Source organism: Pagrus major, chromosome 5 (genome assembly GCF_040436345.1).
Source record: "Pagrus major chromosome 5, Pma_NU_1.0".
Classification (NCBI taxonomy): domain Eukaryota; kingdom Metazoa; phylum Chordata; class Actinopteri; order Spariformes; family Sparidae; genus Pagrus; species Pagrus major.
In genome coordinates this window covers 7,272,554-7,344,642 of record NC_133219.1, presented here as the reverse complement: position 1 = coordinate 7,344,642, position 72,089 = coordinate 7,272,554, and the positions used below count along the sequence as shown (strand labels likewise).

The window sequence follows — 72,089 nt, the reverse complement described above, 5'->3', positions numbered from 1 at the left end:
AAATTCTAAGTGCTATATCATGTATGATATAGCACTTAGTATTACCACGACCTGGATGACTGAGAACCTTCATCAACATTTTTTCAGAAAGTGCACCTCTTGCATTGCAACCGCTAACACAAAAGAAATAGAATCCCACATGTTGTAGAATACAGTACACCTGTAGTCTGTGCCAGTACTGTTTTCATGAAAGTGATTTGATTTCACCAAATGTAAGTGCATTTATTTGCATTGAAAATGTTTTGATATGTTTAAAGAGAAAAAGAACATTTGTGAAACTCATTTCTTTTGGCTGCGTCCATTTTTTTTCTCTATAAAAAATAGTATAGGCAGCAGTAGAGTGGATCTTTTTAGTAGTAGAGGGTAAGAGGTAGAAATAGTATCAGTGTTAGCTACACTCAGACAACAAGTGTAATCCAAAAGTATTCAGATGTTACATTATTTTTAATGCAGTGGATTACTAATTACACAATTGCCATGTAATATATATTCAGTAAGAGACCACATTTCACAGTAATCTGACTCTGCACTGACTCTCCTGGTTGATGTAAGAAATGCGCTGAGGAATGTTTATCAGTGTCCATCAGTCAGCTACCATAGTAAGGGCCTGGGGCTCCCCGGGGGTCTGTGTTGATCACTTGCTCTGTGTGTCACCAACAGATGGCGCATCTCACGACCTGTATTGACTGAAAATCAAAAGTAACACCATGTGTCAGCGTCCTGAGAGCCGATCATCCACTGCTGCTTCACTGACCGCAGCAGGAAGCAGTATCACATCAACACCCGTGTGCACCCCGTGGAGTCAACAGCAGGCTCATGTCTGACAGTGAGCGACGCCCCTGTGTCACCCTGTCCTCATCAGCACCACCATCATATCCCAACACAGAGCTGCGTCAAGTCACACACAGGCAGACTGAACGACACAGGAAGTGTTATAATATTCCCTTTAATACAACTCAAAAGACAGAAATACATTACCCTGTTCGGAACTACAGTGTGTTACAATTAACCACATGCTGAAATCCAATTAGACTGTCAAGACTCACCTTAGAAATAAAATACAAAAACATCTTCAGCCAATCAACATGTCTTATTTTGAAAGCAACACCCGGAAGTGCCGCACCTCACCCCGCCTAGCTCTACTGTGGTCCAGCCTCTCAGGCTCCCTTCCCTCCGGATGACTGGGAGTGACGCAGGGCAGGCAGACGGAAAAAACTGGGGCTTGAGTGGAAGGACAGGGAGAACGGCGGTGATGCAGGAAGGACTGTAGCTTCCATCTCACAGGTTCAAGCCCGATGCTCGGCCTGCCCGCCCGTACACAGGACATGAGAGACACGCATACGCTGGCTTTCCTGTGAGAGATAATAATAAGGCATCATCACCTCATCCTTTGGGGCGGATCAGCGCTAGATACACTCCCAGGTAGGCTTGTTATCATGACACTTGCTCCTGATCAGAGGTCGCTTTGATTTGCTTGTTTGTGAAGAAAATTGGCTATAAATCAGATTTAATGGTGAAAGTAATTGATTTCATTTGAGTCAGTCGTGTGCACCCTAATTTTTCCATCTTAAACCAAGAGGTTGTGTGATGGTTTGCTAATTCCTTAAGCGACTCAGTCACGATTCCTCAGCAGGATCCTGTAATCAGATATCAGAATTCTGCTCCTAATCGATAACACAAGGCTCGTTTCTCTTTAGGCAACATTGATGCCACATCTGCACATGGGAAAGTAGCCTAGTCATTCCGTTTTCTCCCAGAACTTGTAAGTATAAGCATCCACTTTGAGGATATCTGGACACCCCTGTCCGTCATTTTATTAAGTCTCCATCATGAACTACCTGCGTCGACGACTCTCGGACAGCAATTTCATGTCCAACCTGCCCAATGGCTACATGACCGATCTCCAACGCCCCGAGCCGCCGCAGCAAAGCCCCGCAGTGTCGCCAGGGCCGTCGGAGAGGCGCCAGTCCACCAGCCAGCCGCAGCCTGCAGCAGGTGGAGGCTCCGGCTTCTTCTCATCCATATCCCATGCTGTCAAACAGACCACAGCTGCTGCGGCTGCGACCTTATCCGAGGCGGCGGACCGGGCAGGAGTCTCCAGCAGTGCCAAGATCCTCTTGGTTATCGACGACCAGCAGACCGACTGGTAAGAGCAGTGCGCATCGCCAGCGCGGTGCCTCGTCTAGACAGAAATGTGTGCCAGACCGTGGGTTGCAGTGGCCTTAACATCTAGAAGGTCATATGATTCATCCAGTGCTGGGAGATATATCACGTGTAACAGCCCGTTAGGCTCACAACAGAAACACCTTGCAGGTTTGTGCGCTGGTGGTGCCCTGGCAAAGAGCGCAACAGACTGAAGGCAGAGAAGCCATTTTCATTAGACGATCAGCTGTTGCTTGTGTCGAAGTAATGTTGGATTCTGCCAATAAAATGATGAAAACGATGCCAATACCTAGGCTGGTGCCATGATGATGCAGGTTTTTTTTGTTCAAATCGAGGTGATGTAAGGACAAATTCTGCACAAGAAAAATGCATGCACCAGGGAAACCAAGCCTCTACACCAGTGTGCATAATGCATTATTATTAGAGCTTTGCGCACAGGTCTCAGGCGATGAAACACCGCACTCCTGTCTCTGAATGACACCGTAGATGACAATACACCAGGCAGATGTGTGCACCATCACACCACAGAGAGTATGTCCTTTTCTTGCTCTGTCAGAACTGCCAGGAGATGTGGATATTTATGTTTCATAGGATGGATGTAAAATGCAAGGATCAGTATGTCCTCCTTATGTCCAGTTCATGTTAGATAGTCTTCCTAATTTAGCTTGACCGTTTTGTTTATGTTGCAAGGTGTATCTAAAAAGGCTGAAACAGCCTAATCCTGATGCACTGCCAGCAGGGAGAGTAATTATGCAGCATACTGCCTCTAATAGATTACTGTGTCTGTGAAAAATAGCATTTTCTTCCATTGTTGTCAGCTTATTTGAGGAGGAGTATTCTCAGAGTTTTGAAAATGTTTCGCAAATGCTGGAGAGAATGTCAGCTGTCAATTACAGGAGCACATTTGCAAAATGAAATTCATGTTTTGTGTCTTCATGTGAACAACAACTGGATTCAAATCCTCATCTCACATGCAGGGTAAAGGTCTTCAGAGGAAGGAAGGTCCACGGAGAATATGACATCAAGGTAGAACAGGTAGGCTTCACATCTCTTCATAACTCTTTGCTGGATTCTGTCCAACTGTGCAACTTTACATCCCTCCAGAAGGACAGGCAACTGAAATACAGACCGCAGAGGCTGGACTTGTTGAAAGAAATGACCCAAGCTTTACTTAGACTCATGACCAGACATTGAACTTCAAATGGAGGGATGTTACATCATTCTTTCATCAGAATATTTTGTGTTGTGCGGTGCCTCACTGCCTGTGATCTATTTATATAAGATCTGGTGACTGAACAGTTTAGCTTCCACCTCTTTAGATGACAACATTATTGTAGGATGAGTTGATTGTATTTATTTCTGGTCATTATTCTCTCTAAAAGCAAAAGCAGCTATAAATTGTCAATGGAAAATGTGCCCCTAGAAATATTATGCATCATTTCTCATCACTTTTTTGGTTTCAAACCTTTATTTTCTGAGGGAGTTTCATGTGTCTTGTTGGGTCATTTTGTTGAGTAACCCTTACTAATTTCTCCACTTGCATTTGAGCTACACTGGTCAACAACAGGCTCGATAATAACATGAAATAATTCATGGTTTTTAAATAAATTATCCAACACAATGGAAGCCATTACCGCGTTCATAGAGTCCTTAGAATGATAAATGTCACTCCAGGTCCAGGTCACTAATGAGTATTGGTAGAAGAGGGGGACTGCTGCATTCATTCATTGATTTATTCTCCTGACACTGGATTAAGAAAATTATATTTTGTTTGACAGATGCCTCCACAAAACCATTCTGAATGCATTTTATTGCAATCTCTTCTAAAGATAAATCAGCTGTCTGTGTAACGTAACAGCTGACCAATACTCAGTTGTGTGTGACTTGTAAAGTGAAGCCTCATAAGAATATTTATTAATACAAGTGCCACTGGCTATTTATGCTGTAATCCACCTAACAGCACTTTGAAGAGACTCTCAAAGTTTAAAATCTTATTCTTTGCCTGAGGCACTTTCCACTCTTCCTATTTTTGTCCCTCTACTTCATGTTGCGCTTGCGTTTCCATTATTTCCCCTGTGGCCCCTTAGCAGGAAGAACACACTTCAGATAAAGTCTGCTGTCTTATAATTATACCATGTTCAACTTGGCTCATGTGGAGTAGGGAGTCATCATCTGTTCTCCTGCTCTGATCGAAGTGTTCATTGGGGATTAACCATGCTGTTGTCCTTTTAGGCAGAGTTCTCTGAAATCAACCTGGTGGCCAATTCCATAGGCTCCTACAACGTGAACATTGATGCGATCAGGGGCGGCCATAAGGTTACCAAGTAAGTACTCTGCAAAATATTTCTAGTAAAGGGAACAGTTCACCCAAAGATGAAAATTTGGTCAGTATCTACTCACCTTCATGATGATGGAAAGTTGGGTGAAGTTCTGTAGTCCACAAAACATTTCTGGAGCTGCACAGTTTTGCTTCATTCTCCTAAACAACTAATGTAGCTGGGGACTTGTTTTAATCCTAAAAAACAACAACCAAAAAACATGAAATGGCTCCATACTGCTCATCCTGCATGATCGTAATCTCTGGAAGCCCCCACATCCCAAATTAATGTGAAGCAACTTTATTTACACCCTTTTAAGGCCAAAAACTTTATTATACCTGCCAAGCTAAAAGCGTTAGCATGCACCGCATCTGAAGTGGGTGCACAAGCTTGACCTGCATCAAGGGTGTAAATAACATCTTTTCAAATCAATTTGGGATCTCGGGACTTCCTGAGACTTAAATTACATTGGAAGAGCTGTATGTAATGACTGAATTTTGGGTGAACTGTCCCTTTAAGAACACAGTCCACAGTGCTGCTGCGAGTTTGAGGTTATGTTGAAGTCTACCCTGAATGAAAGTACCTCATAACTGCTCAGTTTGTCTTGAAACACAGTTTAATATTTTGCTAATGTCCTCTGTCTTAGATCCATTAAGCCAGACTTTGTGCTGATCAGACAGCATGCCTTCAGCATGGACAAGAACGGAGACCACCGGAACATGGTGATTGGACTGCAGTACGCTGGACTGCCAAGTGTGAACTCTTTGCACTCTGTTTACAACTTCTGTGACAAACCATGGGTGGTAAGTAAAGAGTAAAAGTAAAAGTAAAGGTGCAGTAAGCGATTCTGGAAGAAGGTGTTTGTGCTTTGGGTTGGGGTGCCATAATTTGCCTTTTAAAAGTCCTTGAATTCTATCATTTCAAAAGACCTGAATATCTTTGGTTTGTGGGCAAAACAAGATATTTAAGACGTCATCTTGGGTTGTTGGAAAGACCTTTAAAGACAACTAATTGATTAATGAAGAAAAGAATCAACAGATTAAAAGTCAATGAAAATAAACACTAGCTGCAGCCTTAGAGTCTACAGTATAGTCTACATTGTATTTTAGTATTAGTAGTAAGTATTGTAAAACCATATTGCACATTTAATTCAGCTACATAAACATATTAAACTTTGTTTTGGATTACAAATCCCCCGTATTTGTGTTTATTTCAGTTTGCTCAGATGTCTAGACTCCACAAGCAACTGGGCCCAGAGGAGTTCCCACTGATTGAACAGGTTTACTATCCAAACCACAAGGAAATGGTGAGTTCTTTGCCATCTGCTCTCCTCCTCTTTCTCCTCCCCCCTTTCCGCTTGTGCTGATGGGTATGTATTGATGCTAAGCAACCCTTAAAGAGACAAATACACGGACAGGTCTGAAAGGGTCACGTTTTAGGAGCTAATTCACTTCCGTGTCAATATTCAGTCTCATGTGGCAGCTGAGACCAATCTAATTTTCTAGGGAGTGTCTTGTTTTTTTGTGTTCCAGGCAGAGACAGTTTTTTTTTTGATGATTTGTGTGCCAAGTCAGAGTCATTACATTATACCATGTCTGTTGGTGCAGAGCAGTCATCCCCACCCCTGCAGTCACAGGCTGACAGTACTCGGCTGGCTTTCAAGCCATCAATATGAATCAGAATTCCCTGCAAAAATAGAATTAGAATAGAATAGAATTAGGTGCAATTTGTCATTCCTGTTTGATTTAAATTGATTAATTTATCAGTGCTTTTAATCACTAGAGTACTCCAATGAAGTTCATTTATGTGATAAATGAGTATGTGATAATGCTGTTGTTACAGATTACCTCCCCCCGCTTCCCTGTAGTGGTAAAGATGGGTCATGCTCACTCAGGAATGGGAAAGGTAGTATTGGAATGTTTACACTGTTCGATGTAAACACAATATTTCTGGGACCTATATACTGTATATGCCGGTATATTTATATTTTGATTGCTACCCCAGGTAAAAGTGGACAATCAATACGATTTTCAAGATATTGCCAGTGTTGTGGCACTGACCAAGACTTACGCCACATCTGAGCCCTTCATTGATGCAAAGTATGATGTCCGCATCCAGAAGATTGGCGACAACTACAAAGCTTACATGTGAGTGAAATTAGGATTCTACTCTCTTCCGTTTCAACCAACACACTATTACTTTATTAAATTAAGGTTGTTTAACATGAAAATTATGTTTTAATTTTAATTAACAGGAGAACATCAATTTCTGGCAACTGGAAAACCAACACGGGCTCATCTATGCTTGAGCAGGTGGCCATGTCAGACAAGTAAGAGCTCTTAAATGCAGATGAGTTGAGAAACAGTAAATCCTGTAATGTCACCCTGCACTATTATAGATCTGTTTAACATGTTCTTGCAGGTACAGAATGTGGGTGGACTCTTGTGCTGACATCTTTGGAGGGTTGGATATCTGTGCTGTGGAGGCTCTACATGGTAAAGATGGCAAGGACTACATCATAGAGGTACGAGCAGGCAGTATAATGATATTAAGGGAATGTTTGTCTGTAAACAGAAAAAGAATCCATAAAGGCCATCATCTTGTTGATTTTTAGGTTGATGACTGTTCGATGCCACTAATTGGGGACCAACAGGATGAAGATCGCGTTCAGATTGCAGAGCTGGTGATTTCTAAGATGAACCAGTCTGTACCACACAGCTCTTCCACAGTCCGTGCTGCAGCAGGACAGCCGACACAGGTGCTCAAACCACAGATAGTCAATACTTAATACAGTAAACTCTTAATTTGCATTATTTAACACTTTTTATTAGTTAGAACAGCGAACATTAGTATTCAACAACTTCCTTGATGACATTATCTAGTGATAGTGTTACTATCACTAGATAATCTATGCCTGGATGTTAATATGATTAAATTATTGATTCAAATGATACAAACAGGTCCAACACCAATATTTGTATAAGTCTGATTCTGTGATATTGAAGCCATCAAACTTTACAGTAATGTCTGAAAATGCATTTCTATATCGGACTGGACCAATACTCAACATCTCAGTCTTACAGTATTTTGCATTCAGGTGCATTGAACAAGCTGACATATACTTATGAGTTATCAGACAAGCACTTTCAAGGATAGATGCCATGCTTAATGGGTACATATAATTAAGTGTCATCAGTATAGAAGTGGAGATTTATGTCACATTTATGGATCATATGATTAAAAGACAACATAAAATTGAATAGTAATGGGCTAAGCACTGATCCCTGGGGGACTATAGACTTGATAAAGAGATCTGAGGCGGTCTTATTGTACTCACATATCACCTATGAGACAATGGACGAGAAAGGCAGAGGGAGTAAAACATCCCGCACTGGCATCATTTCGCATTCCTGCAATGGAGGATGTCTTACATGTTGTGGCAGAACGTCTTTACATAGCAATTATTCGGAATATTATTTCCTATCATTTTCTACTTTCTCCTTCGATAAATATTTATTCTCTGCCCTTTAAACCCCTGTGTGTTTCATAGAAAGCAGTGTCTCCTCAGCCTGTCTCACAGCCCAGAGTACCACAGGCTCAACAGCGCCCCTCACCTCAGGGTAAGAAACGTTTTACAGTCACAAAAATTATTTTCTTTATCCCCAAGGGTATTAGGAAAGTGAGTGTGATGGCTTATTTCATTTTTCTCTTGTAGGTGGTCAAAGTCCCCCATCTCAGCAGCGCCCACAACCTCAAGGCCAACCTCCCGCACAGTCCCAGCAATCTGTCAGCCCTGTTCCCGCTGAGCCCATTGCCCAGACTAAGGCTAGCCAAGGACCTGCAGCTCAGCCACGGCCACCAGGTCAGGGAGCTACTCAAGGCCAGAGACCTCCCTCTGGCCAGGGCTCTCCTCAGAGAAGCCAGGGAGGTTCACCTCAAACTCAGAGGCAACAGTCTGTCACCCAGCAGCAGAAACCGTCTGCAGGCCAGAAACCTCCAGCAGGCCAGCAGCAGAGGCCTGCCCAGCCCCCTAGGCAGCAGTCACAGGGAGGGCCACAGAGGGCTGGTCAGCAAGGTCGTCCTGGAGCACCCACCACCCAGCAGCCTCGACCTGCTGCTCAAGGCCAAGGGGGCCCGGGTGGACGCCCCCCACTGCAGCAAAAGCCTCAGCCCCCTCAGAAGCCCAGTCAGGACAACCCGACTGTGGGCGGCTCCCCACAACTAAAGTAAGTAACAATATATGATAAATGACGTGGGATCAGTTTCCTCTCATTTTTCATGAAATGAACTTTGCACTTGACCTAAACAGAAGATTCTTTCTTACTTTTTGCCTGCATTAAGATTGGCATGCCACATCGGAAAAATCTCTTCCGTGATCTGCCTGAATGTGCATGATTTATCGATCCTTATGTATTTAAGTCCTCCAACAGCCGTTTCACAAAACATAACATTTTCAGATCACCTGGAGAGAATGTGATACGTTAAAACAACAACAAGCGGAAGCTGGCTTGCAGTTGTTCAAAACCATAATGAATCTATCACATCTGTCACAAAATGTTTCAGGATGCAGGAGACCAAATTCTCTAAATCCAACTTTTTAATATTTTTTCCTCTTTGTAGCAAGGATATGCAGAAAAATAACAATTGATATAGTTAATTACTCTGCAGTTTTTCAACTTTAAGAAACCTTTAGACATTTCGTTTTTAATAATTTGTCATATCAGTAAGGGATAAGAACCAGAACTGTCACAACTGTCCAATACCATGGTCAGTTACCAAAGTTGTTGAGGGGTTGACTAATTGCTGGAACAATTTATAACATCCCATAAGGTTCATATGCAATGACAACATTGTTCTCTAGTAAACAGTAAACAGGACTAAATTTAGATATTACTTGACAACCGCAGATAAAGTGGTCTGCTCAGCTCATTGAACCCTTCGGCTCAGCTTTTAGCCAGAAAGCTAATGTTATGCTTGCAAGATTCAAAGTCAATAACATTGTGTATGGTTGACAAATAGTAAATATCATTGTTTAACAACAGGACTAGCTAGCTAGCCAGCAATGTCACTGTCACTGTACGAACAAATGATCGGCATTGTGAATTGTTTCTGCAGCCAGAAGTAGTAGTTCCTTCTGTGTTTGTTTATCAAGAGTTAATTGACACCCTGTGATATAGAGTAATTTTAATTATCCTCTTCTATCTACCAATAGTGGGATTTTCCACTATCAAATATGCTGTCAAATGAAAAATAGACAATATTTAATTTTATTGTGGCATATAATCAAAATACTTACCTAATGTATACTGCAGGGTGAATTATATTTAAAAGAAAAAAAAAGACAAAGCTACATTGAAAAAACTGCTTTTATTTCTACCAACAACTTATAGAACTCATTTTGAGTTAAGCTATCAAATATTTACAAAGCTGTACAAGTACACTTACATTTCTTCTGTATTTGTGAATGCTTTAGAACATTTTCTGTTGGCTTTTGATCCAAAAAGAATCTGTGTGACTGCTTCTACCTTAGTGCTCGATACATTGTGATGGTTTTCATGGACAAATGACTCACATAATCCAGATTTTGGATTTTATGAATTATATTGCATTATACTCTCTTGAAATAGAGTCATAAAGTACTTGTCATCAGTCCCTGACACAACATGCATTACTTTGCATCCAGACAAGTCATTCACTATTCATATCATATCAAAGCTACCTTGAAATGATAAGGTAATACTGAATGACTGTAGGGAAGGAATGCGCTTTTATCATCTTTTACAGAGCCTTTCCTCTCCAGTCTCTCTCTCTCTTTGTCTTGCCGTACTCCAGTCTTTCCATTCCATGGGTTTGCTGCATGACTTTAATAGCCTCTTCCTCTCCTCTATTGCCATTTTCCTCTCTTTATAGCAAGTCCCAGTCTCTTACCAATACCTTCAACATTCCAGAAACCCCAGCGCCACGAGCCAGCCTTAGCCAGGATGAGGTGAAGGCTGAAACCATACGCAATCTACGCAAATCTTTTGCCAGTCTCTTCTCAGACTGAGACGGCATAAGCCCCCCTCTCCCCTCCTCCTACTGACAGAAAGATGGACAGGCAAACTGAAGGGCATATTCCCCCCAATGATCAAGGACCAACAGGATGCCGTCTCCAATTCATGTGCATTGACCCTGAGATGAAAATGTACACACTTGACACCCACTGCCTAAAAAGTTAAAATATTTTAAATGAACAAAAAGTAGAACACAGAGTAAATTCAGGCACTGACGTCTGAAACATTCCTTGCCTCGCCTCAAGTTTAAGTCATTGTGTCACACAAAACAACACCTTACAGAAGCCTGTTTATGCATGAACACATACACAAAAATAAGGAACAAAATACTGCTGCCACTTGTTTGTTGGTGCTGTAAAGTCATTGTGATCTTTATGTTTGATTTTTGGTTGGTTTGCTGACCAACCAATTAAGGGACTGTATGAAAATGATAGGGCTGGGGAGGTGTGCTGAATATACAAAACAGTGAAAATACAACAACTCACTGTTGCTTACATTGTGACGTAGCTGGATTTGTGAGATCATGTGATCTTGTGAATCCATTATCCCACAGTGGTTCAAACCAGAAAGTCGATCCATCAGTGTCCTAAAGACTATTAACAGCAGGCAGCAATGTGTGAACACCAGTGAGAGAAGCGTCTGTTTGTTTAAAAAGAGGTTATGGTAGATGCTATAGCATCAGTTATATTAGAACTGGAGAGTATATTTAATCGAAAGAAGAGCAAAGAACAATGTTTTGCTCTTCTTCCGACCGGCTTCGGCAAGAGTTTGATTTATCAACAGCTTCAACTGGTCGTAATGATCCCCTATTGTTGATCTGAATGGTTGAACTTTGTTCAATCACCTGCCAAGTATCTTTTTAAAAGTGCCTGACCTTTTTCCAAACAGTTTCCAAGGATGACTACCCAGATGGTTCTGCGTAACAAACCATCTGGAGCACAAGGTTACATATCCTCTGCAAAGGGGAAAATGCACCTCCGTGGCCCACATTAAAGTCATCTTTTCAATTTAACTATTTGATCTCTTTTTATCTAATATTGTCACAAACATAAAATATGAAACAGAATAGAAATATAGGCTAAGAAAAAATACCTTCCCCTGCTCTCCCAAAAAAGTTAGACTACCTGACTTCTGACCCCCTCTGCCCCTAATACTTTTTGTACAGTCCCTAACTCAGCACAGCCGCGCACATAGGATGTCCAGTGTTTAGCTAATGCTAGATCTCTTGACTGCTCATGGTGATGTCTTAGCTGCATGTCAACAGGAGGCAATGGTTGCATTTTCCAACCCCTGACATTGGCGCTTGTAACTGTGTTGTCACATGTAGTTGAATTAGCTAGCTAGCAGAGTAACCTAGTAGGTGTTGTGAGTATGTTGTTGCTGCCAATTTTTTCTTCCAGTTTCTTTTCGTCGCACAAGAATAAAAAGCCTGAAAGCTCTCCACCTTGAACGCATGCCTTACACAGACAAGACCGTCAGATCAAATGGAGTTGTCTCAGGGATGTCCAATTGATTGTGACACTTGTATGTTGGTGAGGGTCTTCCATTACGGTTTTATTGTGGTCGTTTACCAATAATGAAGGGAAAGCATGCATTTTAATGAGGTAGAATGTTTTTTTTATTATCATGAATCATTCAAATGCTTTTGCACACAGAGTATACTGCAAAATTATACTTGAATACAGTGACACTGACTGAGGTATGGGGTCAATATTTTCAGGTTTATTCACCTGCCACTTGACAAAGCAGCAATTCAGTGGGCCCACCCTGGGGTGCTGCTGGGTCTGTTGTGGGTGCAGCACAGTAGAATACAGCATAAGCAGGGTTGACAACTGTTCGTGGAAAATGACAGTTTCATTTCATATTCCCTTGATTTCAAAGCTATGTAATGTATACACTTCTGACTGTAAACCAGCTATGAATTTAATGGATGTACAGTAAGATAGTGAATTATATCAGGGTTTAGCAGTAGGTCAGTGCATTGTCATTTTGCACTCAAGTCGGCCTTCAGTTTGCATCATTTGGTGCAGCAGAGTTTCTGCTTCCATATATGCCTCCTGGGCTCACACTTTGAAGAGGCTATACAATAAAGAAACTAAATAATGTAAAAGTATAGGAATGTCAACTGTGGGATGCACCTCTGCAGTAGGTTTTAGCACTCCCTGCCACCCCTCCTTTGCACTGACAACCCTTTCTTTGATCACAACTCTAAAAAATTCGAAACTGTTACTGAAAACGACTCTGTTTCCAGGCACTTAAAAAAAATGTCTTCCAGAAGGAGTGCTTTCCATTCAATGTTGATGTAGTATGGCAATATCATGCTTTTTAGAGAAGACCCATGAGCCAAAAAAAGTATAAAGGAGCCCTGGTTCCCCTGCAGATTCTCCATGCTGCCTGTGTTTATCAGTCTATTTGTGTAGCCACAGTGACCCCTTGTGCTCAATGGTGCATAAATGTGTGAATGTTGTTCTGTAACTGGTCAAACCAAATAGATGTGAGTGATGCAGATTGTCACCTTTATCCCCTGCTGCTATTTGTGCTTGTTGATATTATGTGTGTCTCTAAACTCTTTAAGCTTTATTTTTGAAACTTTGGCATTTCTGTTTAAATTATTTTGTAAATGCTTTATTTTTTCTATGAGGCAGGACTTTCTGGGGCTTGTCAGTTTATGCATTAGTGATTCAGGGCTTCATTTTTAAACTTTACAGTGACTCAGTGTCAGTGCATGACTGTCAGATTTATCGTGGTACAGCCTACAGCCAAGAGAATCATTAAGAGCAGCTTTGTGTAATTGTTACACTGAGTGTGTAATTTATGAAAATGAGCCATCACAATTAGCATGGATGGTTAACTTTGAAAAATGTCATCTTGTCACTCAGAGGCTTCGTCGCCATATTAAGACATACCATTTGGCACCTCTTGAGCCTGACAGGATGAGCTGTGACAGCAATGCAAAGAAGTAGTTTTATGCATTTATGTTTTTGATATTCACAGATTCTTTCTTACATTATTTATGGTGGATATATTTGACTGTGAATGTACATTATTTTCTTTGTTACAGTTAAGTTTTATTGTTTTCTAAATGCATTGTATAATCATTGTGAAAAGATTTAAGTCCTTACAAATTTGAGTGGAACTGATTGTCAGTCGATGCCTGCCAGATTTAAAAACGTACATCATAAATGTAAGTGCAAGAATCAAAAAGCTGAGATTTTTGTTGATCATAAAATAAATCATGGTGGATTATTGAATTAGATGTATAAAAAAAGAAGAATATTTGATGTTATATGCAATGTAGCTATATTATGTGATAATGAGTATGTTATTAAAACATGCACATGTCGAATAAAGTCTATGACCAACGAAGACTTGTTTTTTATTTGTTATTGTTGACTTAATATGAAACAGTAACAATGTTGCTTTCAGGTTCAAGTTATATTTCATCATATCTGTCCAACCTGGACAACACATCCTCACACCTAAACGACGAGTAGGTGGATTGCCAGCTAAAACATGACCTTTGTAGTGTACCATTGACAGGCATACTGGACCGTATCGTATGCACGTAGTCTGGTTAGGTTTAGGAAACATCGTAGTTTGGATGTACCTGACGTCATTTTACTTTGTTAGTAATTTAAAATAGCTCACTGTTGACCTTTGATTGCACAATGGACATGACCAGCGGTGCCATAAGTCAAAGTCTATGCTTGTTTAACCTGACAATCCATCCCCAACCTCCTCCTTAAGCAGACTTTCTTGTGCTTTAGACAACTTGCCTGACTTCCTCCTTTGCTGCCATAATAATTACTACAGCCACTAGAGGTCCCTGCCAAACAAGAAACGTAAATATGGTAGACCATATTTGTATTATATACCATTTCATATGTAAAAAACTGCTTTCACAGTTGACTTTTTCTGATGAGGACGGGCTGTCCTGGAAGAGGACACTATCCGGTATAGATAAGATTATCATCATTATCATATCATCCAAGTGAAATGTTTCAATATTAGGAAAATCCTCATAGCTGACTGGTGTTTATTCATTCACGTTTATAAAAATGAGCAGTTTTGAGGCTATTCTGTAAAAAGTTTCCCCATGAATAATAAATATATCAACTTCTGATCAACCAGTATCAATTTAATGCTTAACATCTTCCGGTTTTAAGACAAGTCATTCCTAATATGGCTACAGATACAGCTATTTTAGTTTGCTGAAAAGACACGGATACAGATACAGATAATGGTGAACTCGCTCATACCTACTTAAAATGTAATTTTTGTTGAATGTTTCCTTTTGCAAGTTGAAGGTCTAAAGATAGTGTGTTGTATGTTGTACATTTGAAGCCCCAAATCAAAAAGATTTCATAAAAATAAACTGTCTTGATCTGACATGACTTACAGACATACAGATTAAGGTTGAAAGTATGAATTTGGCCTTAAAATGTCCATATTAAACATGTAGGAGTTGTGCCTGTAGTGCTAATGAGCTAGCAAAATGACCAAAACACCCAAAATATGAGGTCAGGAAGGATCTGAAAAATTCTTACAGTGTTTTGCAGAGAAGTTGCAATAGCAGACTTACTAATGTGGCCACAAGGTGGTGCGGGCCTTCAGTCTGACTACCGTAGCTTCAATACTGCATGAGATTAATCAGGTTATATAATTCATTTTACACTGGTGTAATGAGCACAGCCTTTTATGTCCCTGTCTGTTTGATCAGAACTATTCATTACCTAACATTACATTCATTTGGTAAATGCTTTAGCCCGCAGCAATTTACAGTATGTGTATTCAAATTTGATGTTAATGTGAGTGAGGCATCAGCAAAAAATGGAAATACAGTCAAAACATGTTCAGTGCTACAGTCCAACTACTTTGGATTTGAGGTTTTTGTTATGTGGATGTTGGCGAGTCACTGACTACTGAACCATTATTATATCAGTGATGCTGCAGAGAGTTTTATTGCAGTTTGGTCCTCTATTATGTTAAAAACTCCAATGAGGTCTCTCATTCATTGTCTCCCGAGAAATTCATTTTAATGACACAATTCTGAGTTGTGATCACACAAAATACACAAACACCAATGTGTGCATAATCCTATTAAACAAAACTAATCTGGCAGATATGAACAAATGGCTCCCTGAATGGCGCTCATCATAGTTTAGCCTTCGTCCTTTCTTCGTATAATAATGGCCTAATTCATGGTGCTTGAGGAAAAACACATGTATTATGCTCCAATATCTTGTGGGCTTTCATTAGGGCTGCAAATCTGAATGGAGCAGCTGCAGCTGAGAGAGGCCGGTAGTATTATGCATCCCCAGTCAAAAGAAAGACTGCGTTTCATTGCCTTGTTTTGCACAAATCAATGACTGCTATCTACAGCTGAAACAAACACATTCAAACTGAGATGTTTGCTGTCTAGATATTTCAGCTGGTAGGTTTTATCCACTGAGAGAGAGAGCTCAGTTTTAATCACCAAATGGATCAATTTCTTTTTCCTGTTAAAGTTTTCATTGCAGACAAAAGTGTCTGCCGTGCAGAATCCAATTTGCAGGCAGGACGTTATAGAGCAGTGCACTCACGAAAGGTCAGTGTCGTTTTTATAGCTCTGTCTGCTGGCGTGACTTTCTTATCTGGCTGCCCAGCGGGCCATGGTGTCCTCTCCTAACAAATCCAGGTGTGGTTATCAGTGAAGATGCTCTTCTGATCAGTAAAGATGAGATTTTATATTGAAAGTGTTATGGAAGATAATTACATTGTTCTTATTTGGCATCTTAAATTTGTAAATCTTTCAGAGGTGACACTAACATTTTGAGCCTACATAAATAAAGGAATGACTTTAGTGTCTGTGGTCGGGCATTATCTGTTAACCTAAGCCATCCATTCACAAGAAAAACGCACAAATTGTGATTTTCTCCCACTAGCCACACACTTGAGGCGTTGTGTAATCATTCTCTTACAACTTCAATGACTTTGCACATCACAAGTAAAACATTCAAGGGTGTTCTCAGCAATAGTCTTGTTCTGTTGCGAGCAGAGAGAAGACAAAAGAGGAGGGGCCTCTCTGAGCCAGGATATTTCTAGAGCTGACCCATTTAAACAGCCTGGAGAAGCTGCGAGCACAGGTGCATCTGGAATGCGTAATTACATACATTAAGTGTCAAAACTGATTTGCTCATGCAATTTGATGGGTGGATGTGCAAACTAGGGAGAAATTCCAGGCGTGGGGTTGAATCCCATTTGTTTTATTCATTTCAAATACTTGAAAAAATACTTTTCACCAAGTGTTCTCGTCCAATAAAGAAGGAAAAGAAATGCTGTCAGTCCACTACTCAGTTCTTTCATTCAGCAATCACATGCTAGTCTCTGGATGGAAAACAGTGGCTGTTACAGCTATTATACATAGCCTGCAGCCTTGCACAATTAGTGCAAGTCAGTACTACTTTGCATTGTGCTGCTGTGGGATGGAGAGTGAGAGATATCCATATTTAGAAGGACCTCATTGATTCTTCCTAACCAGGGCACAAAAGATTTGTTGTCTGTCCAGTCTTGAATAAGCACGACCTTAATGACAGCGCTGCATTATAAAAACCTGCTGGGCTCAATCACTGTTTAAATGTGATGAAACTCGGAGCGAGAGGCAGTTTGCTCTAACCGTAATATAACTGCGTTCTGTTTCTCTGCTGTTACATAACAATATCACAGTGACAATGCACAACCACAAATAATTCACACCATCAGGAGCCCTTGCAAAGATACTGCACCCACCAACAGGCCCGTCTCTTCCTTCCAAATGTGTTTCCCCTTTAATAAACCTGCACACATGACTGAATGGTTCCTCAGCCAAAATGGCAGATGATGAAGGATGAGAGAGGAGTGTGTAGTAAAGATTTAATTAAGACTCACCATGGGATGTCTTACTGACTCCAGAGAGCAGGACAGAGGAGTTTGTGTTTGCACACTGCAGCTGTGAATAATATCTACACTATTCTTACTTTGACCTACATGTAGAATATGCCCACATGAGCGCAGGTCTTTGTTCCTGCTTTATTTTTTGCCATGAGGCTGCCAGGGAGAGCGGGTCTCCTTATGTTTAACCTTATGTTAACTTTTAAATTGTCAATCTATGCTGAACATAATCAGGGACATAAGAAGCAACCACTGAACACACAGCTGATTTAAAGACGCGCTGCTGAATCCCTCCTGCAGCGCATTCGCAGATTGAAGGTTTAAAGGCAATTTTCACCTCCATTCCTCTTTTCTTAGTGACGTAGATTTTTATGGTCTCAATGGAAGACTCCCATCAGCAATTTACCTCATTCCCTTTGAAATCAATTCAGTCTCTTTTGCTCCTACTCAGTGTGGGTTACCATGGATACTGCTCCCAAATGGTTCGGCTTGTACATGAATTTGTTTATGAGTGTTACTTGGAGTGGATTAGAATGTTCTTTTTTTTTGTGTGCAGCCAAAGTAAACATAATTTGCTAATTGAGTGTAGCGAAATTACACTCAAATTGTTGTTCTAGTCTTAGGTCTTAGCCCGAAGGAAGCGTCCCCCTTTGAAACATGCAGCATCAGCTACATGAGGACACCAGTAAGGGTTCCTCTAGTAACTCTAGTCCACTCAGGAAAAGCCTAGCAATCCGCTGAATATAATCTAGTCTGATCCACTGGGAATCGAAGCTACGCCAATGTTGCTTCTTCGGTTCCCCGATGAGCCAAAGAAGCATCCAAATACTTGACTTGGCTGCGTCCAAATCCCCGGTCTGAGTGGTGTGCGCCCTATATGGAACACCACAACTGTAAATTATGTCGGGGGAAGGAAAGTTGGAGGGAGAGGATTGGGTGGTTTAATTTGTTGAGGACTTAGTTGGAGTTCATTTGGATTTAAGGGAAGACTGGGTGTATCTCCCACTGAGTCTTCAGATTCACCACTTCTGCTGCTGCACTTCATCCTTCTCTGCGTCCACTGAACTGGAGTTGTACATATTTCATACAGGGCATGAAAGGGTCCTTTAAGATCTCAAGGAACCACCCACATTCAAACATATGTCTATCTAAGAGGTCTTATTCTGGTTGTGTGAAATATTCACCACTGCAGGGACCGTGGAGAACATCCCCGGGGGTTTCTTGTGAAAGCTGAAATGTGTTTGCCTTATCTCTGTCTAATGTGTTTTCCTTGTTTCCTCTGACATATCATTACAGTCCAAAATAAGTGAAGCTGAGAGTTGCTTTGTATTAGCCTGCCATGCTGGCTATTTTGGGCTGGACTTTGTAAGCAGTGGGGCCTGGCTGTGAGTGCATCCCCGCAATCTCTTATGTAATTCCCTCCAATAGGAACACAGGAATCAGAGAGAAAGTTTGTAGAGAGTCGTTTACTCTTACATAGAGCTAATTGGAGACAGCGGGAGAACTGAAGGTTGTTTTCTCAGCCAGCATGAGCCGGGAACAGTGTAGGAACAAAGCAGAACGTCCAGATTCTTCCTTATGGCTCATTATGGTGGATATGTCAGAGCAGCATGAAAGCTTGTTTAAACATCGGAGGCAGTGTGAAGCAGTGTCTGCTTCACTGTTGTTACTTTGTGGTGGTATATGCCTGATTGATCCCTGTCAGAGGGGCCCTCTAATCAACAGAGAGCCATTGATTTCCTCTCCACAGAGCCTACGAGGTGCCTGAGACACCTGCTAGCAGCCAGCTGACAGACACTTATGCCTGCTAACCAACAGCTGACACAAACTGATGCCAATGCACTGTGCTGGAGAGGGTGAGTCACACATGCTCGGATGGATCCCACTCTCAGGGATGCTGGAAGCCGCACAATGTGAGATCCACTGTACTGTCATTCTGAATCATATCTCGTACACGTGGTATGTCACAGATGGAGTCTCGGTTAGCTGTGGCGTTTTGTAACCAGGATGCAGGCAGGAAAAGTGTAGATAATAGAAAAATCGACTGTGTGCGAGCAGTGCAAAGCTGTTATTCCTGTTATAAAATGAGCACTGTCAAAGCGAAGTATCATTGCTATCTTCAGCCTGATCAGCACAGTTTGTCTGTGGTGATTTCTATCTGCCGTGAGAGTGCTTCAGTAAGCAGTTTTGCAGTGGCAGTCACATGCTCCAGGCTGGGGCTCACAGCCAGCTGTCCCCACCATCAATTCAGACAATGCAGAAGGCTGTAGCGAGGTGAGACTTTGGGCCAGATGTGTGTGGCACAGGGCAGGCTAGGAAATGCATATTGTAACGGATTTTTTAATCAGGCAAGATTGGGAGAAAGAAAAGATGATGTGCAAGCAAGATCATGTTGTAACAAGGAAGACTTCTATCAGGAATAAGGACACCTTTTTTATAGGCTACAAGCTCTCAGATTCACAGATCATTATCAGCAAACCTGGTCACCAGAATAGATGTTGGGAATATATGTTCCTGCAAAAAATGGATATGTTAAAACTTTACATTTCTATATGTTCAATTTTGAATTTTATGTTGTGACAACGCTGTGCCTATGGTCTGGTAGGATAGACACAAAATCTCCTTGGTTCTGGTTAGGAAAAGATCATGTTATGGCTTACCTGGTTCTGTTGCTGCAAACACAGCTAGAAATTTTCCCAACATCTTGGGGGAAAAAAAAAACAGGTTTTCAGATGCATTTTGTCCCAAATTCTTTTCAAAAATATTTTGTTTTGTCTTGACAAAAACAGCTGGAAAATGTCCTGATGTCATGTTGAAAATATCTAGTGGTTTCATGCTTACAAAAAAAAATTACCCCAATATCATTTAATAATAATATTCTGAAGAATAGAAAGAGGTAAGGTTGGACAGAAACTAGTTGAAAGTTTCCTGGACATGTATTGAAGTAATTACCAGTTATTCATTAAATGCTAAATGGAAAAAAATAATAATATTGGGGTAATTTTCAATAGACATTGGGGTATTTATTGTGGTAATCTGTGGTATCGGTGGTAGTTTGTTTCTTGGTAATTACCACCTACTTACCATGACATTTGCAGACCTATAAAATGATGTGTTACCTCCATCACATTACAGCCTTAAAGGGGCACTATGTGGGTTTGGAGAAGAAATTCAAACTCAGAGATTTAATATTTACAATATTAATGAGGTAATAATACAAACTCAGAAATATTTAATTTTTCCATAACTGAATAAACACGCTGTTCTCAGAGGAAAAAATGGTCCGCAGAACACTGTTTGAAGCTAGAAAGGTGGCAGGGTCCGCCAAATGTAAACAAAGTAAAACAGTATGAAGTTGTGTTGTCCTTTAAGGTCAGTTTGTTTATTCAGTTTATTCTGTCATGAGAAATAAGACAGTTTGTTTATTTAGTTTGGTTAGGCATAAAAAACAGTCAATGTAGATCTTTCTCTTCTGATTAAAATATCATCCCCAAAACTACATAGTGCACCTTTAACAATAAGTTGATTCATTAATTAGCCACTCAACAAAAATGTAATCCTAATTGTTTTCATTAAGTCTTTTTCAAGCAAAATGCCAAATATATAGCGCAAGCTTCTTAAATGCAATAATATTTGTCATACATAGATGTATAAATGTCAAAAACTAGATATCATCTTGAGTCGTTTTTCACAATTTTCTGACATTTCATAGATGAGAAAGGTAATGACGACAATCATTTGCAGCCTCTCATCACACAAAGTGCAAAATGACAGTATATTGGCACGGGACTGCTTCTTCTCAGCATCATTTGCATCTCTAAAAAGTGTAGGAGGAAGACCAGATGTGACCAGCCAAGTGTAGGAGAGGCCCGATCCTGCGGGCGGTCTGCAAACTTCTAAAAATGTATCCTAAATGTCGGAAAGGCTCTGCCTCATGGAGAGAAAAGCTAATTAAAAGCACCTTACACTGCAGGATGGATGAGCAAACCACCAGATACCCAGGCAGTCGTCTTCAGGGCTCCATATTCAGAGATGAACGGAGGGACCGCATTGCTGCCTTAAGACCGAACACCCCCCCTCCACCCTGCTCCACCGCACCTCCTTCCCTCCACACAAAAACACGCACAACCACGCCTCCAGAGGCACGCGCACAAGCGCAGGCTCAGACACACCTCCTCCTTCCCCTCCATCACACACACAAACACGATGACACACACACGCAAAGACATAAGCGAGTGTGAGAGCATCGCAGGCTGACGAGGACAACATGTAAGGCAGCGGGAGGGACGGCTCTGCTGCGGGAGGATCACGGCAGGTGCGGTTGTGCGGGGTGAAGCTGCACCTCACGGAGAAACGGGCTGCCGCTTCACCATGTCCACCGCATCCGATCGACTCTCTGACGAGACGGTAAGGCCCCGCATTCACTTCTACCAACCTTGCATTTCCAAACTTAGACGAACTCATTCTCTCCCTATCCGCCTCCCCGTCGGGCTCTGTCCTGGTTTGAACCCGCTGCTTTTTTTCTCTCTCCCGCAAATGATGTCACCCCGGGCTCAAAGGCATTAGGTCAGCCACAAAGGATGGATGGCCGTCCGTGCCGCAGCACCAAAATAAAAGGGGTGCTGAAGTGCGTTAGAGCAAGTATTTGGTAACGCTTCAAGGCTGAATGCGCCTCTGCGTGGCCCCGCGGGGAGGATTCAGGCGGATCTGCATCACATTTGTTATTGTCTGGAAATCCTCGCAATGAACGCTAAAATACAGTCTTCCAAGTTGTTTTCACAAATTTGCAATCAAATGCAAATGAGCCTAATTCCCATTCGTAGAAGGATAACACCACTGGCTGTGTAAATAGGCCATTATAAGAACATCATTGGTGAATCCTTTCATAAGGTCAATATAAAGTCGCACTTGTGTAACAGATAGATTTTGCCCACACAGAAAACATCACAGCAATTCACAATGCTCACGAGTCCAAGCCCAGTTCCCGAGTTTATGTAATTTATATAGCACTTTGAAAGCAGACAGGTTTTGCAGCAAAGTGCTCCACAAAAACAGCAGTATATCCAAACACATACAGACAGGCAAGATTAAACTGAAGGGAGCTCTAACCAGGCAAGCATTAAACATATAAGCCGTATGTGCATTGCAATGTTAAAGATAAAATGAAACAATTCAAACCATCAATTTAAAACCCGCTTAATCAGATAGAAATGAAAACAGGTTAAACACAGAAACAAGCCAGAGGATATAAGTGAGGTGCGTCTTCAAAGCGTCTTTCCAGGCTGAAATTGTGCCCTCGGTGCAACTCCAGGAGTGTTTCATGGTTTCTTTGCTGTGTGCTGTAGCCATGGAGACAGTATGTGGCATGTGGTTTAATACTTGTGCTAGAAAGTGTAGTCCCCCTATTGAAGAACAGCCTCAGACCATGAAGATGAGTGGAGGAAGGAATGCAAGCGCTCATTTAGTCTACGCATCTCGTTCTCTCCTCTGATTTTAAAAGCAAATCTGCTAATATGTCTTATCTTCAGTCCTAAATCAGTGTGATCAAAGACATTAACATTTTCCACAGAATAAAGCCTCATAATATTCCTACAGGGACTTAAAAGAGTGTCTGCGGTGGTCAGCAGTGATGTCAAGAGATCTACATAACTAATCATGTCTTAATATTTTATTAATCTCTTGTGGTATTGATCTACTGTAACACTCCTATTGGGATTTGAATAGTAGCTGTGCAGCTCTATTTTTATGGTATCAATAGTGGGAGTTCATATCCATTAATGTTTTAAGCTGTGTGGCTGTTTAAGACAGATTGTGGGAGTGAACTACTCACTGAATGCCCACCATTACATCCTGCACCCTGTTGGGCCTAATTTTATACTGTATAAATAAATAAAGGCTATCATCAAGGCCTTTGCCATCTTCCTGACACCTCACCTCATTATTTTAAACATTGAATATGAGGATTGAAAGTAAAATTGATTTAAAGAACTTTGTCCTGTTTAGTGGCAAATAGTTTGAACTCAGTATTGGCAAGTGACGTAGACTGAGACCTAAATTGTAATGATATTATAATGACACTCAGCCATCAATTAGACATTAGTGACCATTAGTCATGTTATTAGTGATATAATCGGCTGATATTGGCCTACAGATATAACAGTATCAGCAAACAGTATATGGTGTTCAATAGGAGCCAATATGAAAGATGGACTTTTTAGAAATGGTAATGCAGAAAAAGAGTCTTCAGATAATTTGTAATTGTTAAAATCCCAGTAAAGTTTATGGCTTTAGTGAACTGCTGTCATTTTAGACAATAAAGTTTATTGTTCAACTGTAAAATATCCTGCCTCTGTAATATATCTCTGTCAAATGTGTTTGATAACCACATTTGAGTGATGATTGTAAAAAATATGTGTATATTGTCTGATATATATCGATATTGGAATGTTTTAACTTCCTATTATCGGTATCGGTATCGTCCCCTAAATCGGAGTATTGGTCGGGCTCTAAATATTACAGTATGTAATCTGTATTTTTTGGAACAGCAGACTTTTTGGAAATTATTATTTTCTACACAGTTTTTTAAAAGATAAGGAAATTGCCCTTAAACTGCAATTAATTTCCTCACTATTATATCTTTGATGTTTCCCCTTTATTCACTATCATTTTCAGTTTCATTTTGACAATTTAGGCTTCATGTTCGAGCATTTCCAGTCAGACTTTTGCATTTTAACTTCACATTTTTCATTGTCACTTTATATTTTCAGCTTGATTATTCCTTACTCGTGTAGTAAAATAATAATCTTTTGAATTTGTCTCTTTTAATTTTCTGTTTGGACTTGTGATTTATATCTATACTACACTGTTTGTACAAGGATTGAATTTACCAGGCCAACTTGATACTTTGAATTTACAGCTGAAACACTGTAACAGGAAAAACTGATATTGTAAAAAAAACAATGATTACCCCAAATTTAGGTGATCCATCTCGCAAAAAATGAAGCGCTACAATCTGGTCTGATATCTAATTGATATCCATTCGTGAAAATCTAAATGTTGAAATCATGTAAATAATCCTTGTATGCAACTGTAGCTGTAGGGGGTCAAGCAAAAACATGAATTACAGAGTTGGTTTGTCTGTCGAGGTTGGTCATTTGTGAGCAGACGTGATATTAAGGTGTGTTGTGGAGACATGACAGAGAGATGGCTGGTCAGTTCTCTCTCTTCACCATGAACAGATGGTAACTCAGGGTTAGCTCGTGGGTGGGTGCCAACAAGAAAGCCCATGTGTGTGTGACACATAAATCCATTGTTGAAATGGAATGGTTTTGTCCATGGTAATATTTGAAAGCTTAACAAAATACTGTTGTCTGCTTGTTATTTATTTATTTATTAGATGTGAGTAATAACACAAACAGTAGAAAACAGAAATGCTTTGTTGCATTTTATTCACATTTTAAAACAAGTAAAGGCACTTTATGAAACTCCGACTCACGTTTTATAATAATTTATTATATTCTATGGATACAGGTTTTAATGCTAAACCAAAACATACTATAGTAACTCAATAAAATTATTATTAGTACTACTTAGGGCTAGGCAATATTATATCATTATCGTGATATGAGACAATCGTCTATTTTGGATATTGTTATATCGTGATATATATATCAGACAATATAAGTGTGTCTTTTTCTGGTTTTAATGGCTGCATTAGATGCATTATACTTGTTCTAATACTTGACTTTACCCATGTAGTCATTAATCCACATTACTGATTACTCTTTTTGTTAATATTTTGTCAAAGTATTAGTAAACCCTACAAGATTATCATAATATCAATATTGAGGTATTCGTTCAAAACATTGTGATATTTGATTGTGTCCAGGTCTTGCATTAATCAAGTGCTTTTGAGTAGATTCCAAAATCTCAGGATATATGTTATATATGTTGTATATCACAATATGGTCTTAAAAAGTATTGCAATATTAATTTAGGGCCATAATAATGATAAAAACTACATACACTTTATTGACCTTTCACATTTTACATACAGATATAATCAGAAAAAGTTCAAATAGCTTTAATATTATTGTCTCCAAAAGTACAAGTTTTAAATTAAAGTAAAAATGAAGATTTTATTTACCAGCAATTTTGTAAAATGCTATTCAAATTATGTTCTGCATTTTCTTATCATTGAAAAAGTTGGCAGTGAAAGATAATATGAATAGCTAATTTCTGCTCACAGTGTCTCCAGTCTCATTAAAATTAAAAATTAACCCAAATAATGACTGGTTGTCACATTGCTCAGATGCAATGTTGCATTGTGGCTGTTGGTAGGAAATTAACTTGGTTAGTAAATGAGAAACTACTGCTAAATCTAAAGTCCTCACTGCAGGTATCTGCCATGTGGTCGGGTTGTTGTACAGATTACAGCTTTATAGATGTAAATAAAAAAGTATTAAAATGTGTATTGAGATTTGGTTCACAGACAAATCAAATATAAACTGATCCCACTGTTGGTAAACAACTTAACTTATAGATGTACAAACTACTTCCTGTCTGCCTCCTTTTAGCAGAACATTTACCTCACTACTATACATTTTAGTGCATTGAAGTGTGTTTATTTCTATCTATCTCTTTCTTTCCACAGGCTGTGTTGATCTTGAATCACACTGAATGGAGAGCATTGAAGTTCCTCTAAGATGACACGAACACATCCCCCTGATATACTGGCATCGACTCTTTATCAGGACTTTACTCTAAATCCCCTTACTGACCACCCCGTTTCTCTCCACTCCTCCCGGCAGTGCGACTTGAAAATGATTGACAAACCAGAAATCATCAACAAAAGACACTGCCGTAGCTTTGACTTCATTGAGTCACTGGATGACCCACAGACCTTTCCTTCCTCAATGGAGTACCCATACAAGAGGACTGAGCATCAGACATTAAACAAAGATCTAATGTGGACTAATGGACTAGATCAACCTGGGCACCTTCGCTTCTCATCTCCTGATCTGTTCAACACGAGGCAGTTCCAACAGCAAACCACCCAGGATAAAACCAACCATCTTACATGGTCAGACTCTAAAAAGAGAACAAGATCTAAGAGTGCTCCAAGAATCAAGGCCACCCTCACTCCTGTGCCCATCTCAGTGTCTCCTCCAGCAGCCAGGAAGGGGAGGGATGCACCTCAAGCTGCATCTGATACCTTAAGGACTTCGGAAACACATCGAGAATCCTACTTATCGAACAGGGCTTTTGTGAATGATGTGCATCCTATCAAACTGCAGCCTCATTCTCCCCTCTATGTCTCAGACTGTTTTGAGGAGGATAAACCAGAGAAACCAGCCATAACCCCTCATGTCCGGTGCCGTGTTGACATTAAACCGGATGCTTCTGTACTGCAGCACACATCTAGGCAGGTTCCCAATGTACGGACTGATCAACTCTGGCAGAGATACTCCCAGGCCAGTAGCAGTAGAGGTTTGTATGTACCACGACAGATTGTCTCCTCACCAACGCCCACTCCAAGCGAATGCTACAGTGGAGATTTTAGACAAGGATACCACTATACCACCAGCATGTCTCCCATCTCCTACCAGCATGTTGACATGCACAGAATGCCATCACCAACAGCACCATATCTGAGTCAGGAACAAAGAGCCTACTCAAATCCTAACATCCCGACCAAGTTTTTCTACACAGAGGACCCTGTTCGGTATCCGGTCCATCCCTATTCTAGGGCATACTTTCAGGATGATCGGTCCAGTCTAACGAGCCATGGTAGTACAATGACTAGTCAATATGATCCTAGGACTCGATGGGTGCACACCCTTCCTGTCAGGTCGTATTATACAGACCACCTTTCCAACAGAGAGCCAGCAAACTCTGTATATAGTAGGCCTTACTCCACAAGTGAGGCTGGATCCTACTTTTCTCAAACTCCACTCTCTAGATCATACTATGGAGATGGGGACAGCCGGTTCAATCCATACCATATGAATGGCTCAAGATTGTTTTATTCCAAACCGTACAGCTCTCCTGAGGAGCCATACTTTCCAGCAAGGCCATATCATACAGAGGGACGTCGACGCCCTCGAATGTCCCCGGCCTTTTCATATGACTGGTATCGCTCAAGTATATCAGGTTACTCTAACCATTCCTCTCAGCACACACCACCAAGAGTGGGGCAAGATCCCAGTATACCCCCATGGTTTCCTAACAGCTGTGTGGAGACAAATAGACTAGGAGCAGAGGTCAAAAGCCACTCCAAGTCTTGGGACAATATTCTGTACCCACGGCATGACAGAGAGCAATCAGTGCCTCGTGGACGAAGCTATGAGAACCTGTTTTACCAAGCAAGGCAAGGAGCATCCTCTGATGTTACCTCCCAGCCTGTTATACTTAACCTCTCAAGTTCACCAAGGCGCTACGCTGCCCTTTCGCTCTCTGAGAACTCTCTCTCTGACAGGGGCTCAAGCAATCCTTGGAGGAATTCCAAGAGTGGGCACTGGTTTGTAACTCCTGAGATCACTATAACAGACAATGACTTAAATGCAGGCAACAGCAAGCGGCGTGATGTGCACACTGTCAGCTGGGATATGTTGGATGATGAGAAGACGCCATCTCCGAAAGTACTGAATCCAAAGCAGCCATGCAACACACCAGACATAAGCAAAGAGAGGAAACACAACAACTTCTCCCTCCAGCAGAGTCTGGAGCAACTGGACGAACTCTTAGCTGATTTGGTTGTTGATTACAAACCACCAACCAGTAGAAAGTCAAGTGTAGACCTTTTAGACCAGCTGAAACAACTAATCATTGAAGATGATGACAAAGACAGAAGATCTTCTGAAATTCTCGACACACAGCTCCCATCCTCTAAATCCAGCCCTGACACAATCAAAGACCCTGATAGCGGATGTGATGCTTTACAAAGGAGTGCAGAGGAATGTTCTCCAGACCACAGCACAGATGAAGATGACACCATGGCGTGTGCTAACAAGAAGTGCAACCGGATTGAGAGTATGTTCAATGCCTGCTTGTACTTCAAATCGTGCCACAGTTGCTACACCTTTTACTGCTCACGAAACTGTCGCAGGGATGACTGGGAGATCCACAAAGAGACCTGTCTGTACGGTCGTGTCAACAGTGTGTGTCGACACACTCTGAAGTACTGCAGAGAGAATTCTGAGATCCACAAAGCCTTCTCTCGTGTTGCTAAAGCTGGCTACCTCTCAAGAGGGAGAGGCGTTCTCTTTCTGGGTTTTGCTAATCCAGAGACAGCTGACAACTTCCTGCAAGTTGGGCTAGAGAGCCTCCTCATGTCTCCAACATACTTATCTCTCAGAGAGCTGGATGGCTTCAAGGACAACCTAGGCGAATACTGCAAGGAGCTGCAGCATGCAGGTAACGAGTACGACCCCAATGAATGTTTCCTTCTGAATGTATCCGTAGCTGTTGGTGAACTAGTGCCTAACAGACCTTCACCAAGGGTCCAAGCACCAACAGTTCGAAAATATGCAAAGGTGTCCTTGGCCTCCTCAAGCCCTGACAAAAAGGTACTCAAGAAGGATAGTGAAATGGAAACTCTCATCCTCACTCCGCCTCCAGGCACACCAGACATTGACAAAGAGGGGGAGGAGGGAAGAAAAGCCAGAGAGGTGTGCTTTGTCAATATCCAGCGAGAGCTCAGGACCAGAGGAGTCTTCCTTCGTCACGAGTACCCCAAAATCTATAATCAGCTGTGTGAGTTTGTGGAGAGCAACAAAAGGTTCACGCCAACTACCATTTACCCAATAGATAAGAGAACAGGGAAACAGTTCATGTGCATGATCATGGCTGCATCCGAGCCAAGAACACTGGACTGGGTGGGTACACCACATCTCCTGGATGATATTATATAGTATAGCACTAAATAGTAATGATAATGATGTCAGAAACGCTAAATGTACATTCTGTAAATACATGGTGTGGTTTAGCAAATTGAACAATGGTATGGAAACAAGTGTATATATGTGACCAATCTAACTTTCTGTCTCTCTCTTTCTCTTATTTCTCTCTGTTGCCACACACACACACACAAACGCACGCACGCATGCACGCACGCACGCACGCACGCACACACGCATACAGACACACACACACACACACACACACACACACACACACACACACACACACATTATACACACACTTTTAAAGGTTGCCCTATGTTGTTATTGGCTTGTTTTGATCCTGTTGCACTCAAAAGAGTTAATAGCCTGCATGTAGACTAGGCACAAACCCAGTTATCCAGGTGTTTAAGATGTGAACATGTATGATCTGTGCAGTTTCTGCAGAAAATGTGTGAAGCACACATTATTTATGAAGTACACATCTCATTGCCACCACATAATAGTAGGCAAATCCAGGTCTCATTTTGTAACAGTCATCCACTGTTGATTTCTCCAAAAATGTTATATCAGACGTTTATATTATAACTTGTTACAGTGGTTGTAACATTACAACTGTTTATTAGTAATTAAGTATTATTTCCTAGGTATACTGTAGTTCTGTGGGTATTTTTTTATTATTGCTATATTAGTTATTGTTTGATAGACAAAGAAGTACAATCAAACCACCTATATGTTTTCCCACTTCATTAAGAATTTTGGTTGGAACTTATTTCATCTTGTGATAAGACTTGATGTCATTCTCGTATGAATTGCTTTGTTTGAAAGTGGCCTTCAGTCGAAAAAAAAAATGCATTTGACACAAAGCAATGTATAGGTTTAGCTATTTCTAAAGGCTTGACAGCTCTTGACTTAGGTTGTTTGAACTACCATTGTAAATGAACAATTATTTTGCTCAAAGCATGTTATTTATATTCAGGTATTTTAATATGGATATTGCTTATAGTTAAATTTATTATGTTGATGAGATACCATTTGATGCTTAGAAATGTAAGAGGTATATATATTGAATATTAGATAATTTGAACATCACAACCTTGAGACCTTATTGTAACTAATACCACAGTATGTTCTTAAACAATATGCAATAAAAGAGCAACCTTAACATCTATATTGTAAAATTCTATTTTATTATCAATATTGAATAATCCCTTGGAGCCACGAGCTGCAAAGACTTCTTTTGCACTAAAATATAAATTATAAAATGAGAATGTTCCTAACACAGCTGCAGCACTGAACCCAGATATGATAATATGCCTGCTTCGATTGCCATTGTTGACTAATCTAAGGTTGCTCTTTTACTTGATTCTATACAGTATATCTTTGTGCAAGACCTTCCTGAACTTTATATTTTGTGATGTTTATAACCCATATATAAATATATAATAAATGGAATTTAACAAGTGACCTTGTGGCTTTGCCTTCCTCTTTCACTGTACTCATTAGGTATTTGATCAGAGGGGAAAAATAACACAGTTCCCATCAGTCGGAATGAGATAATCCAGTGGTTCCCTAATAGTATGACGCTGCACACTGTGCCCTAAGGCAAGAACAGGTGTGCCTTGGGATTTTGTTACAACCATGGATTAATATTGCAATATACAACTATATAACAAGTAATGAATACGTTTTCAATTTACTAATTCAGTTCTTTGTACATCCATTTTCTTTAAATATAATCCTTTGAATACCTTCCAAGGAACCAAAAATAAATGTATACAGAGTGATTAAATAACACGCTGTAGAGGCTATTAATGAAGACAGGTGTGCATTTAGATTGTGGCTTGCCTTTGCCTTGGGCACAAAAGCATGAAAACCACTGATATACACAATGATTAATGTTTTGTCATATATTCTTTTATGGCACACATGCAGGAGAGTTCAAGCAAGAAAAATAAGAAGAACCAACTCCCTCCCTAAGAGGTAAAAGTGTACATTATATAAGAATCAAACATTTAAAACAGCATTTTTTGGATATTTTTTTTAGTTTGCAGTCAGATAAAAACAGTGATTCCAATAATCATTCAAATGCAGAATATTGAATCAGATAACCTGCACGGATGATAATCAGTCGACCTAGACTTTACAGTATATACATATAACTATATAAGTAGAATTTACATTTACTTATCGATTGATACTAAAGCATATTATTTGTGCCAGGAAATTACTTTATGATGCACATGAAGTACATTTAATATCAGACACTTTAAGACTCAGACTAGTACTATTCGTATGGGTGACTTTCACTTTTAACAATTTAATTTTTCAACATATTTTTACTAAAGTATGACTTTTGGGTATTATTTACAACACTGACTTTAACGGAATTCTCCTAACTGCATGCCTTGGTTCAGGCATTGAGTTTCCAGATTGGCTGATGCCAGCAGATTCTGCCTCTCACTCTCTCTCTCTTTTATTACTATTAGTGTGCTGTAACATGGCTGATTCATGTTACTGTAACAATTTGCTTACCCAAGGATTTACAATACTTCCTCCTGTGTCTTTCCTGTATATCCTTAGGCCACCACCTAGTGGAGCATTGCATGTATTACTATCTGTTTTTAAATATTAATATCCCTTATATCTGCATTCTGCTGTCTTTATAAAAAACAACAACTAATCTTTCAAAGTATCAAAATGAAAAATGTGCTCATTTTTGTCATAGGGTGACGATCAGGTAAATATCCTGCTTTAGTGGTTTTTTAACTAGTGTAGATCTAGATAACAAGAAAGTACACCTCAGTCCAAGTATTTTATTACCTGATAATATATAGATTGATATGATGAACCTGTTAATGTATAGATAAATATGATTATTGTCAGACAGTTGCATGTGAATGCATTATTAACGCGTTTACTGAAACATTGTTTTAAGTCTGTGTTAAAACAACAGGTCACAGCATGAACATACTGTATGTATCAGTTAATTTGAAGTTAATATGAGGCTTCAGCAGACTGAGATTTTTAATTCAAGTGGATATTCCAAAGTTACAGTCTTTTTAGTTTAATATCCCCCTTTGTGTTACTCACAGTGTGTTCTGGCTGAGCTGTGATGGAGGGATAGTAAAACAAAGATCTTTTGGGAATTTTGGACTAAAAAGACTGTAGCTTCTGAAAATAACCACTTGATTTGTCTAACTCATTCTCCTGAATCCTCATATTATGGTTAGATAAACATAAGAATCATTTGTGCTTGGATCAAAGACTGTGGATCCCCAATCACTTAAGGGCATGTGATTGATTCTTTTAATGGCCAGTATGGATAGCAGGAAATATTTCAGCCAGCAAAGTGGATTTCAATGTTCATACAGGCAACTGATGATTAATTTTAGATGGACTTGAAAAAATGATGTGAGCCCATCCTTAACAGCTTGGATGTTTTCCTGTAATGATCTCATCTTGGCACTCTGCAGAAGCTTCATCCAGCAGAGAACAGTGACAGAGGTACAGTGTGTGTGAAATCAAGTTTAGTCAGCTTTACAAAGAACACTTGAAAACATTTTATGATGGCCAAGCACTGCAGGTTTTTAATACACAAACATGAAAACCTAAAATACAGTTAAAGGGTTCGTTATTATAAATTGCCTGTGTGGCTTTGAATGCAGTGATACGTACCAGCATCAGTGTGCCTATTATGTACACAAATACTAGGATAAGATCAAGAGATGAACAGTCTTATGTCCCTGAGCCTGGTGGTGGAGGACCAGATGCTGTGGTACAGTCTGCTGGACGATGGCAGGCGGAGGTGATGGTGGCTGGGGTCACTGGGTTCTTAGTTAATGCTGTTGGACCTCGTCCTGCACCGCTGGGTATAGAGGTCCTCCATCGATGGCTGCTCACTCCTGGTGATTTTGTGAGCAGTTTGCTGTGATACAGCCAATCAGCTACACCTGTAGAGTATTACCTCTTATAGGTAGTGCATTACGATAGATATTTCCTCTCTAACAGAATGAGCTACCATACTTTTAATCCCATTAATAGGGGTTATATGTCTGTGTACAAACACAGTTGTCAGAGATGTAGTTTATCAGGCTACAGTGGGTTGCACCAACTTTTAATGGAGGAAAATATGTATTACTGGGGAAATATTGCCCTCTATGGGTCAACCCTAGCATTGCCATGGGAGGGTTATTTTCCATTGTGTGTCTTGTTTCCTTTACTCATCATGAACTATGCATATATTAACACAGTTTTTCACGAGGAGTAAGATGTGATGTAAGAACTTTTGGAGAAAGCAGTTGAAGATGAAGAGGGACAATAGATGAAGAACAGTGGAGGTGAGTCAGATGTAAGCTCCTCCTTTTTAAAATTGCATTGACTATTTTTGACATTAATATAGCCTATTCCTCAAATCTGTATATTAATACTTTACATACTTTAATGTGAGATATAAGAACACAGATTTACTTATACTTGTACTTTTGTACACATTTGTTAACAATTCCCAACTACATAATTGCCCAATTAGACAGACTAAGAATATTAATCTTCCTTTGTAATAAAAATCCCATGTCATTGTCTACATACAAAAAAGAACTTGCCCTGCTGTCAAAATCATTTGATTAAGAACAATAATGATCACTCTCAGGAGCTGTTGTTCATACTGTGAATATGACTATTACACCAGCATTTTCCCATTCTTATTCTGCACTCATCTTTAATGTGCAATTTTTGAACACTTATATTTAAAAAGTGTATTTGTTAGCTTCTCTGCTGTATTTTACCTCTTGTTATTTTTTTGGGTGTAATTAGTTTTGAATACAGTATAAAGGCTATCAGCCATTGCAGGTTTCACCCTCATTAAGATAAGATAAGATAAGATAAGATGTTCCTTTACTGATCCCCCTTGGGAGAAATTTGCAGGTAACACAGCAGTACAGAGGGAAATAAGTAGCAGCACAAGAGTAAGTCTCAAAAAATAGAGACAATAATAAAGAGATATTGGAAGAATAAAATAACAATTTGAACAAATATATATAATAAAAACTACTAGAATAAAGATAACCATACTATATACAGTAACTGTCCTTGTATGTACATGACGTGTGCAATATATAATAAATGTGCCTGTGCAAATGTGCAATGTGCAGGGTTCCTGAGATAATGAATAACAACAAGAACAAATGGTCGAGTCCTTAGTCATTCATACGTTTTGTATTATCTTCATGTGTTTTGTATTTACATGTGTGAGACAAATAAACACAACAAACAAACAATATAAACCAAATTACTGGAAAATTTGTAGTGAGCATACAAAAAACCCAACACATTTTTGACAGTGATAATGACTTTTGGACTCTTGTGTTCTCAGAGAAATTGAGTTTTAGATATTATCCAGTAAGGTAGGACCTATGCTTGTGAATTAGTTATTTAATTAGTTCTATTTAAAACGGATGAACGATTTGTTTCAAGTCGCATCAAACTCTTTCATTACAGAATTATGTCGAGGCTTTTTCCTCTACCAGTGTGAAGTCCCTTTAACAGTCATTTGCGCATGCGTGTTGCGCAGGTCTCCTCGTGATGACAGCAAATGACAGCACTGTTCGTTCCTGCAGAAGCCAGTGAGAGACGGCTAACCGCCAACAAACAACCCCACTGACTCGAGAAATCTTATGAACAGCTGTGTTTAGAGAAACCGTGGACGACCAGTAGACGCTAATTACATTTGGTAAGTGGCTAAATATACGTTTTGTTGATCTCATTTGGCCATCTAGGAGCTTGCAGCCTAAAGCTAAGCTAACATAGCTAACTAGCTTATCGTTAGCTTACCGTGTTTGACTAGCAAACGTTAGCCGAGTTTAACTTGGTTAACGTAAGCAGGCTTCCTCTTGGTTAGCTTCTTCGCCAGTTTACTGTTTGTTCTCCAAATCAGTGCAAACACAAATCCGTGTTGACTCGTACCAAGCTAGCGCCCGGGTGCTTGAAGTGTGTCGGTTTCCCTCATATCGTTTAGCTAACCTAACGCTGGTTACGTGGTTTATTTGATATTCTCATCTTGTCTGGTGGTAAGTTGATGTAAGACAACTTTGACGTTACCTAGCTAGCGTCAACAGACCTCACCTTAACCCATCCCATCTTAATTTGTCTGGCTAACTATCTGGCTAAATCTAGACCGACCAGTGCTAATGTTACACTATTGAATCAAGGGCACTATAAACGTGCAACTTTTTGTGTCTGATGCGCCCACACCCACCCATGGAGCCTGTGACAGGGATTTCTAAAGTTGTGGTCTGATAACAGAAGCGTTCAGACATTATATATGTAACATTAAGGGCTTGAGGCCGTGGGATATAATGGCATACTGTCATTAACATCATAAATGTTTAAACACGGGATATTACCATTAACCCTTTGTAGCATAGAAGTACATTATCTCTCCACCATGTCATGACCAGGCAACAGATAGTCAATTAAGTTAATCACTAATGTATTTTTATGAAGCTATAATGCTGAACATTTGCTTGTCAGTTATCACATGTGGATTTTAGTTTTTTTCATGTCTTATATCTCCAAATTAAATGTTATTGCATTTTTCTTACCAGGCAGGCCCAGTGAAATTGTGACTAATAGCTGAAATGATGAAAATATTAATTAATTACAACCCAAATATACAGTCATTACATCCCACTATGACAATCACCGTTGCCATAGTGAATTAGTCCTGAATTATCCAAGCCTCATATCCGCTCACCATGAAAGGACAAACATCTTTGCCCGGGGCCAGATGCCACATTACGCTGCAAATCATTCCTTACAATGTCAAAAGTCACTTTCAGTAACTCACTTTATCGTGTGATTATGACTTACTCATAATGTGATCTGTCAACCAGACTTTCTTTCCTCTGGACTGATGACGAAAGATTGCCTGGAAATGGAGTCACTTGACTTGATGGTTTGAAGTGGAATGACTTTTGAAGCGTGACAAACGTATCGTATTTGCTGTGAAACCGGACTCATAGTAGTTCCTCGATTCATTCATTACTTCAAAGTAGGTTCATCATTCCTTGTCAAATGCACAATAGTGAAAGTTTTGCATAGAACCGAGAACAGTGATGGCTGTTTCAGTAGATGCCTATGACAACATTATTCTTCATTAATTGCAATACCACCATCTGTTTCCTCTGTCTAGTGGGGTCTATGATTGATATATTTGAGTTAGAATCACTGCTTCATCATCTTGCCCTGATGTATTGCTTAACTCCTGAGAAACTGTTGTAACTGAAGGAGGTAACTACAAGTTAAAAAGGATATTGGACTGCAGAGCTGGTGGCATGTGTATCTGTGTTTGTGGCATTTGCTTCACTTTGTCTGTAGGATTTTGTTTCTGGTGAAATGTTTGGGCCCTCATATTGCACACTGCAGATTAATTGTTGTCAAAATTCCTTGAAGCCTTTTCACTTATAAGTGTTGATTGAGTGTGTTGGGCAGCAAGACATGGTTCAATCCATGTTCATGGGTCCGTCACAGGGCCTCAACCTAAACCTCTTCCACAGTTGACACGATCATGTCAAACACTTACTGATTGTGGGTAGTTTTCCTCCAGATAGCAGATAAAATGACAACACATACGGTTAACTGGGTTATGTTCCAGTTTAAAGTACATGTGTGACATTTAACTTTCGCACATGACGGACAAGTGGTAAATAGTGTTCCATGTTAATGTTAAAAGCTGTTTATCCATAAAACTTGTAAAACTGTTTTTCTCAACTGAATATGGAGCAGCGACATGAAACAGAACTTGTTGGCTCTTCATGCTGTATTTGGTGTAAAAACATGGACATAGGAAGACTCAAGACTGTAATGTGTGTTCAGTTGTTTCTCTTTTTTTCCTCCACTGCAGCTTCTTGTGTTAGAGGCGGAGGATGATTTGAAACATTCCTTCGGGGGTAGTGGTCGCCTGAAGGTTAGAGAGGTGTGTGGCCAGAAGGTCGCTTATTCCATTCCGAGACCAGCACGATAAATCTGAACGGGGAAAGTGAAAGACTTGTGCTAGCCCGTCCCTCATCTTACCCAAATAACCAACCCTTAGAATCTGACCAAACACTCAAGAGCATCTTTCAGTTATTGACAACATAGAATCAGTGGTACATAATTAATCAGAATATTAAAGAAAATCATGGCCAACGTGCAATATCTAAATGGCAGGAGCTGCAAGTTTGTGATTAAAGTAGAATAACATTTATTACAACCAACTAAATGCAAAAAATAACCATTCTCACTAAAGCCATGACTCGTATCGCAGTATCTTTCAAAATAATCTCTCAAAATAATTATTTTTTTTGGATTATTGTTCAGCCCCAATGTTATGGAAACATTTTAACCTGTACTGGTGATGAAAAACTATAGAGGTTCTGTACCGAGCCCAAATTGTGGGAAAGGTCACTCATAAACCTCACGATATATGATATAAGGGGGGGGGAGTATTTGCTTGCTGAGCAGTGTAAGAAATTATCTGAAAAGGAAGTGTGAAGAGGATGTTGACTCAGGGCCATGAATACCTTTAGTAGAAAGTGAAATCCTTTGAATATCTATCTATAAAAAGAACTTTGTTCCATTGGACGGTGCGTCTCTGACTGTGGATGTGTGTGTTAGATCATGTAGTGGGAGGACAGGGCTGTGTTCCAAACATCTTTACTGTGGTGCTGTGGTATTACACTGTTGTTTTGTGCTTCATATTTTAGAGATAATGTCAAACTTTTAAACATTTAGATTAGATTACTGAAGTGGTTGGACTGGGCGGGGAATTTTAAATCCTCTGTTTGTCTTTGCCCTGCCTCTTGTCTCCTAGGCTGCCTTGTTGTTATAATTATGGTGCTTACACAGATGTTATGGTTGAACTGTTGGTCCTCATGTCTGTCATATGAACAGCATTCACTGGCTGTCCTGCCAAAACTATGATCATTGTCACATAACTCAGAAGGTTTCAGATTATTTCCCTGATGCTGTCTGTTGTTTGGTTTCTCTTCTGCTTTAGAGTTCCTCAGTGTGTTCCATGACTGACTCACCAGGTAGCTTTATGCAGTAGATTGTGTTGGAGTGGATGGGCACAGGGGGGCCATGACAAATGGCAGTTAACCTCTGTGCTAGCCGCTTAATAGCCAAGTTGCTTTTTCACTTCCTTCCAAGTATGTGTGGAATGTGCTTATTCAAGAACATGAGTGTAATGTGTGTAAGTGCACCGTGTGTGTACTTGTCAGCCAGCTACCTGTCCGTTCATCCAGATATAAATTGCAGAAAACTTTAAAAATGTAAGTTTTTACACATTCATTTAAATATCCAGATCTGTTAATCTAGAAAGGTCTTAAATGTAGATCAGTTGACAACAAATGAAAGACCTCACCAAGTGGTTGGTTTTAGTGCAGCCAACTTCTGTAAGTTTTCACGTCATACTGTACACGAGTTTCTGTTCTGTCCTGAGACGCCAAACTCAATTCTATGAGTGACCATACTAGTTCTAGTAAAAAGGACTGATTAAACAAATTCAAACATACTCAGCTGACAAACTTAAGATTCAGAAGGCCAAAACATTTTCTGAGGATTAGCTCACTTGTAGAGAATGGTATATAATTTAAATGATTAGATGATTCATTGGCAATTTCGTGAATTTTTTTTAGTCATTTTAAAGAAAAGAAAATCTCTTTTTAGCCTCTCTAATTCACATATTTGCTGGTTTTCTCAGCCTTCTGTGGGCATAAATATTTTTGGATTTTGGACTGAAAGGAATTTGGCTCAGGGAAAATTGTGCAGACATTTTTCAGTAATTTCTGACATTTTACAATCTAAACAATTCGATTATTCAATAATGAAAATAGTTATAACTTGCAGCCCTACTTATGCTGCCTCCATTCACTTTGACAGCAGGTCAAATGACAGATACATTCTGTGTGTGTGTGTGTGTGTGTGTGTGTGTGTGTGTGTGTGTGTGTGTGTGTGTGTGTGTGTGTGTGTGTGTGTGTGCGCGATAAACTAGTGAAGCACAGCACAGAATTTTTCCAGCTGATACCAATAACTGTGTTTATTGGCAGATTGCAAACCGACTCTAAGGATGCCTACCCCCGCCTACTGTATTGGAGTGTGTAGATGTAGTGTTATTATCGTCTTTATTTATCGTCCATAATTTCACTCATGCTGACAATTTTTAGGCCCTGTATTGGGAAACGTATTTTTAGTCAATTATTTAGTCTTTATGTCAAAATGAATTGAAGATAATACAAGTCAGTGCCATCAAAAATACACATTCATAATTACTTTCATGCTGTGATGTGATGAAACCAACACACTGTAATCGGCGAACGTTTGATATTTATTTTGAGTTTTGACTGAATGCTCAGTTGCTCGTGAGCAGGCGGCCATCATGTTTCTCACGTGATAAGGGGCAGCTGTGCCTTACAAAGAACTTGAAAGACGCTGTGGATATGCATTTTTCTCCACCAACCATAAAATATCATACTGTATGTGTATTTGTATTAGAGTCGTATTTGTTAGTATTTAAACTAGACCTAGAACTTTACAAAAATAATGACAATTAACTATCAGTAATCACTGTTTATTCTTGGTTTGCTCAGGAAATTTAATGTAGAGCCTATCATTATGTGTTTAAATCTGCATAACCAATTAGATTTGTCAGGCATATCAACTCCGACGTTGTGGTTGTCTGTTAGCTTGCGAGCAGTGCCACTGCCTTGCAGTCATTCCCATTCTGCGACAGTTTTCTCCAGTCTACTCTCATTCTCCTCCCGGAGCCATAACTCTACAGCTAAATCTGTGTTTGCTATGTTAGCAACCAGCCACAAAGAGGCTTTTGTGCGAAGGATTCACCACGAAATCATTCAAATTTCATGCCCTCTGCTTGGTTTGTATGTCTTGGCTGTGTATGTTTGGAAAATGGAGAGGGATTTGCATATTCTGCTATGTAGCGTCTCCTGAAGCTTGTGAAAAGGCGTGCTTTGCCTGTTGTCGTCAGGCCAGTGTGTGCAGCACATGGAATGCAAACGACTTCCCCTGCATGACGCGAGCATCATGTGTGAGTTTGTGTTCAGCCAGACCTTTACAGAAAAGGGAACTGTTTCCTGCTTTTCCTGTAAATACATTTACTTGCATGCAAGTTAAATAATAAAAACTGATAATATTAGCTGCCGTTTACTAAAAAAAAAAGAAATTAAGGATGTGGTCAGGTAAGGTAAACTACTGTAAATGTCAACCATTAGTAAGAAATTTACCAATATGTCACAAATAATGGATTTCCATGAACATGGAAAGACAGTAAAATGTATGTCCTTAAAGAACTGCTAAACTGATGATGGCCACTATCACTTATTTACAAATGTTGTGTTGTTACTTTGGCCAGGTCATCATCAAAAAAGCAGGACATTCATGATTTTGTCCATGTTGAGATTAGTAGCTTCATCAATTTTCATTGAAAACTTTTTTTTTTAGCTTTTCAGATAGACATTGTCTAAACTCTGGGGCAAGGTCATTGAAGGCACTGTGGCAGCTGTAGCCGGCGTTCCCGGTAACGTACTTGTATGACAGAGTGCACGGACCGAAGCTTTGTGACTGGCACCTAATTCATGACGAGCGAGCACTTTCCTCCCGCTGCTGCCGTACAGTAGCTTCTTCGAACACATGCTGCAGAAGCAAGCACCTGGCTCCCTCAATTTGTGCTGAATGGCTTCCCATCTCCACCATTTCCTCTATCTATGCCCAGCGCCATCTGTTCTTAACTCCTCTCTCAAGTACGACTGTATCTTCGCCAGGTTTACCAATCTTTGCTAGTTGCAGGGCTATCGCACAGCAATCATGTTTCTTGGCAAGACCCGCCCTATTGGGGCTGATTGGCTAGCACTCGTTGGTTGGCCTCATACCATTGGTAGCTGGAACTACCCCTTTGCTGTGCTGAAGATGATTGGTTAAACACGTCAAAAACAAATCCCATGTGGACTTTCTTTTTTCTATAATAGTCATACCCCGGAAATCCGGCACCACGCCAGAGTAGATTAAGCCCTGGGCAGACCAGCAGCAGCATGGGCGTATTGCTGCCACCCGACAGGGCAGTTGTATAACTCTATTGAATGCTCTCTGTCTTAGAATCTCATGTCCAATTGCTAACTCAACTCAAATTGCCACTGTGGCTTGTGGGTTGATCACATTCAGTGGCCAGTGGCAGGTGCTAATTTCCCACCCTGTCCAGAGCTATAGACTGCTTTTACACCAACTGCTTTCACATGCCGAATCATACTAATATCTGTGACAAGTAAATATATTTATTTGTAAAATTTGTTGGGTTTCCCCTTGAACACAACTGACCTAAGAAACTAACTTTTTTTCTTGCTCATGTGACTTTGGTCTAACATTTGATTAAGGTAGGTTATTTAAGCTTTAATTTACTTTCTGTTCCACATAATCATCTTTTATCTGTTTCCCTTCCATCTTGTCCTGTTTGTCCTTCAGTCATTTAGCTCTCTGCCCGTGTGAGCTGGTGAAGATGGTGAAGCCAGACATCCACACTCTGGCCCACCACCTGAAGCAGGAGCGGCTGTACGTGGCATCGGAGAAGCAGCTGATCCAGAGGCTCAACAGTGATGTGCTGAAGACAGCTGAGAGGCTGTACCGGGCTGCATGGATTTCGAAGCAGCAGAGGATCAATCTAGATCGTCTCATTCTCACCAGGTCAGGCCTAAAATATTGATTGACTCTGGCCTAATATGTCTACCAGCACCTCTAAAACTCACATGAAACCGGTTTGAAAGTTAACATTTCCTGTTATGTGTGCCTGTTATGAACAAATGGCAGAGAGCAGTATTCAGTATGTTGACTGGGAAAAATACTGCTAAAAGCAAATATGTTCCTTAATTTTGGAGTTTGTGGTTCAATAATATTTGTTTTAAATTTGAGGCTGTAGAGTTTAAAAATGTAAATTCTATTTCATGCAGTTCTGGGCTAGAACAAGTGTTAAGATACAAACCCAAGAATACAAATATGAGATTAGGTTTGATGCTGTATAGTGTTCTTGTGTCACTAGTTTGACCAGATGTCCTAAAAGGGACCCTGTAGAGCTGGAGTATCCCTTTGTTCTTTGAGCATGTGATATAATACATTTACTAGAGGAGTGAATCTTCACTGGTGTCACGTTTCGATTCAGTTACGATTCACCTGTCAATGATTCAAATGCACAGTGATCAGCATCTTGATGCATCTCAATGTATCACATCATCAGTATTCTATTTCACTGCACATGGTTACTTTTCATCAACTAATACAAACAGTCAAATAAATCTAAACTCCTTTTTTATTTAGAAAGTAATTTTCAAAAATTAGAGTACAACAGTGTACCATATAGAAATCTGCATCTTTTCAGTACCAGTATCTGTGTGACCCACTTCTGCACATAAACATTAATGAAACAACATAAATCAGGTTTTACCACATAACAGCTCTATGACAGGGCGCTTCCTGAATGTGGCAAACGTGACTCTGTTGCACTCACCTCTCTCAGAGTTGGACTGCAAAGTTGACATCACCTCCTCAGTTCTTGGCTGAATTAGCTGGACTCACTGCATCCTTTATGGTTGCAGACATTACTTTCAAGTGAAAATTACTAACATGGTTAGTAATTGTTGTGAGGCAGATTTTATGCACAGCTTGTCCAGTTCATGCTTCCCAGTAAGTTTATAAAATCTTAAATGTGGCCAGATTTCTGCTTTTGCGCACTCACTTCTGATTTTTGCTTCTTTCTGAAATATTTCCCAGCACAAAGTTTAAAAAAATGTTAGCCTAAAGTGTGCCCTCAATTCACTGCACGGGAGAGATGTTGCGATGTAACTTTACAACATCATTGTCCTGTTGTGACTGGAAAATCAACAGTTGTGTAGGCTGCTAACTCCTCTAGCATGTACTTGCTTGTCTAAAGTTGGATATACACCAGTCAGAACTAGGTTGGATGATTTGTCTTCAACTTCTTAGAAAAAGCTAATATGTACTCTTGTAGACCCACTGTGTTTGTAGGTGGCATGAGATTCAGTCGTCACAGTGAGAAGGAACTACAGTAACTAATGATAGTAGTTGTTGGTCCAAGTGATCGTATATGAAAAATATTAATAATGAAACAACTCTGTTCTACAGTGCGGAGGCCTCTCCAGCCGAATGCTGCCAACATGCTAAAATGCTGGAAGACACACAGTTTGTCGATGGTTACAAGACTCTGGGCTTCCAGGAGACGATCTACGGCGAGTTCTTGGCCAGATTGAGGGACAATCCTAGACTGGTGGCATCCTGTCTGGTGGCAGGAGAGAGGCTGAACCAGGAGCACACCCAGTCGGTCATCCATACAGTCTTCACCTCACTTTATGGCAACTGTATCATGCAGGAGGATGAGAGCTACCTGCTACAGGTCAGGAATCATATCTGGGTCTTGTGTTATTTAATAGCCTCTCTGTTCTCAGCTGTTCTGATCTGGTGCAACTTTCTTTCTTGCCAAATTGCAGGTGTTGCGATACCTGGTAGAGTTTGAGCTGAAGGAGAGTGACAACCCTCGTCGTCTACTGCGACGGGGAACCTGTGCCTTCAGCATCCTTTTCAAGCTCTTCTCTGAGGGCCTGTACTCAGCCAAGCTCTTCCTCACTGCCACCCTCCATGAACCCATTATGCAGCTCCTGGTGGAAGATGAAGATCACCTGGAGACGGACCCTGCCAAGGTGACAGAGCGCCTCACTCCGGCCCAGCAGGAACGCTTTGGAGAGAAGGGTTCTGAGGGCTACAAACAGCGGGTGCAGGCAGCTGTGGAGGCCAACGAAGCCAAGCTGGTAGCTCTGGTCAATAAGTTCATTGGTTATCTGAAGCAGAACACCTACTGCTTTCCCCACAGCCTGCGCTGGATTGTGTCACAGATGTACAAGACTTTGTCATGTGTGGAGCGTCTTGAAGTGGGTGAGGTGCGCACCATGTGTACAGACCTACTGCTGACCTGCTTCATCTGCCCAGCTATCGTTAACCCAGAGCAGTATGGTATCATCTCGGATGCTCCCATCAATGAAGTGGCCCGCTTCAATCTAATGCAGGTCAGTGGCACAGCATGTATTCTTTTCCCACATCGTACCACAGTGTAGATTGATATTGCATACTTTTTGTTACACAGGTTGGGCAGCTTCTGCAGCAGTTGGCCATGGCTGATGATGACGCAGACCCAAGACGGAAGAGCAGTTTGTCGAAATTTGATAAGGTGTGTGAACCATTGCATCGTTTTATTAATTCCAGCCTAAGTGCAACATATTTATCCTTCGAATACATTTAATGTACCTTTCTTCTTCTCTGTCTGTAGAGTTGTGTTGCTGCCTTTCTGGATGTGGTGATTGGAGGAAGAGCAGTCGAGACCCCACCCATGTCCTCAATGAACCTTCTCGAAGGCCTCAGTAGAACTGCGTGCTATATTACACATAATCAGCTGCTTGTGCTGGTAGGCTCTCTTACAGTTCATATCCAAGTGTAACATTAGTACCATTTGAAAGTTTGACTTATGTGTTGCTACCCATAAACAGGATACACTGTTTCTCACAGGATTTTGTAAGACTACGGTGGGTGGACCTCGCACTCGGGGGTCCGGGGGCATGTTCCCCCAGAGGAAAATTCTGCACATTTTTAAGTTAAATGTATCATTCTGGTGCACTTTTAGAGAAAAATTAAAAGGCTATCTCATAAATAACGTGACCATAAATGAGAAATTGTGGGGAATACTACTACGCAGCTCTGGCTATACATTGTTAGCATAAGCCTATAAGCTATAGTTAATAGTCAATATCAGTCCATTGCTTTTAATCTTGTAGCCTATTAGTACTGACTTGTAACTTAACGTTGACTGAGACCAGATAATTGTTGTCTCGTTTTTTGAATTATGAGTGTCCGTGAGTGCGATCTTAAGTATACATTGTCTGGTCTAACGCGTGTACACGAGCCACAGGGTTGTCTTTCTGAGCCGTGGTTCATTCACGCGCTGCCAATTGGCATTTATCAAACGTAATAAATAACGTGAGTTGTATTTCAGTCTCACGTTTTTCAGAGAGACAGAGAGATATAGGCTGTGTACTGCCCAGCTGGGTTAACAAGACAAACAGGCTGGTGAGTGATTGACTACAAGCTACCACATCAACTTAACGTTACTGTTAGAGACCACAAGTTTGACTGACTAAGTACTGAAGATGCAAAACATTCTATTACATTATATATTACATTCTGCTATTATGACAAGTGAAAAACATTTTTGGATCAATGTGAGACTATGGTGCAGCAGAAACGAGTTCCTTGAAACTCCCAGTACTGCTTCAAATTTTCCAATACAGAGGTCATGTATAGGCAGTGGATAAGATAACACACATGTCTACTGTGCACTAGACATCCTTTTTAAAATTCTCAGTATGTTTAGCTTTTTTTTTTAAACTAGGGATGTTGATTCAGGTCTATCTAATTTTTCAGGTACAGTTTGTTGTATTGTTCAGCAAATATCTTAACTGCACAGTGAGTCTCCAGTCAATGTTGTTTTTTGACTTTCTTCTTACCAAATGCTATTGTAACTAGGGATACACAATATATACCAGGCAGATGATGGGAAATATCGTCAAACAGCCGATAAATAAATTAAAGTTGATAAATACAGTTGATAATACAAAGTAAAATTGCTTTCATTGACTTCATAAGCAGTAGTTTGTGGTAAGCAATTTGCCAATAAACACAGAGAAGAAGTAGATGAAGAAAAGAAGAAGTGCAACATGCTGTTGGCGCTCATGACCTCAAAGTGCTGCACCTATGCAGAGCCATGAAGTGTAGACTAGAGAGCATGAAAGATTTTTGCCAGGGTGGATGTTTTTTTACAGTTTCAGAGGAAGAAAACACAATTGCAATTTGCAACACAAGATCAGAAAATCATCCAACTTTGCACTTAGCCTTTCCTACCCTCACATGTGCATATACTACAGGTTATGAACTTCTTTTAAATATACAGAACTGTGAAGCTATTGGTTATCTTATTAGTGTCAGCCATTGGAAGCGGGTAATTATCGGATATCGGTAACGGCTAAAAATGTCCAAATCATCCATACCTACTTATGTTCCTTAACCTGTTGTCACATTACAAAATTGTGCAGTGTTTACATATAAATTACTGGCAGTTCAACCATGATTATTTAGGTCATATTTTAAAAGGGAACAACACAAGTAAAACTGAAACTTTAATGGATGGGTGACAAAAACTCTAAGTGCAACCCACGCAAAGGTGAAAATAGGCTGGATATTCTGCATGAATTCTAGGTGAATCAGTTTAAAACATAGCAAGAATGTGGTAAGAGGAGAGGCTTTAGTATTCATTTACCTCGTGACCTAAGTGTGACTTCAGCGCAGGGTGTGTGTATCAATTCATATGATGTTTGTATCAGGACAAAAGGCGGCTCGAGTGCCTTTTGTTTGTGTATGAAAGCTGTGTGTGGTTTTCTTTTCCTCCATTCATTGTGAAATAACTTTTGTCAGTGAATTCTTAATAAAGCTGTGTGTAATCTCATGTTTTGTACAGGCAACATTTTAGATTCATGTCAAACAAGACTTCAGCATGTACAAACTTGTCATCTCACACCCAGTTTACTTCCAGTCATTGATTCAATGTGATGTTCTGAAGAATAATGTCTTCCTCTTCCGGCACAGGTGGACTTTGTGCGGAGTGTGATGGCAGGGGACCATCTTCGGGAGGAGGAGCACATGGCTCTGGAGACCCTGGTTGCCAACGTGCCCCAGAATCGAACTGTGAAGAGTAACAGTCTGGAGCTCACTCCCTCCAACACTCCCCAGCTCTCCCCAGCTACCACTCCTGCCAACAAGAAGAACAGGCTCCCCATAGGTACCTACCTCGGCGGTCTCTAAGCGTCTGTCTTCCTGCCACTTTGGTTTTTATAGATAGATGTATTGATGCGCTCAAAGTGATGCAACCTCTTGTAAATTCCTAATGTGAGGATCAAAAGGATATTTTGCCTTATAGGAATACCACAATTTGAAACATGAACTAGAAGTAGTAGTGTAATATTTTGTCTAATAAGAAGCAAAATAAACAAGTAGAGTTGAGTGGTGATGGCTAGTGAAAGGCCTGCGTTTCATAGGAAGCTAATGAGCTTCTTCTCAGCTTGTTATGAAGATAATTAGCATGGCCTGGATTGAGGCTCAATTACAGAAATGACAACCAATTAAATTACCAAATATAAATGAACTCATTTTAATTGGAATGGATGGAAAAGATGCATAGACTACCTTCATTAGCATTCTCGAGACAAATGATGCTGTAGTAACACCCCCGTAATTAGAAATGAACCACTTGTGCTTGCTGCTCTGAAATATGACGTTTATACACACAATCTTGACTTGACTTGAAAAACTTTCAATTCTGAGATGTGCTCTGTATTCTTTCTCCAACTCCCTACCTTGTCCTTCTCCTTTCCTTCCGTGCTGCCAATGAATGACCAGGACAACACTTAGCCGCTATAACATCCTGGGACCCCACATCCACCACTCTGTCTGCGCACATTCCATTAGTAACCCCTTTTGGTGGGTAGACTGTCGGTGGTGTTAGAGCTGGAGAGAAACTAACTCATGTATCTGTCTCACCCCAGTTGCGTGTTAGTTGACACTCATCTAGTCCATGCTCCTAGCTGCACAGTAACCTCCCTGCCTCGCCACTTCTACGCAACACTGCTGTTGTCCATGTGCTCTCACCATGCTTGCTTTGCCTTGCACAGTGCTTTGGCTAATTATTAGAGCTGAGATGTTTTTCCACTCATTTCGTTCTCTTAAGTTTTCCCCTTTTTGCTTCCTCATTCAGCGGATTATGGCTTTTCATTACCAGGTAGAGTGAGGAAAAATCTGTATTCCACTTTTTTCCCTTCTGGTCTGTTTCTTAGTCTCTTAGTTGTGGTCAAAGTAAATGAGAAATTAGTACAATAGACCATATTCACACAGCAGCCATTTTCCCTTGATGTCATACTCGGGTGGGAGCAAATGCTCAAATGTCTTGTTGCTGTTCCAGGTAAGAAATTGTATTAATGTAGATAATCTGATAATCTCGTTATCATTTCAACATTTCTGTTTGATCATCAACTGAAAAGACGATGAATAGTAAAAATCCTAAGGGACAGGGACGGCTGTATGGGTGAATGTGACAAGTGTTGTAAAGTCCATTTACCTCAACCATATTTCAACTAATCAACAACAACTTCAGCTAGTTTGAGCAATTCCAGGCATAAATAAATGTGTCAGATATGTGCATTTACATTTTACAAATAATTTATGCCTTTCCTATCGTATAATGTAACTTTCAACAGTAGTGTTGGCTAGGACGTGGTTTAATGCTAACATTAGCTAATGGGCTTCAAATATGTTGTTTAACTTTGAAATATCAATGTCCTTCCAAATTTTTACCATCCATTGTCTTTCAGCTGCTAATCAATCAGGAAGTGGGAAACTGATATTTTGTCAGATTTCTTAAGTTTATTAGACTTTCCACCCTGAGTGTGACATAAGAGGAAAATGGCTGCCGTGTGAGGGTGACTCTGTGATAGTCTAGTTATGTTCTTAATAGCACATATGGCATCTACTCATCTCTGTGAGAGCAGGGGCAGAACTAATAATAGTGTCAATATCAAGGAGTTTGAGTGATTTTATTGGCTCTTTATTTGACGTAATGGGTTTCAGTTTCCGATTCTCAACTGAGGTATGTGTCACAATTAAAGAGCTTGTGGTAGAACCAGCATCCTTTTTGTGGTCTTCAAATTGTTAATTCTTTGTAATGCTATGGAAGCATTGCATATAAAAAAACCTGTATCAAAAAGGAAACAGGATGAGTGCAATGTGGTCAGCTGTCTTGTTTATATTGTTAAGAGGACTGGAGCAGTCAGTGCCAGGCAGTGTCCAGACTTAGTTTTTTGTTTTAATTTTCTTGATATATCCAGTGGATGGAGCCAAAGGACCAATGTTGTGTGCTGCAGCCCCAAAAATTCAGCGCTGAAATATGTCAGACCAGTCTGTAGAGTAGTATGAAAGTCATGTGCTGCTTGAGAGTTTCATTATTTCAGGCCTGACATTATATTCCCAGAAACACTGTGGAAGCAGATCATTTTGTATTTCAACATGCACGGAATATCATGTTTCAGCAAAGGTCATACCAAATGATAAAGTAAATGTGACTCTGTGAAGTTCAATGTTTTTAAATCAATTGATTTTAAACTGATAATGTTTTAAGTTTTATACATTAACAGTGCTAAAATAATTTCATTCAAATAATATGGCAGATGTATGGCCTTATGAGCTTTGTATGCGCCTGTGTGTGTATCTGTTTTCAGCTTGACCAGTCAGCAGAGCACAGTGGTAAAAAACATTTTCAGATTTCAGAAACATTTTCATGCTGAAAGAAAACTTGGGCTTTGTTTTTGTTAATTACCTGTCTGACTAATTGTCCATCATTGAGAAACAAGTGATAAACTTGTCTTTGATGTCACACCAGTGTTAGCTACAAATGGAAAGAACTGGAAAACAGTCAAAAGATAATTGTCACATTTTCTTTGTGAAACCGATAGAGCCATTGTGGCTTATTGACGTATTAGCTGCTAAATAAACCTGCAACAACCTACCTGATTAATCCATTAGTGGATGGAAAGTAAATGAATTGCCAGCTGTTGTTAAATGATCATTTGTTTCAAATGTCAAACATTTGCTGTTTTCAGCTTCTTAAATGAAAGAAATTGTTGCTTTTCTCTTATTTAATTAAGAGTCTTTGGATTTTGGACTGTTGGTTGGATAAAAGAAGCTATTTGAAAATGTCACTCTGGGCTCTGGGAAATTGGTATTTTTGATATTTTATAAACTAAATGATCAATTAAACAATCGATCATGAAAATAATTGCCAGAGTAATCGATAATCAAAATAATTGTTAGTTGTGGCCCTACAACAAAAGTCATTCTCAAAACTTATGAATAACAGTTACAGACAACACATTGGTGTGACATACCAGATGAGGGCCTTGGTTCTGTGCTGTTCATTTTCACAAATGCTGTTGTTTGGTGAAACATGAATTCCTGAATGTATCACCTGAACCCAACAACATTTTTAGGTATAAAACATGTTGTTATTCAGTATCCTGTGAATGTAACAGTCAGAGAATAACAGCGTATCCCTTTGAATTCCCTCCAACTGGCCAACTAGCAGCTGCTCGTAGCCGCAGCCGTACCAACATCGCCCAGGAGGGGGAGGCAGAGGCCAGCACCCAAGAACCCCTACAGGAGCTGATGCCAGAGGAGGTGCTGGTGATTTCACTGGGAACTGGTCCTCAGACTGTCCCTGGGATGATGTCAGAGAATGAGGTAATGTGACTTGAATTAATGTACTCATTTGCAGAAGAGATCATGATGTGATGAGTCCAGTGTCATATTTTTTCCTTGTGACTGAAGGGGAGTAAGACTTCTCAAAGTCTTTGTCATGTGCTTTGTGTGTGCTTGTTATGTTATGCAACTGATAAGAAACCTTGAATCTCATGCATAAACAACACCTCTCTCATCCCCTGCAGTCTTTGAATGAGGTAATGCTCATGAGGTAATCACCAAACATATTTTTTAATGTATGGATGTCCTCTCTCTCCTGCTCTGTAGGTTTTGAACCTGCAGATGGCTGATGGGACCCAGGGGGATGGTCATGCTGATGATACTAAGCTGCATGGTAAACCAGACAAAACCCTGCGCTTCTCGCTCTGCAGTGACAACTTGGAAGGAATCTCAGAGGGTCAGTCTGCAGTCTAATGACAAAGATAAACCATAAAAAAACAAGTCGTTTTTCTTCAATATTTTCCAAGTAATATCAAAAAACATAAAGTGTTTTAAAAAACAAATAACAAAAAAAAGAGAACAATACAATTCATGTTTACGCTCCAGTATACATTTATAAAGATCACGAGGTCATAACTGGTCTATGAATTACAGCTGACTGTATTGCTGACTGACCTTAACTTAACTAACTAATCTATGTTTTTATTTGTTTATTTTTCCCCTCAGGTCCATCCAATCGTTCAAACTCTGTGTCATCTCTGGACCTGGAAGGAGAGTCTGTTTCTGAGCTGGGGGCTGGACCATCAGGGAGTAACGGGGTGGAGGCTCTCCAGCTTTTGGAGCATGAACAAGGTATGTGTGTATTTCTGAATGTTGCCAAAAAGTTGAGTTGAATGCATGAATATATATTTTTCAGATGCAGCAATTTTATAAACATGAAAGATATTGATAAGTGGGCACAGGCTAACATAATACTGAATGTCTCCTTCAGCCACCACTCAGGACAACCTGGATGACAAACTACGCAAGTTTGAGATCAGAGACATGATGGGTCTGACAGATGATCGGGACATCTCTGAGACGGTCAGCGAAACCTGGAGCACTGATGTGCTTGGCAGTGACTTTGACCCCAACATGGATGAAGATCGGCTGCAGGAAATAGCAGGTGGGGGATAGCTTCTACCTGTATTTGTCAATATCAATCTGTACTTATCAGTAAGAGGGCTTCATTACATCTGGAGAACAAGATTTGTGGGCCTGGAAATCTCTTCAGCACCATAGTACTTTTATTAAAATGCTGTTTTGTAGCACATTTTACCATTATCAGAAATATTGCAGCTTCTTGTAATCTGGATATTGCACTCAGCCATATTGTGATTTTGATAATATTTCAATAAATTGTGCAGCCATGATCAGTAACCAGATGAATTGATCTGTGCAGCCTGTGTGATCATGGGACATTGTATGGACATAGGGACCTTCTCTGACTGTTGATTAAATCGATTCAGGGAAATATCATCACCTTGTGGCATGTGGGTGAAATAGCATCAAAAGGCAGGTCTTAAGTTCAGCTCGGGTTCTATAAAGAATTGCACCAGGTGTCATATGGTATTGCTTCGACACAGTCATTGACTTTGTTAGCATTTCCTTGTGAAAATGAATCAAATTCGCATTTCAGCATTTAAATATATTTGGTACCCAATTAAGCTGAGAGTAATAATATAGACCAATGTTTCTTGTTGTTTCTGGGTGATTAATTCGATCGAAAGAAAATTAATTACCACCTATTTTGACAATCTGTTGATAGTTTCAGTCATTTTTCAAGCAAAAATGTCAAACATTTGCTGGTTCCAGCTTCTTAAATGTAAGGATTTGCTGCTTTTCTTTATCATTTATGATGGACTGTCAGACTAAAGAAGCAATTTGAAAAAGTCACATTGGGCGCTGGGAAATTGTTAAGAGAAATATTACATTTTTTTTTACCTTTTTCAAACTTAACAGTTAATCAATTAATTGTAAAATGTATCATTAAACTAACTGAAAATAATTGTTAGTTGTAGTCCTATTATGAACAAGGCTTATGATTATGTTATGTGATTTACAGTTTGGTAGATGTATGAAATTTACCTTTTTGCGTCTGAAGTTCAGTGCCATTGCTGTAAAACAATTTCCGATGCTTAGTTTGAGGAATACAATATATGTGAGCATTACACTTTTGCAATTAAAGAAAAAAATGATTATATATTCTTGTTTTAATTATATAGTTTGACGATAAAGCAAAAAGTTTTCACCTACTGCCACCAACTCTTAGATTTGCGTGAACATGTAATTATCTTCCAATTCATAGGATACACGAGTGAAGTGGATGCATTTGATTAAAATGGACTCTTGGGGCAAACCAAGTTATTTTCTGCGTGTCTCTGGAAGCATATTCTGTAGTTGGCTTGCATTATCACAGTGGCAGTAGCTAATAAGTACATGCATAATCGTAAGATAATTATATATGAGATAAATATCTTGTGTAGATAGTGGAGGGCAAGTTCGGCCTCTGCACTGCACAGTAAACACAGGTCGTAAAGATAACCGGTTCATCTAATGTGAAACCAAAATATTTGAGTGTTATTCAGACTTTCATCTTCCTCTGCCTCAGTCTTTCTCGTCACAGCCTTCTCCTCCTGCCCATCTCTCTATCCTTCTCTCTCTCTCTGACATTCACTCAGTCCCTGCAGTCTTATTGACCTTGGTTCCTTCTCATTTGCATCCACCATTTTTCATTCTTCGGAATATGGCGTTGGGGGACTTTTCCATCATTAAGTGAATTTACAGCGATTTCCTTATGTGTTTTCTCCAAGGGATTGGGTTATGAGATGCACATTAAATATCCATTAATACCTCATTATCCCACTGATAAGATTACCATGATAATGAGGCAGAAATTCTAATTGTTTCACTTCTTGTTGTGCCACTCATTTAATCATCCACCTGAAAGACAAGTACTCTGCGCCCCTACCTTGAAGACTGTAAACACGGACAGCGGGATAGAGCTCTCCCACCGTCAATGAAAGCCCTGCCCCCGCCAATATCAGTGCACACTGTTGCCTCGGTGCTGGCATGCATGCGTTCACATGGTGTGCGTGTGCCATGAAGTGGAAGCATGACATACCAGGGGGCACGGCTACCACAGGTCGACTTTTTGGTCTTGAGCCTTGGCCACCGACTCCCACTCACACCTGCTAGCTCTTTTCCCCCTCCTCCGCATTCTTCCGCCTTGTTAAGCCACGGCTTCCCAAATGGAGATGGAGGGACACTGTGCGGAGGACTTTGTGGGAGGGTGGGCAAAGCGGTAATTTGGTTGTGAGTAATGCTAGGCTTAATCAACAGCTCAAAGTCACGGCCCTGGAGGCCAGGGAAGGGTGAGATATTACCATTAACCTCTGACCTTTGGCACAGTGGTATATGTGCCTGTGGGCCTCAGCATGAAATGCATGTGACCTCCAACTCTGTGTCTCTGGATGCAAAGCTCACTGTCTCTGAAGCCCCATCCACACAACGTTTACACAGGGTTTATGTCATGTTTTTGCTTATCTCAGGCCAATCCACTGTGGTGTTTAAAAAAGTTAGACCTGAAGGCATCATGTAAAGGTGATGGAGCAGGTTTTAATTAAGTTATAGCATGTGAATTCAATACATTAGGTACAATATAGTCAGGGTCAGTTTTTGGCTGCTGAGTGAAGCAAATCTACCAGCAGCTTTCATATTTTAAAGGCATTTGTCTGTTGCTAATTTTGCGCCATGCATATAGTGCTGAAACAATTACTCACTTAATAGACATTTTTTTAAAGTGTTTTAAAAGAAAACTGATTATAATTTATTATGAATTCAGTCATTTCAGTGATTCATCAAGCAACAAATGCCAAATATTGCTGGTTCCAGCTTTCAGATGTGCTATTTTTCTCTGTTTTTAGTCTTAGAAACAAACATGTCACATCATTAACACGCAGTTTCTTCAATCTGAGACACATTCCAAACTCAGATCTGTTGTGTCACAGCCTGAGCTAGAAATGATAGTTCATGCTTTAATATTATCCTTGCTGGAAGATTGCAATTCCCTTTTCACCTGCCTCAGCAAGTCATTCCTGGACTGTCTAAAATGAGTCCAGAAAGCTGCTGCATGGCTGCTGACCAAGTCCAGCAGGATGACTCACATCACTCTGATTTTATATTCTTTACCCTGGCTTCCATTTAAGCTCAAGGTTCTTGTTTTCACATACAGAACCCTGCATGGTCAGGCATCTGTGTATATTTCTGAGCTGCTTCATCCTTCTACATATCACCAGTAGGTCACTTAGGTTTTCTGACCAGGGCCTATTGGTTGTCCACTGCACTCCACTTAAAACAAAAGGGTGATTGTACCTTTGAAGTGGTGGCTCGGACATTGTGGAATGCCCTTCCTACAGACCTGCATTATGCTGTCTGTTGTTTCCTTTATAAAGCAGCTGAAGACATTACAGTATTTATTCAAACTGGCCTTTGTCCTGCCAAGTGCTGTGTAGTGTTTGTGATTTTGTATTTTTTTATAATCTGCTGTTGCTTATGTTTTATTTTTTATTCCTTTTGCTCTTTTCATATTCTGATGTTTTGATTAATTTAACTCATTAAGCACTTTGTGACCTTGCTGAGTGAAAAGTGCAATATTAAATAAACTTTACTTACTGTTTCAAATGTAGCAAAATTTGGAGATTTTATTTCGGGCTAACATAAGTTGAAGTAGACATTTACAATTTTCTTTTATTTTATAAACTAAATGATTCATTCCTCAAGTGAAAAATCTTTTGATAGATTAGTTGACGATAAAAGTAATTGTTAGCTGCAGCCCTTGTACCAAAAATGAAAATACAAATTTAAATGTTGCGGAATGGAGAATTAAATATGAACATGCATGTAACTGAAATATTTAAACCTTTTACCAAAGGAGTCATTTCTGTAGTGGCATTCTTTCAAGTTCACATGTTGCTCATATTTAAGGCCTGAATAATTTATAAGAACTAATTACAGAATATGAATCAACACACAGTGCCTTAACAACACATAGAGGCTTGATTTAAGAACAAAAGGGTGCCTTCAGAATGACCTTGCCACTATAAAGGTGACTTCTTGCTGGTCTCAACACTTTTCCAGACAAAAAAAAGCTGTTTCATGCTGTGGCAGGAGGTTAACTCTTTGTCTCTGTGCTCTCAGGGGCAGCTGCAGAGAACATGCTTGGCAGCCTGCTGTGTCTTCCTGGCTCTGGTTCAGTCCTGCTCGACCCCTATGGCTCCACCATCTCAGAGACCACAAGCGAGGCCTGGAGCGTGGAAGTCCTTCCCAGTGACTCAGGTAGGTTCATTCAGTTGTTGTAGACGCCCTCTGACTGGTCCTCTGCTTTTGTTATTGTCTTCATCTTCATGCCAGCCTCAGATGTCTGTTTGCATGCATATTTATGTTTGTTCCATACAGTGGGGGTTGGGCCACCAGGTGTGGCCGCACGGCACTACATACCAGAAATGTGTGTGCATCTGTCATCATATTTGTGTGCACTTGCCTGTCTTTCAGGGCAGATCTGCGTGTGCCAGTAAAAGGCAGCTCATGGTTTCCTTAGAGGGACCACCAGGTGTGTTTGCACCTGTGGTGGAGCTGTGTGGTGGGAGGAGCGGGGACAGCAGCTGTCCTCAGTCAGTTTTACTGTGTCAGTTTTTTATCCAACTCGACTTAACATATAGCTCTGAGACTGGTCTTTACATCTTATATTGTTTTGACAAGAATCACACAAATACAAATACAGTCTTATAAATCATAGCATATATACTCTTGGGCTGTTTTTGTTAATTGAACATACAGTCCAACCTTTTATTAATCAGAGATTATGTTCTTAACTCCCCCTTTTGAAAACCAGTGTTTTGTGGAAATCAGTAGACTGTTTTATGAACAGCGTTAAGTGTTTCTTTGAAAAGCCTGGGCCTTATGTTAATTGAAGTGGTACACCACTTCAATATGTGCAGTGCAGAAATGACATGCATGAGTGTCTTGATTGCTTTTTGTTCCGTTTGCTGCCCCTGTTCTGCTCGGTAATAGCACGATCGGAGGCTTGCTTGGAGTACAGCGCTTGTTTCATGGCTAGGCAGCAGAAAACTACACTCTGAAGAGCACTTCACCAACACATTATTACTAACGAGCATGCAAATGAGTACTGCTGTTAGTATGGAGCCTCTGGGTTCGACCCAACAGCTCCATTGGGTAGCCGAAGAATTGGCCGTACTAGCTTTATGGTTTGGTTTGGCAGTTAGAAGACATGATAATGTATGCTTTGTTTGATTTCATGCATATGTGCGCACTTGGTTTCCCAATAATCATAATGGGGGGGCTAGGGGGGTGGAAACAATGAATGACCATCATCTGTTGTAAACTGCCACAAGTGAAGTGGATTATGAGTTTCATTTAAAAAGCACTTTATCCACACTTAAGATTAGCAAAGTACACATTTTTCTCTCAGAGGGAATTTATATATATCTTTTTATATTCGCAGAAGCCCCGGACCTGAAACAGGAAGAGCGTCTACAGGAGCTGGAGAGCTGCTCAGGGGTTGGCAGCACCTCGGATGACACAGAGGTCAGAGAGGTCAGCTCGAGACCCAGCACTCCAGGCCTCAGTGTTGTCTCAGGTATAAACATAACCTCTCCTCCACTTCCTCTCCCTAACATCTACTCTGAAACAATTGTTTCTATTTCTGTTTCTGATCCTGTTCTCCATTTTGTCTTTCATAAGTTGAAAAAGTCCTAAATTGACCTGCGTAGTTAAATAAACTGACAAATTCTGCCTGTTTCTCACCCTCCTTGACTCTGTGTAGAGCGGTCATGTTGCTGGGAGGGTTGTTAACCAGTGTAATGGGGTCAGTGTGAATTTTTCTGTATGACACAGGCTATTGCTGCTTGTCTTTTTTGTGGGCTCAGGTGGACATGCATGAAGTAGTATCCTAGATTAAGAAGCCAGCGGTGATGTTCCTGGCTCGGCTCACAGGAAAACGTCCCGCGGGATCCGGCCGATGGATAGTCTGCATCTGATGATCACTCTTATCTCTGTCTTTCCCCTCACCCATGGGAGCTTACGCTACCAATTTAGAGTTCCCACTGGGTTCCCATCTCAGAGAGACATTGCAGTGTAGTAAAGAGAAAAATATCCTCTTTTGTTTGAGAGACATTGAACATGCAGCTTCTGTTTTTTGACTGCTACCAAGCTGAAGTATTTTACTGTGTTTTCTGTTGCTTTGATCTTGATTGTCAACCAAACTGTTTTTTTCTCCTGCTGCAGGTATCAGTGCAACCTCAGAAGACATCCCCAACAAGATTGAGGACCTGCGGTCAGAGTGCAGCTCAGACTTTGGAGGGAAAGACTCTGTGACCAGTCCAGATGGGGAGGAGTCAGGCCACGGTAGGAGAGTGTCACATCCCCGCTAGGCTAGCTAAGCCATCAGTCCAGTGTTTATCTTGTCTAAACAGCAGCAGCCAGATCTATCAATCCCTGTCACCTTCACAGCTGCCCCTGAGTTAAATCACTGTTTTAGTTCTCAACAATTGTTAAATAAAGTTATAGTGTAGTGTTAAATATTCATTGTTAGCCTGGTTGGGGAATCACAGTTGGCGGCCAGACTATTTTCATTTTAACTGAAAATTATAAGCCATTTTCTTCTGAATAACAGCAATGTGCTTTTGTGAATCGGTGGTTAATTTAGTAAATGTTCTTAATTGTTTGGTATCCTCTTGTGTTTTTACAGGAGCGCACCATCTAACATCTCCACCCTCACAGTCCGAGTCCTTACTGGCCATGTTCGATCCCCTCTCCTCTGCTGAAGGTAATTTACACTCCCAGAATGCTCTACAGCCAATCAGAGCTAGAAATGAGTATCATTAAATCTCAACACTAATGTCGCGGGCTCACAGAACAGCTTGAGCTCTGTGAAATTAACCAAGAGTGCCTCATACAGCCTTTACCCCAATTACCGGACTTATTATAAGTGCAAGTGAAATGTCATTTCATTTGGCCCATTTAAGATCCCAAATTATTCTTAGCGCTCTTTGTCCCAGTGCATTTTGTTTGTAGCGCAGGTGGAAATAGTGGGAGAGAGGAATGGTCGCTGCTGTGTGTCTGTGGCAAGGTGAAGGGACGACAGGTTGAGAGACCTCACCCCAGGCTCTTTGGCACTGTCCCCTTGTCCCACTGTGCTCATGGCACGAAGCTGCCATTGGAAGCTTTTCAGGAGAGAGAGTGTACCCTTGGAACAGGTGGCCTACCTATACCTAGGGCTCATCTCCCACCAACATCTCTCTTTAGCACTCTACCCCCACTTTTGAGGTGTTTTTCTCCACTCGCTTTATAATGTTTAACAACTACTCTTTAGAGACGAGTGAGAATTTTTCATCTTGGTATACCTACTTGTAGAATTTCTTAGGTATATTGAAGGCTTTAAAAACAGTTAAAAAGAAATATCTACTTAGGGAAAAAGTCTTTGTGAATCCTGTGCAGTGGGCTGGTAACTTAAATACTCGAGTGAATGTAATGAAAACTGCTCATACAAGGTGTACGGGGATGTTTAAATATGATCCATATTTATCCAGAAAAAATCCATCAACTCAAGAATCTTATTATCTGTCTTTTATCACCTCAGGCTCCTCCACTGGAACAATAGTAAGGCCTAAAGTGCATTACGCAAGGCCCCCTCACCCTCCCCCTGATCCACCCATCCCTGAAGCTAGTGCCCTGGGGCAGGAGACGCGCCACTCTCTCTTCACGCCTCACTGCCTGGCCCAGGCTGAGCTGGAGCACACCAAGCAGCGTCACTCCTTCCCTGACAGGCTGGTCCGGAGCCGCAGCTCTGACATCGTGTGCCCAGGCCGTCGGCCAACAAGTGACCCAGGCCTTAACCGGCGGGTCGCAGTCGAAGAGCGCGACCCTGCCGGAGCCTTCGCCTTAGGACCGTCCTCGTCCCCTAGCAAAGACTCCCTGAAAGGAGAGGTAAGCAGCTACAGCAGTGCTCTAAGTTACTGCTGTTGTCAATAATTTTTTTTCTTTTTCTAATGCTGCTGAGGAACAAACTAAAATAAGTAAATTGTTTTCTTTTGTATGAGTTGCAGCTGTTGTGTGTAATAATCTACCTGCCTGTGTCTAAGTGTGTCTTGGTAATTTCCATCTGAAGGTTGAGGACAGGAAAGACAGTGACGATGAGAAGTCTGATCGCAACAGACCATGGTGGAAGAAGCGTTTTGTGTCAGCAATTCCCAAAGGTAAGGAAACTGAACACACCCTCTTCTAACCAGAAAAATGACCTTTTATACATTTAAAAGTGATCTGTTTGATTGCTGTGCCCCTTTATCGCTCCTTTATTTTTGTGTTGTGGGAAAAAAAGGTTCTCTTAATCGCAACTGACAGGAAATATCACACTTTAAAGAGCAGCGCGAAAACCAATTTATAATGTGAGAAAGAGAATGATGATCCATGTTGTCCACTCCATTGCTGATGCTCCAGTTGGAAAATTATGTTTCTTGTTGTTTGAAGTTACTCCAGAGACGTGTCCAGTCCTTTTTCTCTCACGTCTCACTGGCTGCAGATTTATAGAGACTTTTCAAAGCTAATCAGTCATCAGAGGAGCTTTAGCTGTGTAGATTGTATGGCTGTAGCCCTCCCAGCAGTGCTGTCAGCCAGCGGCTAATGGTCATTAGATAGACCTTTCTGTCATCAGCACTGATAGATGACACATCTCTTGTTGCAGTTCTACTCTACAACCATCTCTCATACATCTGTCTGGGAAATAATGAGCTGTGCCCACACAGAATGACTGCTTATTACTCTTTGAGATAATGATGTTTCTTGAGTAAACATTGAATTGATATTCATAAAATGGAGGACTGTGTGCACATGGAAAATTAGAGAGCCGCGAAGCTTAAACCACCCGCCAAATGTCTGTAGAACCCGTTGTGTTTGTCCTGTTGCTCTGCATGGTGACGCACAGTCAGTTGTCCGGTGGTGCAGCAGGCTGTGTATGAAAGGCCAACCCTGTCTGTTGTGTTCCTCACAGTGCTGTATTGGACGGCTGAGAGTGATGTCCCAGGTAACGCTTCCATGCTGTCGTCATTGAGCTAGCTTTCCTGCTGGAGCCAGCGGCTGCGTGCCCATGCTGCTTTGTAGATGTCGCCTTAGAGCTGTAGAGCTGTGATGTGACATGTTGTAGCCTGAGTTCCTACGTGCACACTCCTCATCCATGCATCCGTTTTACCACCCTTTTTCTTTTTTTTTTGCAACAATATGTCACATTTTCCTGTATGGAGAATACAGAATATCAATGTAGATACTTCACCCAGTGTTTCCTGTGTGTGTCATCAAATTGTAGACTCTGTGTCTCTCTTGTTTGTCCTGTTTGCACCTTTGTGTTAATAGGATAAGCGTCAGTAAGCTAATTTACATCTATATCGACCGGATTTAATGAGTTATAGTGGACCTTTGTGATATTCTGGTATGAACCAATGGTTTGATTCACCATTTCAATATTCTTTTGCTTTTTAAGTAAAGTTCTACACTAGACTTTTTTTGTTTACTACTGTATGACCATACATCCTGTACTGAGATTTTTGGTCTCAATACAAACCATAAAAAATACCAAAGATTTAGCAAAGTGGCTGTCAACAGGTGACTCATGATCAGCTCCATCCATTGATAGTAAAAGTTGTGTCAGCCCGCTAATCACGTGTCTCTCCTCTACAGCTCCGATAGCAGCATTTCGGAAAAGGGACAAGCAGGAGAAAGACGAGATTGCCCCGGAGCGGATCCCGCAAGGTCTGTCCTGGTTTGGTGTAATTATACTCCTAGACTGAATCCAAATGTCCAAACTGCTGGGAAGTCTGCGAGTGCTGAGGGCTGTCCAAACTCACAATTCATCCAGTCCACAAGGGAGCTCAAGCATACTTTCTGCAGACTTGCAAAGAGTCTGCTTGGGGTGCAGATTTCACCAGACTTCACAGATTTAAACATAGTACAAGGAACTTTTAATTGGTTATGAAAAAGTCTCAATTCAACACAGATCCCTCTATATGACATATAGGGCTGTCTTATCAGTGGTTTATATAGCCTTGCAGTCTCGCGCTCACAGTATGAATGACTGAAGTCTATGAGGGCTCAGTCCGCAAGTCCAGATGGTAGACATTTGTATTCAGCCCTAATGTTACTAACCACATCCTATACTACATGTGGATATCTATTATAGTGAGTTTGATTGTAATGCATCTCATGTGTGGTTGGGTTTATCAGATGACCCATTGCCCAGACAGAGCTGTCAGGCGCAGGCAGCTGAAGACATCCTGGACAAGTACAGGAACATCAAGAGAACCAGCCCTAGTGATGGAGCCACAGGTGGAGCTTCTTATGATGGGACAGGAGGTCAGTAAACACTATTGTATATATGGCTATCACACACACTTACAGTAGATAATCAGAATGAGGTTTATTGCCAAGTGGGTTTCTAGAAAGGAGGAATTTGCCTTGGAGTTTTGGTGCCATATATATTATAATATATGAAAACACAAAGAAAAAATTGTAATTTCCCTCTTTTTGTATATGTTGGCAGATCTTTGTGGGGATGACAACGTGCACGACTCTCCTAGAGAAGACACTCTGCAGAACATTTCCACAGATGACCTCCCGGACTCAGCCAGCCAGACAGCACAACAGCATGACTCCAAGTTCTCTTTCAGGTCTGGAGTTCACAGTCCTGCAGAAAACTAATTTACAAACAATCACTCAAGACCTCTCAGTAGATCTTCTCAACAAATGTGGTTAATTAGAAACTTTTGGTTTGTGTCTTCCAGTGATGCAAAGAAGAAGTTGAGGCTGGCGTTGTGCTCTGCAGACTCTGTGGCTCTGCCCATCATGGCTCCTGCAACCACAAGAAATGGGCTGCCTGACCACATGGACTCTGAAGGTAGGCAGTTCTTATGTATCTATGGAAAGAGAGAGCTTTTTATTTCTGGCATTTTTCTATTTGAGGCAGAACATTTTAGTGCTTCTGTCGTGACAAATAACAACAATTTCAACTGATCAATGAACACAATTTTTTAGGAAGTGTTTGAAGTTAGAGAGTGCAGTAATTTAGAACTTGGTATTATCTGCTAGACTTTAGGCATCGTTGTCACAACTCTCCGTAGGGAGCAGGGTACAAGCCCTTAATGTTGGCAAGCATCCAACCTGCTGAAAGTGTCCTTAAGCAAGACACCAAATCTGTACCACCTTCACCTTCTGACTCGCCTTCCAAGGTTTGGGGCAAGGTTGGAAGAGTGGGGGATGTTATAAGAGAATTCCCATATGGTGTTGGTAAAATATCCCATTATTAGACCATTGTACATATTAGAAATGCTTGTGTAACCACATAGATTACTTGTCCAACATTTATCAGAAAAATACAAGTATATTGATGCTGCACAAAATAAAGACCGACCTCTCAAGCCTACCTCAAAGCTTTTCTGTAAGGAAGCACCATCACATCCTGAAGTGGGACAATTGCAGACAAAATCAAGTGACATCCTGTAAAATGGTCAACAGTAAAACCATAAGACTCCATCTTTGTGGTCATCAGTCACATTGTCATGTGGAGGCAGCAGGTTGATCAGATTACAGCAACCAGCCGGTCCTTTGTGAGCAGCGAGCAGTGTTGTCTAATGCTGTCTCCTTATCGTCCTCTCCCACAGACAATGAGATCGTCTGCTTCCTGAAGGTACAGCTAGCAGAGGCTATCAACCTTCAGGATAAGAACCAGATGGCCCAGATCCAGGAGACCACGCGCTGTGTCAGTCGCTTCGATCCACGCACCTGCAGGAAGCTGCTGGCTGCCATTGCGGAGGATTACAGGTAACTATGGAGGCCTGGGTAGCTGAAGTAAGCCCACTTAAGGCACCCCTTGGGTCCTTCATTTTGTTATTGTTTCTGTATTCACTGCATAATGTTGTTTGAGGCCACTACAGAGATGTAGCCAGTAATAATAGAATACAAATGTTTGTGTGTGTTTCCTTTAGAAAGCGGGCACCATACATAGCGTATCTAACCAGGTGTCGTCAGGGCCTTCAGACCTCTCAGGCCCATCTGGAGAGGCTCCTCCAGAGGGTGCTGAGAGACAAGGAGGTGGCTAACCGCTACTTCACCACCGTCTGTGTTCGACTCCTTCTGGAACACATGGAGTCCAAGATGCTTGACTTCATTAAAGGTATCTCTACATTTTCATATTAGAGCTGGGTATCACCACTGATTTCCTGAATCAATTAGTATTGATTCAGTGAGGGATATTTCAGTTATGATACCAATTTTGCTCAGATATGAAAGAAATTCTGAGAGAACTAATGCTTTAAATGGTACAAGAACTCCTCTAACCTGGAGCATTATTAAAAATCTTAATGTGCAGACATTTGTTGTTAAAATCTTCCTGTAGAGAAATAAATGGAATTATCCAACACAGACAGGCAGCAGAGGACAGAAGCAACACGCCTGTTAATGTCACCAAAATATGGTAGAGACTCTCAGCATAGTTTTCGTGACAACAATCTGTACTTTATACAACAGCTATACAGCTGCCACTTTACGTTTTTTGCCAAATTTTGAGGATTTTTACTGGCAAAAAAGTGAAGGGGTTAGGGTGCAGGCAAAATGGAGAGAAGTCAACCATTGTTCATTTGTATGTACGACCGACATGGTAGTGAAACAAAACTGGTTGAAAATTGGCAAAGTTCCTGTTTAAGTCATTGATATAATTTCAGGTTTTCTGCCTACCATTAAAGTTTGACGATTAAATATCAGCTAATATGAAATTTCTCCACATTTTTTGGGGTAAAGATGTATTCCCTTTTTTTAATTCATCATCACAATTTATTTTCAAGTATTTGAAATGCCTGTAAGTCTTTACACAACAGCCCTTCCAAGCCTGACTAGCTTGAAAACAGCTATGTCCTGTTCTGGTGCTACATCTGTTGTTTCTCTGCTCCCCTCCAGCGTTCCAGGGGTGCACGGCAGCGGATGACAAGACAGCAGCAGTGGAGGATTTTCTGCGCTACTTGTACGGTGCCATGGCCCGTGATGCCATTTGGCAGTATGCGAGCGAGGACCAGCTGCAGGATGCCCAGATGGCTATCGAGCGCAGCGTTATGAACCGCATCTTCAAACTGGCCTTCTACCCCAACCAGGATGGAGATATTCTCAGAGACCAGTGAGTAGCTGGAATGACACCAGGGCCGCACAGTCTCAGCAGGCAGTATTATATTTTATTTCAGTTATTTTAGGAAGTTTCGGCTCTGATAATTGAACAACAACTTTCAAATATATTTAAAAGCCACTTAACCAATCGCTAGGAAAGGAGAGCGAAGAGAAATTAAAATAACCTGCTAAATATTAAGACTTCATATGTTACCAGAAGAGCTGCACTGTTGGATTGGACAGATTGTGTCTCTCTTGTCATATACTGACTTGTTTGTCTCCCACAGACTTTTTTATGAACACATCCAGCGGCTCTCAAAAGTGGTGACGGCCAATCATAAAGCTCTTCAAGTCCCAGAGGTAACTTCTTTTTTTTCACCACACCTGTGCATTTCTAGACAACGAAGAGACTTGTTGGTACATGTAGCTCTAAAAAGTGTTGACATTGATTATGTTTTTAACTTTTCTGGTTGCAGGTTTACCTGAAGGAGGCCCCCTGGCCCTCTGCTCAGTCTGAGATCAAGACCATCAACGCGTACAAAACGCCACGTGACAAAGTTCAGTGTATACTGCGCATGTGTTCCACCATCATGAACCTCCTCAGTCTGGCCAATGAAGACTCAGTCCCTGGGGCGGATGACTTTGTCCCTGTACTTGTGTTTGTCCTCATTAGGGTAAGTCTGTTCTTCATTTTACACCACAGTCAAATTTTCAAGTCATTTTACTGCCAGTATTGATCCCTTATTGATTTTCTTTTATAAACACAAACTGAGAATTATCAGAAAATGTTTCCCTAAATGACTGTAGTGTAACACCCGAGAGGCTTCTATTTGCTAACCTGTGTGGATATATTTTACATATTTACATATTTATAATTGTAATCTGTACGGCGTTGCGTGAGGTTCTTTCAGTGGCTAATGTGGGCCCATCCCCACATCTCCTCCCCTCCAGGCAAACCCGCCCTGCCTGCTGTCCACCGTTCAGTACATCAATAATTTCTATGCCAGCCGGCTGAGTGGGGAGGAGTGCTATTGGTGGATGCAGTTCACCGCGGCGCTGGAATTCATTAAGACCATCGACGATCGCAAGTGAAGCAGAACAGCCACCTGTATGGGCAGACTGCGGGGGAAGGAGCCGGGAGACTGGGAGACTTCCCAACCAACTGCTCCCTCTGCACAGCTTAGAAAACCTGGCCCTCAGCCTGCTCTTTATTTGTATAGCTTGTACATAGCCAGAGACGTTGAAAGATTACAAAATATATATTACTGTACGTATGTGGACAAATCCAGGTTTTAGCCGTGCTGAAAAAAACGGCCTTGGGGAAAAATTAGCAAGATGTTAACTTTGAACCTGATTTGGATTTTTCCTTCTCGTTTTGTCTCTTCAATCATATTTCACTTTTGGGGTCTGTATTAGGAATTGTATATATACACACAATTATCATTACCATTACTGATATGACATTAAATCAAACTAAAAGATAATCCTATATGAAGGGACCAGACTTCCTTGATGTGATCACTGATCTTTTTTTCCCCCCTGAGTGAGAGGGAAGGGCTTCCAATTAAATTACAATATAATGTTGATTAAATGCATTGTAACGTGGGGATTTACAGTGCGTGATAGTTACTGATGGGATTTAGTGGCTCATAAACACTGAGATCAATTCACAATAACCATAGCACTCATAAGGTTAGTGTATCAAACAGTAGGGCAGCTTATTTCATGAATTGTTTACTTCATCTGATTCCCAAAAACGAGTGTGTCAGTGACAATTTGGACATAAGGGCCCACATATTTATATGAAATAAAATGTATTTATTTCTGTAATTCTATTTAATGCTTTGTTTATCTCATTTAAAAAAAAAAAAAAAATGCAAATGCATATCATGCCCGTTTAAGATGTCTGAGGCGAGTGGTGTTATTATAAAGAAAAGCTTGAGTTAGGAAGGCACCTTAGTGATGAGTAGCCCACGGGTGGGGATGCTGATACAGGGTCAACTCGTGCACAGAGCAGTGGTGGCATTTTTTTGGAAATATTATTGAAATAGTGCCTTTGATGTGGGGGCGCTCTGTACAGGTAGATTTTTTTTTTTTAACCTAGCGTAGGCATTATCCCCACCCTTCCCCACCCGCCAAACACTCCAATAGGCCAACCACGCACCACCACATCGCTGATTGTCATGGCTCAGTCCCTTTAAAGCACTTGAGTTTGAACAAATTTCCCCTCTGGTGTTCTAGATCCTACCTCAGAGTTGAAACCAATGAGCCTGATATCAGTCTGTACACTAACTGTCTTGCATTGGTTCACAACAGGGTACTGGATCACTTCTGCACTGGTTAAAAATTAGTGAGGGGAAGGTAGGAAACGTTAGATATTATGCTGCTGTGATGCTTGTTGTGGTCACATCACCCTTAATTAAAGGAACACTTCACCTAAAAATTAAAATTCAGTCAATATGTTCTCACCCCCATGCAGATGGAAAGTCGGTTGAAGTTTTGTATTCCACAAAACATTTCTGGAGCTTCACAGCAAAACCATGTTACAGTATTCTCCTAAACAACTGAAGTAAATGGGGATTTGTTTTAAAATGTAAAAAAAAAACCCACGAAATAACACAAAATGGCTTCATACAGTTTGTCCAGTTTACGGAAGCCCCTAGATCCCACATTGATTTGAAAAGACGTTATTAACACCCTCAACACACACTTCAGACGCTGTGCATTCTAAGGCTTTTAGCTTAACAGCTACATTGAAAGGGTGTAAATAAAGTCTACTGAATTTTTTTTTAAACATATTTAAACAGTCCCCAGCTACATCAGTTGATAAGGAGAATGTTGCGATGTTGTTTTGCTGTGAAGCTCCAGAAAGGTTCTGCAGACCATGAGACTGCACCTGACTTTCCATTGACATGGGATTGAGTAGATAATGACTGAATTTTCATGTTTGAGTGAATTGTTCCTTTAACACAAGCCTTTCTTAGCGAACAAAGACATTTTAGATTTGAATCTTAGACCTGAGATGCCACATGTGTCCACATGGGCAGACTAGTGATTATTGGATATTAGCTCTCTACCTCCTCATAAGTTCAAGAAAGGGACTCTTGTTTATGTGCACTTATATTTCTTTTTCTTTCCCAATTTGGCGTGCTGTGATATCCCAGTGTCATTGTAACTTTCCAATTATAATACAAGCATGTCTTTAATTATCCAGAAATGACTAAAACTCATCTTCTCTTGAAATCCTCTGCTTCATTTTTGCGCACACACGTGCCACGTGTATTATAGTTTGATAACCCATGACTTTTCACGGTAAATGACCTGACAGCACAATACACAGTAGGATAGTAGAGCAAATAATCAACACTATTGACTTGTTACTGACTTGCAGTTAATGCTAAAGTGGTTGGTGTAATACGTGAGTGTGGTTTTTATCTAGTGAGCGCGTGTGAGATGATCGTGTGACTGCTTGACCCTCTGCCTCCTCTTGCATGAAGTCATTGGATGGTCTGTACATTCTCATTCATGATAAACAGTAGAATAGGATTAGTATCTGCCACAGGCCAGTAATTGAACCTGCAAGAGGACGCAAGGCTTCTCTTTGTGTCCGTGATACTTGCATATCAGAACTCGATGATTTATTTTGCACAAAACAGATGTGTTCTCCTGAACAGATTGACAGGGAGCAGTGCATTTTGAAATGTCATTACTTCTCACTTAAACATTTTGTGATTAAAATAATATTTGAGTAGCGGAGTTAAGCACCTGACTGTTACTCTTTCGAGCTGATGAACATCCACATTTATGGGCAACCTCACAAATGCGTTTTCACATCCGTCTACAGCAGCACGTGCGCCAGATTTGTACGTGTCTGTGCAGTATGCTTCCTTGCAGAGTCTGTGTAATCAATTTGATGAGAAAACCATGCACTGGAAAATCAAGTTGCAGGTTGCATCTATACTAATTAGGTTTATGTGATGTCACTTTAATTGGAAATACATACTCCACAAATCTGATGAAATTATTTGGACCTGGCTTATGTTTCAGCGTTTCCTCTGATAGCTGGTCGCAGCAGCTCCTCATGACCCCGGAGAAGTACTGATCAAAACACTGCATTATTTTCACAACACATCTGACTGTGATAGCAACTGTACTTTTAGCTCTGATTGTATGCAAACCACTGGACAGTGGTGTCAAGACTGAGTCGGTCTGTTCTTCAAAGCTTTACTGCTCTGCTCCCTGTGCAATTGAGTTGAAAGCAGAAAAAAAAAATAGAGTTTTACATCTTAACATCTAATTTTACATTTAATTGTAAGCTTGCACAATTATGACATGCGGGGAAAATCCGGTTTGTCTTTACTGTGATTAATGCATTATGTAATTCTTTAAAAACAATAAAAGAAGCAGAAGTTTTTTTCTTTTCTTCTTCTTCAGTGGCTCTTCAGACACGTTCTGCACTGCAGCAGGACCAGTGTCACGCAACAGTGTTTCATTATTGTGCAGCTCGTCGGACAGTTGTAGGTATATCTGGCCGACTGTTCGCACAATAGGAGAGATGGTGGGGAAATTTATGCGAGGAATATAATTGTTAGTGGGGGCAGTGGAGCAGCATCATCCAATCTAGCAGCCACAAATAGCAACCTCTCAGCAAACATTTCATTACAGCTGACAAGTGTACGGCGGATTGTAATTGGAGATATCCCCTCATCTAAAAGCCCTCCTTACTTCACCGATTGCCTTCTCTAATACTCATCTTTTTTTCATCATAAACTTCTTCGTGGGGTGCTTTGTGTCCCCTGATGATATCTCGCAATTGTTAATTTAAATTCAAATTTTGGTGTGTGAAGTTAATTAGTTGCATAAGCCAATGGCTAGATAGGCCAGATTTGGAGATTGGATCTTTTGACTATGTGGCACTTAGCTGATTTGAGATACAAGGAGGCCGGGTTTTGTTTTGTATCATGCTGCTTCACATGCTGTATTATTATTGGCTGATACCTTCCTCAGTGGTGAACTAGAGGCAACACGAGGCTGTGCAGTGTAATATTACTTCCAATTTATAGAAGGTATCAGTGCAGTGGAGTTTGTTTTACAGGTGACGGATGATGGATCAAGTGAAGAAGAAGAAGAGGGGGTTGTTGGACTCATCTGACTTTTATATTGATGTCATTCTGTTGCTTGAAGACATAAACAGGCCTGAGGTCTCACCCAGATGGCTGAGGAGAGACAGATGATCAGTCCAGTGGGGCTCGTGCATGACTTCACTCTTGGTCTCGTACTTCCCACGTACGCTTGTAGGAACAGTGGAAGAGGGTCTCCCCCCTCCCGATTAGCTGTATTTTATAAAATCACATAAATTTATCCCAGACTGACTTCCTGTAGGCCTCACTGTAAAGCTCCCACTAACTTTAGACAACAATGGGAAGTTATTAAAACACTTGTCTGCACGAAGAGCTCGTTAATCTTACAGTAGAACAATAAAATTGCCATTCATATAATTATGATAAATAATTCATAATCTATTGTAAAGTTTGGGCAGTAATAGATCCCTAAAGATGGGCTGAAATTGATGTAATCCTAGAGTAGAAAAATTAAAATATGGCACTATAAGATGACTAGGCACACCATTATATGGTACAGACATGGCTGTAACTATAATACATAGGCTACACTGGGGGACACACTCCCCACTAACATTTAAATTTGCTTAAAGCATCCCCCCAATATATTGATGAAGATAGAAGAAAAAAACAACACACACTGCAATCCAAACTAGTCATGAGCAAATGTAATCATTAAATAACTAAAGTGGAGTTAGAACTACCACCAGTCCTGGTGTTATTGTGTACCACAGTGCTGTGTGCCCTCGGCTGTACTTGCTAATGATAAATAATATTATTACCGTTTGATTAAAGTGCAATCAGTGTTATTACAGTCAGCTTTCATTCACAGTCAGTGTCATCATGAACAAGAGGAAGGCGTTGACGTTGAGCAGTTTTTTGAGCAGCCTCAGAAAAGAAGAAAAGTAAGTTGAGAGCAGTGAGAAAATGAGAACTAGTCAGATGATAGAATTATACACCATGTTGTAAAAATACCCAACATGAAGACATTGTGTAAAAAATTACTTTAGTAAAAGTGAAGTCACCCATACAAATATTACTTACTACCTATCTGACATTACATGTACTTAACTATCAATAGTTGTTTTCGTTCAGTACTTTCACTACGTAAGTACTGTATATACTGTATCCTATGAGATATGCATACATTTACATGAATGTATATACAGTATAGAATGAGATCTGATATTCATTATTATTCTGATAATCACTTTTTTAAAATCTGATTGCTGAAGAAATAAATTAATTTAAAAATTAGCCACTTTGGCTCTAAAATGATCAAATACATGTAGTGGAGTTAAAAGCACAATATTTACCTCCACATGTAGTGGATTTTAAGTTTAAAGTGGCAATGGAAATAAAGAAAAATACAAGTATTTAAAAATCGTACTTAAGTACGACATTTGAGTAAATGTGCTTAGTTACATTCCATCGCGGAGTATAAAGTCGTAGGAATGATTATGGTTATGGCTATACTCTATTACATACAATGAAATGAGAAAACATAAAGAAGAAAAAAAGCAATGTGATACGATACACTATGATATTTTTGTTAAAATTAAAATATAAATAATTAGTTCATTCCATGTGATAGTGAATGATTGAAATATTTGATATATGAGTCTTCAACTGATGAATTTTTATCAAATGTGCCAGACCCCTCCAGCAGATGTTGCCCCCCCCCCCCCCCCCCCCCGGGTTGACTCCATGGTTACGGCCATGTCTACAGACACAGTTACATAACCTGGAATTCTACAATGATTTTAGCTTTATTCCAATTCATTATCCAGGATTTCAATGCAGCTGCAGGAAAAAAAACATCACCATCATCATCATCATCAGTAGCAGCAGCACTGTTCTCCTCAGTGACTGTACCTGCGACCCACTGTACAGCTGTGTGTTTCTCCCTCGGTGTCCTGCAGATGGCAGACACACCATTCCTTACGACGGTCAGCAGATCTGATCTGA

General features: G+C 40.5%; 3 protein-coding genes across 5 annotated transcripts; all 3 read left to right on the top strand.

Annotated features, from left to right (window-relative positions):
• Positions 1-1,829: 1,829 nt before the first annotated feature.
• On the top strand, positions 1,830-10,527 carry syn1 (synapsin I). Its single transcript, XM_073466764.1, has 13 exons — positions 1,830-2,146; positions 3,141-3,198; positions 4,396-4,487; positions 5,128-5,284; positions 5,698-5,787; positions 6,324-6,386; positions 6,486-6,628; positions 6,736-6,810; positions 6,903-7,005; positions 7,096-7,239; positions 8,032-8,101; positions 8,197-8,707; positions 10,392-10,527. The coding sequence occupies exons 1-13, from the start codon at positions 1,830-1,832 to the stop codon at positions 10,525-10,527; spliced, it is 1,959 nt and encodes a 652-aa protein (XP_073322865.1).
• A 15,621-nt stretch (positions 10,528-26,148) lies between these two features.
• Positions 26,149-29,355, top strand: unm_hu7912 (un-named hu7912). The gene has a single exon (XM_073465346.1). The coding sequence runs from the start codon at positions 26,149-26,151 to the stop codon at positions 29,353-29,355; it is 3,207 nt and encodes a 1,068-aa protein (XP_073321447.1).
• Positions 29,356-34,947: 5,592 nt separating this feature from the next.
• Positions 34,948-69,415, top strand: gapvd1 (GTPase activating protein and VPS9 domains 1). 3 transcript variants are annotated; one of them, XM_073465968.1, is made up of 28 exons: positions 34,948-35,074; positions 41,857-42,075; positions 43,528-43,795; positions 43,890-44,462; positions 44,540-44,623; positions 44,723-44,857; positions 47,089-47,281; positions 47,899-47,979; positions 50,630-50,787; positions 51,073-51,202; positions 51,472-51,597; positions 51,737-51,910; positions 55,984-56,121; positions 57,308-57,442; positions 58,090-58,209; positions 58,553-58,630; positions 59,444-59,790; positions 59,972-60,059; positions 61,534-61,605; positions 62,077-62,205; positions 62,393-62,519; positions 62,634-62,746; positions 63,510-63,669; positions 63,834-64,021; positions 64,801-65,014; positions 65,289-65,361; positions 65,478-65,675; positions 65,953-69,415. In XM_073465968.1, the coding sequence occupies exons 2-28, from the start codon at positions 41,891-41,893 to the stop codon at positions 66,091-66,093; spliced, it is 4,428 nt and encodes a 1,475-aa protein (XP_073322069.1). In that variant the 5' UTR covers positions 34,948-35,074; positions 41,857-41,890; the 3' UTR covers positions 66,094-69,415. The 3 variants fall into 3 exon arrangements, with proteins under 3 accessions (XP_073322069.1, XP_073322071.1, XP_073322070.1); XM_073465970.1 differs by lacking the exon at positions 47,899-47,979 and having other exon boundaries at positions 50,633-50,787; XM_073465969.1 differs by lacking the exon at positions 47,899-47,979.
• The last annotated feature ends 2,674 nt before the right edge of the window (positions 69,416-72,089 follow it).

Coding starts and splice junctions, on each gene's coding strand:
- syn1 (XM_073466764.1), top strand. CDS start 1,830: ATGAACTACCTGCGTCGACGACTCTCGGACAGCAATTTCATGTCCAAC. Junction 5,788..6,323: donor ATCCAAACCACAAGGAAATG/GTGAGTTCTTTG, acceptor CTGTTGTTACAG/ATTACCTCCCCCCGCTTCCC. Junction 7,006..7,095: donor GCAAGGACTACATCATAGAG/GTACGAGCAGGC, acceptor GTTGATTTTTAG/GTTGATGACTGTTCGATGCC.
- unm_hu7912 (XM_073465346.1), top strand. CDS start 26,149: ATGACACGAACACATCCCCCTGATATACTGGCATCGACTCTTTATCAG.
- gapvd1 (XM_073465968.1), top strand. CDS start 41,891: ATGGTGAAGCCAGACATCCACACTCTGGCCCACCACCTGAAGCAGGAG. Junction 59,791..59,971: donor AAGACTCCCTGAAAGGAGAG/GTAAGCAGCTAC, acceptor TTCCATCTGAAG/GTTGAGGACAGGAAAGACAG. Junction 62,520..62,633: donor GACTCCAAGTTCTCTTTCAG/GTCTGGAGTTCA, acceptor TGTGTCTTCCAG/TGATGCAAAGAAGAAGTTGA.